Source organism: Leptonychotes weddellii, chromosome 7, assembly GCF_054177405.1.
Source record: "Leptonychotes weddellii isolate Sample4059 chromosome 7, ASM5417740v2, whole genome shotgun sequence".
Taxonomy (NCBI): domain Eukaryota; kingdom Metazoa; phylum Chordata; class Mammalia; order Carnivora; family Phocidae; genus Leptonychotes; species Leptonychotes weddellii.
In genome coordinates this window covers 102,798,447-102,870,535 of record NC_138375.1, presented here as the reverse complement: position 1 = coordinate 102,870,535, position 72,089 = coordinate 102,798,447, and the positions used below count along the sequence as shown (strand labels likewise).

General features: G+C 38.9%; 2 protein-coding genes, 1 long non-coding RNA gene and 1 pseudogene across 9 annotated transcripts in view; 2 read left to right on the top strand and 2 right to left on the bottom strand.

Moving 5' to 3' along the window:
- Positions 1-1,201, top strand: part of LOC102727129 (hsc70-interacting protein pseudogene) — a 1,479-nt pseudogene extending 278 nt beyond the window's left edge.
- The window catches only part of LOC145722716 (uncharacterized), a 70,570-nt gene extending 55,054 nt beyond the window's left edge, over positions 1-15,516 (bottom strand). Inside the window, exon 1 of the long non-coding RNA XR_014147190.1 lies at positions 15,382-15,516. This is a non-coding gene — a long non-coding RNA (uncharacterized LOC145722716). The remainder of the gene's footprint in view (positions 1-15,381) is intronic.
- Positions 15,517-15,573: 57 nt separating this feature from the next.
- On the top strand, positions 15,574-22,627 carry SETD9 (SET domain containing 9). 3 transcript variants are annotated; one of them, XM_006740376.3, is made up of 6 exons: positions 15,574-15,693; positions 17,333-17,700; positions 18,905-19,028; positions 19,296-19,411; positions 20,310-20,415; positions 22,140-22,627. In XM_006740376.3, the coding sequence occupies exons 1-6, from the start codon at positions 15,596-15,598 to the stop codon at positions 22,225-22,227; spliced, it is 900 nt and encodes a 299-aa protein (XP_006740439.1). In that variant the 5' UTR covers positions 15,574-15,595; the 3' UTR covers positions 22,228-22,627. The 3 variants fall into 3 exon arrangements, with proteins under 3 accessions (XP_006740439.1, XP_030891526.1, XP_030891527.1); XM_031035666.2 differs by having other exon boundaries at positions 17,333-17,760; XM_031035667.2 differs by lacking the exon at positions 20,310-20,415 and having other exon boundaries at positions 17,333-17,760.
- A 3,470-nt stretch (positions 22,628-26,097) lies between these two features.
- MIER3 (MIER family member 3) lies at positions 26,098-65,991 on the bottom strand. 5 transcript variants are annotated; one of them, XM_081826856.1, is made up of 13 exons: positions 65,917-65,991; positions 55,713-55,737; positions 52,348-52,493; positions 44,643-44,777; positions 43,310-43,430; positions 42,275-42,360; positions 42,009-42,081; positions 39,664-39,815; positions 37,333-37,414; positions 35,604-35,698; positions 30,430-30,557; positions 30,204-30,346; positions 26,098-30,098 (listed from the first exon to the last, which is right to left on the bottom strand). In XM_081826856.1, the coding sequence occupies exons 1-13, from the start codon at positions 65,974-65,976 to the stop codon at positions 29,641-29,643; spliced, it is 1,704 nt and encodes a 567-aa protein (XP_081682982.1). In that variant the 5' UTR covers positions 65,977-65,991; the 3' UTR covers positions 26,098-29,640. The 5 variants fall into 5 exon arrangements, with proteins under 5 accessions (XP_081682982.1, XP_081682983.1, XP_081682985.1 ...); XM_081826857.1 differs by having other exon boundaries at positions 35,604-35,695; XM_081826859.1 differs by lacking the exon at positions 65,917-65,991 and adding an exon at positions 57,191-57,319 and having other exon boundaries at positions 35,604-35,695.
- Between the last annotated feature and the right edge of the window lie 6,098 nt (positions 65,992-72,089).

Here is a 72,089-nt window from a genome sequence, read left to right as displayed (position 1 = left end):
TGATGCCCCTCAAGAAATGGGAGATGAAAATGTAGAGATAACTGAGGAAATGATGGATCAGGCAAATGATAAAAAAAGTGGCTGCCACTGATGCCCTAAATGATGGTGAACTACAGAAAGCCATTGACTTGTTCACAGATGCCATCAAACTGAATCCTTGCTTGGCCATTCTGTATGCCAAGAGAGCCAGTGTCTTCATCAAATTACAGAAGCCAAATGCTGCCACTTGAGACTGTGACAGAGCCATTGAAATAAATCCTGATTCAGCTCAGCCTTATAAGTGGCGAGGGAAAGCACACAGACTTCTGGGCCATTGGGAAGAAGCAGCACATGATCTTGCCCGCTTGTAAACTGGATTACGATGAAGATGCTAGTGCAATGCTGAAAGAAGGGGGCCCAGAAAATTGCTGAACATTGGAGAAAGTTATGAGTGAAAACGTGAAGAGCGAGAGATCAAAGAAAGAACAGAAAGGGTTAGGAAGGCTCAGGAAGAACATAAGAGAGCCCAGAGGGAGGAAGAAGCCAGACGACAATCAGGAGCTCAGTATGGCTTTTTCCCAGGTGGCTTTCCTGGGGGATGCCTGGAATGGCAGGAATGCCTGGGCTCAATGAAATTCTTAGTGATCCAGGGGTTCTCGCAGCCATGCAGGATCCAGACGTTATGGTGGCCTTCCAGGATGTGGCCCAGAACCCAGCGAATATGTCAAAATATCAGAGCAATTCAAAGGTTATGAATCTCATCAGTAAATTGTCAGCCAAATTTGGAGGTCAAGCATAATGCCCTTCTGACAAATAAAGCCCTTGCTGAAGGAAAAGCAACGATCACCTAATGGATGTCGCAATAATATAAACCAGTGTACCTCTGACCTTCTCATGAAGAAAGCTGAGGTGCTGTGAAGAGAATCCCTACCCCTCTGCCCCACATGCAGCTGAAACATTCTATAGTGGTTTGCCATTAGGTATTCATTCAGATAATGTTTTCCTACTAGGAATTACAAACTTTAAACACTTTTTAAACCTTAAAAATATTTAAAAACATATTAAAAGGGTGTGTTAGTCCCTACATTTTTCTTTACTAATCATTTCAGTTTTTTTCCTTTGGATTAATTGGGCAAGGAAGATACTTCAGTGTGGAAGATTTATTGCTCAGTTTGAGTGAAATAAAGGTTTATTAGTGGGAGGCAAATATAACATTTAAATAGATTAAAAAAATATATATAAACAACTACTGGATCATGAGGGGAGAACTCAAAACATAGTGATAGCATAAAGCAAGACAATATTAGAATAATTGGGATCCCAGAAGAAAAGCAAGGGGAGAGAGAGAGAAGGGCAGAAGGTATACTGGAGCAAATTATAGCAGAGAACTTCCCTAGCCTGGGGGAGGAAACAGGCATCCAAGTCCAGGAGGCACAGAGAACCCTCCTCAAAATCAATAAAAATAGGTCAACAACCAACATATAATAGTAAAACTTAGGAGTCTCAGAGACAAAGAGAAAATCCTTAAAGCAGCTTGGAACAAGAGGTCCATAACCTACAATGGTACAAACATTAGACTGGCAGCAGACCTATCCACAGAGACCTGGCAGGCCAGAAAGGACTGGCATGATATATTCAGGGTGCTAAATAAGAAAAATACGCAGCCAAGACTACCTTATCGAGCAAGGATGTCATTCAAAATAGAAGGAGAGATAAAAAGCTTCCAGGACAAAGAGAAACTAAAAGAATTTGTGATCACTAAACCAACCCTGCAAGAAATATTAAAGGGGATCCTTTAAAAGAAAAGACAGCCCAAAAGTAACACAGACCAGAAAGGAATAGAGACAATTTACAGAAACAGTGACTTTCCAGGAAATACAGGGGCACTAAATTCATATCTTTCAGTAGTTACTCTGAATGTAAATGGGTTAAATGCCCCAATCAAAAGACACAGGTATCAGATTAGATAAAAAAGCAAGACCCATCGATATGCTGTCTGCAAGAGACTCATTTTGGGCCCAAAGACACCTCCAGATTGAAAGTGAGGGGGGTGGAAAACAATTTACCATGCTAATGGACATCAAAAGAAAGCTAGGGTAGCAATCCTTATATCAGACAAATTAGATTTTAAACCAAAGACTGTAATATGAGATGAGGAAGGACACTGTATCATAATTAAAGGGTCTATCCAACAAGAAGATCTAACAATTCTAAATATTTATGCCCCTACCATGGAAGCAGCCAATTATATAAACCAATTAATAACAAAATTAAAGAAACACATTGATAATAATGCAATACTAGTAAGGGACTTTAACACCCTACTCACTGCAATGGACAGATCATCTAAGCAGAAGATCAACAAGGAAACAAGGGCTTTGAATGACACAATGGACCAGATGGACTTCACAGATACATTCAGAGCATTCCATCCTAAAGTAACCGAATACACATTCTTCTCAAGTCCACATGGAACATTCTCCAGAATAGATCACATACTGGGTCACAAATCAGGTCTCAAGCAGTACCAAAGATTGGAATCATTCCCTGCATATTTTCAGACCACAAAGCTTTGAAACTGGAACTCAATCACAAGGGGAAATTTGGAAAAAAACCTCAAATACATGGAGGCTAAAGAACATCCTACTAAAGAATGAATGGGTCAACCAGGAAATTAAAAAAGAATTTAAAAAATTCATGGAAACAAATGAAAATGAAAACACAATTGTTCAAAACCTGTGAGATATACCAAAGGAGGTCCTAAGACAGAAGAATATAACAATACAAGCCTTAAGAAACGAGAAAGGTCTCAAATACATAAACTAACCTTATACCTAAAGGAGCTGGAGAAAGAACAGAAAATAAAGCCTAAACCCAGCAGAAGAGAAATAATAAAGATTAGAGCAAAAATCAATGAAACAGAAACCAAAAGAACAGTAGAACAGATCAACAAAACTAGAAGCTGGTTCTTTGAAAGAATTAATAAGATCGATAAAGTCCTACCCAGACTTACCAGAAAGAAAAGAGAAAGGACTCCAATAAATAAAATCATGAATGAAAGAGGAGACGTCACAACCAACACCGAAGAAATACAAACAATTATAAGAACATAATATGAGTAAACTATATGCCAACAAACTGGGCAATCTGGAAGAAATGGATGTATTCCTGGAAACTTATAAACTACCAAAACTGAAACAGAAAGAAATAGAGCCATAACCAGACCCATAACCAGCAAGGAAATTGAAGCAGTAATCAAAAATGTCCCAACAAACAAGTGTCCAAGGCCATTTGGCTTCCCTGGGGAACTCTACCAAACATTAAGAATTAATACCTATTCTTCTGAAGCTGTTTCAAAAAATAGAAATGGAAGGAAAACTCCCAAACTCGTTCTATAAGGCCAGCATTACCTTGATCCCAAAACCAGACAAAGACCCCACCAAAAAGGAGAATTATAGACCAATATCCCTGATGAACATGGATGCCAAAATTCTCACCAAGATACTAGCTAATAGGACCCAACAGTACATTAAAAAGATTATTCACCAGGACCAAGTAGGACTTACTCCTGGGCTGTAAGTGTGGTTCAACATCTGCAAATCAATCAATGTGATACACTACATTAATAAGAAAAAGGACAAGAACCATATGATCCTCTCAGGAGATGTAGAAAAAGCACTGGACAAAGTACTGTATCCTTTCTTGATTAGAACTCTTCACAGTGTAGGGACAGAGGGTACACACCTCAAATCATAAAAGCCATCTATAAAAAACCCACAGTGAGAATATCATTCTCAATGGGGAAAAACTGAGAGCTTTTCCCCTAAGGTCGGGAACATGGCAGGGATGTCCACTATCATCATGGTTGTTCAATACAGTACTAGAAGTCCTAGCCTCAGACTAGCCAATCAGACAACACAAAAAAATAAAAGGCATCAGAATCAGCAAAGAAGTCAAACTCTCACTCTTTGCAGATGACATGATACTCTATGTGGAAAACCCAAAAGACTCCACCCCAAAATTGCTAGAACTCACACAGGAATTCAGCGAAGTGGCAGGATATAAAATCAATGCATAGAAATCAGCTGCATTTCTATACACTAAAAATGAGACAGAAGAAAGAGAAATTAAGGAATTGATCCCATTTACAATTGTACCCAAAACCATAAGATACCTAGGAATAAACCTAACCAAAGAGGCAAAGGATCTGTACTCAGAAAACTATAGAATACACATGAAAGAAATCGAGGAAGACACAAAGAAATGGAAAAACAGTCTATGTTCATGGACTGGAAGAACAAATATTGTGAAAATGTCTATGCTACCCAAAGCAATCTACACATTCAATACAATCCCTATCAAAAAACCATCAACGTTTTTTACAGAGCTGGAATAAATAATCCTAAAATTTCTATGGAACCAAAAAAGAACCCGAATAGCCAGAGGAATGTTGAAAAAGAAAAGCAAAGCTGGTGGCATCACAATCCCGGGCTTCAAGCTCTATTACAAAGCCGTAACCATCAAGACAGTATGGTACTGGCACAAAAACACACACACAGGTCAGTGCAACAGAAAAGAAAACCCAGAAATGGACCCTCAACTTTATGGTCAACTGATCTTGAACAAATTAGGAAAGAATATCCAATGAAAAAAAGACAGTCTCTTCAACAAATGGTGTTGGGAAAATTGGACAGCCACATGCAGAAGAATGAAACTGGACCATTTCCTTACACCATAAACAAAAATAGGCTCAAAATAGATGAACGACTTAAATGTGAGACAGGAATCCATCAAAATCCTAAAGGAGAACACAGGCCTCAGCCACAGCAACTTCTTCCGAGACACATCTCCAAAGGCAAGGGAAACAAAGGTAAAAATGAACTATTGGGACTTATCAAGATAAAAAGCGTTTGCAAAGGAAACAGTCGACAAAACCAAAAGACAACTGACAGAACGGAAAAAGATATTTGCAAATGTCTTATCAGATAAAGGGCTAGTATCCAAAATCTATAAAGAATTTATCAAACTCAACACCCAAAGAACAAATAATCCAATCAAGAAATGGGCAGAAGACATGAACAGACATTTCTCCAGAGACATACAAATGGCCAACAGATCTATGGAAAAATGCTCAACATCCCTAGGCATCAGGGAAATACAAATCAAAACCACAATGAGATACGACCTCACACTGGTCAGCATGGTTAAAATTAACAATTCAGGAAACGACAGATGTTGGCAAGGATGCGGAGAAAGGGGAACCCTCCTACATCGTTGGTGGGAATGCAAGCTGGTGCAGCCACTCTGGAAAACAGTATGGAGGCTCCTCAAAAAGTTGAAAATAGAGCTACCTATGACCCAGCAATTGCACTATTGGGTATTTACCCCAAAGATACAAATGTAGTGATCCTAAGGGGCACACGCACCCCAATATTTATAGCAGCAATGTCTACAATAGCCAAACTATGGAAAGAGCCCAGATATCCATAGACAGATGAATGGATAAAGAAGATGTAATATGTATGTGTATATATACACATACACACACACACACACACACACACATATACATACACACATACATACATATCCATACACACAATGGAATACAACTCAGCCATCAAAAAATGAAATCTTGCCATTTGCAATGGCATGGATGGAACTAGAGGGTACTATGCTAAGCAAAACAAGTCAGAGGAAGACAATAATCATATGATCTCACTCATATGTGGAATTTAAGAAACAAAACAGAGGATCATAGGGGAAGAGAGAAAAAAATAAAACAAGATGAAATCATAGAGGGAGACAAAGCATAAGAGACTCTTAATCATAGGAAACAAATTGAGGGTTGCTGGAGGGGAGGGGATAGGAGGATGGGGTAACAGGGTGATGAACATTAAAGAGGGTCCGTGATATAATGAGCACTGGGTATTATCACTGACCTCTACCTCTGAACCTAATAATGCATTATATGTTAATTAACTGAATTTAAATTTAAAAAAAGAACACAGTAAGACTTGTATAGATGGGGAAATTTTAATCATATTTCCCCCACCCTCTCCAAAGGGTAGAATAACTAAATGGATTTTGAGACAATGAATCTAGGAAGAAACTATTTGCCATGCTTAAAGTTTAGATGTGAAAAACTTTTGTATTCATCATTAAAGAAAAACTGACAAACCAAAACAACCCAAAACAACAAAAAACAAAATCAATATATAGAAATATTGCATTTCCATACACCAGTAATGAAGCAGCAGAAAGAGAAATCCAAGGAATCAATCCCATTTACAATTACACCAAAAACCGTAAGATACCTAAGAATAAACCTAACCAAAGAGGTAAAGGATCTGTACTCTGAAAACTATAGAACATTTGTGAAAGAAACTGAAGAGGACACAAAGAAATGGAAAAACATTCTATGCCATTGATTGGAAGAACAAATGTTGTTAAATTGTCTATACTACCCAAAGCAATCCACACATTTTATGCAATCCCTATCAAAATACCACCAATATTTTTCACAGACCTAGAACAAACAATCCTAAAATTTGTATAGAATCAAAAAAGATCCCGAAGAGCCATAGGAATATTGAAAAAGAAGAGCAAAGCTGGAGGCATCACGATTCCAGACTTTAAGCTGTATTACAAAGCTGTAGTGATCAAGACAGTATGGTACTGGCACAAAAACAGACACATAGATCAACAAAACAGAATAGAAAACCAGAAATGGACCCACAATTATATGGTCAACTGATCTTCAACAAGCAGGAAAGAATATCCAATGGGAAAAAAACAGTCTCTTCAACAAATGGTATTGGGAAAACTGGACAGCCACATGCAGAATGAAACTGGACCACTTTATTACACCATACACAAAAATAAATTCAAAATAGATTCAAGAGCTAAATGTGAGACAGGAAACCATCAAAATCCTAGAGGAGAACAAAGGCAGCAACCACTTTGACCTCGGCCGCAGCAACTTCTTATTAGCTATGTCTCCAGAGGCAAGGGAAACAAAAGCAAAAATGAATTACTGGGACTTCATCAAGATAAAAAGCTTCTGCACAGCGAAGGAAACAATCAATGAAACTATAAAAAACTTAAAAAAAAAAAGGGTTAGTATCCAAAACCTATAAAGAACTTACCAAACTCAACACCCAGTAAAACACATAATCCAGTAAAGAACTGGGCAGAAGACATGAACACACATTTCTCCAAAGAAAACATCCAGACAACTAACAGACACATGAAAGATGCTCAACATCACTCATCATAAGGGAAATACAAATCAATACCACAACGAGATACCACCTCACACTGGTGAGAATGGGTAAAATTAACAAGTCAGGAAACAACAGATCTTGGCAAGGATGCAGAGAAAGGGAAACCCTCTCACACTACTGGTAGGAATGCAAACTGGTGCAACCACTCTGGAAAACAGTATAGAGGTTCATCAAAAAGTTAAAAAGAGAACTATCCTACAATCCAGCAACTGGACTACTAGATATTTACCCAAAAGATACAAAAATACTGATTTTAAGGGACACATGTATCCCAATGTTTATAGCAGCATTATCAACAATAGCCAAATTATGGAAAAAGCCCAAATGCCCACTGACAGATGAATGGATAAAGAAGTTGTGGTGTATGTACACACACACACACACACACACACACACACACACAGGAATGTTACTCAGCCATAAAAAAGAATGAAATCTCGCCATTTGCAATGATGTGGATGGAGCTAGAGTGTATTATGCTAAGCGAAACAAGTCAGTCAGACAAAGATAAATGTCATATGATTTCACCCATATGTGGAAACAGAACAGATGAACATAGAAAAAAAGAGAGAGAGGTAAACCATAAAACAGACTCGGGGCATGGCTCAATCAGTTAAGCGTTGGATTCTTGGTTTCAGCTCAGGTCATGATCTCAGGGTCATGAGATCGAGCCCCACACTGGGCTCTGTGCTCAGCGCAGTCTGCTTAAAATTATTTTCCCCCTCTCTCTCCCTCCCCCTCTGCTCCTCTCCCCTCACTCTCTCTCTTTCTCTAGCTCTTAAATAAATAAATAAATAAATAAAATCTTAAAAACAAAACACAAGACCCTTACCTACAGAGAACAAACTGAGGGTCACTAGAAGGGAGATGGGCAGGGGGATGGGCTAAATGGGTGATGGTTATTAAGGAGAGCACTTGTTGTGATGAGCACTGGATGTTTTATGTAAGTGATGAATCACTAAATTCTACTCCTGAAACTAATATCCCACTATATGTTAACTAAGTGGAATTTAAATAAAAACATGAAACAAAAAAGAAAAAAAGATCTAAAATCAGTGATGTAAGGTTCTACTTATGAAGCTCAAAAAAGAGTAAAACCAAAGAAAGTAGAATGTATAAAATAATACAGAACAGAAATTAACAAAATAGAAAAAAGACAAACAGAAGAGAAAATTAATAAAGCCAAAATCTTTCTTTGAAAAAAACAGAAAACTCCCAGTTACAACGAGAAAGGAAACACCAACCACCAAAATCAGAAATGAAAATGGGGTTCTCACTATAGATAATATAGATGTTAAAGGGACAATAAGACTGTATTTATGAAAACTTTATGCCAACCAATTTGCCAGATTAAATGAACAAATTCAATGAAAAGTATCTTACTAAACTTGAAAGAAGATGAAACAGAAATTTTCAATAGCACTATATCTTTCAAAGAAATTGAATTCAGGAGGAGGGAGCGAGATGGCAAAGTAGGAAGATCCTGAGCTTACTTCCTCCCATGGACATACCAACATCACCAACTACATACAAAACAACTATCTCTGAAGACAAACTGAAGACTACCAGAACAGATCTTATACAACTACAGATATAAAGCCACATTCAAGATGGTGGGAGGGGCAGAGATGTGATCTAGTCAGGACCCACAGCCCCTGCACAGTGATCTCCTGCAGAGGGATAGCACAAACATACAGGCCCTCAAAGAGGAACAAGGGGTCCAAGCCCCACATCTGGATCCCCAGTCAAGAAACATGCATGGGAAAAATGAGTCCCCATTACAAACGGCTGTGAAAGCCAGTGGTGCTTACATATGGGAGACCCAGAAGGCAGTAGGACACTTAAAGGACAGGTGCATAATGTCACTCGGTCCCAGTTCCAGAGCAGAGGCAGCAGTTGGACAAGCACCTGGCTTACACGGAAAGGAGATCCATTCACCAATTTTAGGACATGTGCCACAGGGGCAGGGATCTGTTAGAACATTCTCCAAAGAGTATAGTGTTAACAGACACTTTTTTATTCATTTCCCTTCTCCCCAGCTGGCCCAGCCTGGCAGCAGCCATTTCTAACACTCTACCTACTGCGCTAGCACCAATCATCTGGCCGCAGCCTCCCTCTGCAGACTTCACCAGCCCAACTTGCCTGCTCCAGCCTGGCACCCCCCAAAGCTGTTCCCACCTGGCCACACCTGGACGTGGAGGCGGCTGTCCCAGAGTCCCAGCCTCCCCATTACCCCATCCCCGCCAAGCAACCTCCATCCCAGGGGAAAGAGCCGAACACGAAAGGACCTGCGATAGTCACAGCCGGACCTCACCGCCAACCACACGGGAGGCCTATCCCATCCACACACATGCCCACCAGCTGTTGCTCCAGGACTTCACAGCCAACTGCATGAGGGGCCAACCCTGCACATGAGCATGCTCACAGCAGTTATGGCCTGGACTCTCAGCCAGACGTGGCTAGGCTTCACAGAAGCTGCACATCCACATCCACAGGCACATCCACAGCTGACGTGGCTAGGCTTCACAGAAAGCTGCACTGGGGAACGGCCCTGCACACCAGTGAGTCCACACCAAGTGCAACCCAGCTACAACAGGAGGGTACCTGCAGCCCAAACAGGGGAGACCACTAGGGCACCTGGCTCAAGTAATGAGGGGTTGGGGGGTGGGGTCGCACAACTGGACCTGACAGGATACCTTCTGCATAAAGCCACTCCTTCAAAACTGGAAGGAAACCATCAACAGAATGAAATGCACCCTATCTACTAAATGAGAGAAGACATTTGCAACTGATAAAACAGATAAGGGGCTAATATCCAAAATATATAAAGACCTCATACAGGGGCGCCTGGGTGGCTCAGTCATTAAGTGTCTGTCTTTGGCTTGGGTCATGATCCCAGGGTCCTGGGATGGAGCCCCACATCGGACTCCCTGCTCAGCGGGAAGCCTGCTTCTCCCTCTCCCACTCCCTCTGCTTGTGTTCCCTCTCTCGCTGTGTCTCTCTTTGTCAAACAAACAACAACAACAAATCTTAAAAAAAAAAAAAATGAACTCATACAACTCTATCAAAAAAAAATCCAATTGAAAATGGATAGAGAACCTAAATAGACATTACTCCAAAGAATACATACAGATGGCGAACAGACACATGAAAAGATGTTCAACATCACTAATCTTCAGTGAAATTCAAACCAAAACTACAGTGAGATATCACTTCATACCTGTCAGAATGGTGAGTATCAAAGACAAGAAATAACAAGGTCAGCAAAGATGTAGAAAAAAGGGAAAACTTGGGTACTGTTGGTGGGAATGCAAAATGGTGCAGCTGCAATGGATAGTCTGGAGGTTCCCCCAAAAATTAAAAATAGAAATACCATACAATCCAGCAATTGCACAGCTGGGTATTACTGGAAGAAAACAAAAGCACTAACTAGAAAAAATATATGAATCCCCTTGTTCACTGCAACATTACTTACAACAGCAGAGATATGGAAACAACTTAAGGGTCTATCAATAGATGAATGGACAAAGAATATATGGTATAAAAATATACAATGGAATACTATTCAGCCATTTAAAAAATGAAACCTTGCCATTTGGGACAACATGGATGGACCCAGAGGGTATTATGCTAAGTGAAGTTGAGTCAGACAGAGAAAGACAACTATCAAATGATTTCACTTATATGGGGAGCCTAAAAACAAAACAAAAAAAAAACAGAAACAGACTCACAGATACAGACAATAATCTTGTGGTGCCACAGGGGAAATGGGCAAAATAAGGAAAGGAGATAAAAGGCACTAACTTCTCAGTTATAAAATAAATAAGATGGGAATGCAATGTACACTATAGGAAATACAAGTGATAATAATGTAACAACTTCGTATGGTGACAGATGGTAGCTAGACTTATAATGGTGATCACTTCCTAATGTATATAAATGTTGAATCACTATGTACACCTGAGAATAATATTGTATGACAACTGTACTTCAATTAAAAAAATGAATTCATTATCAAAGAAAACTACAAACCCAATGGTTTCACTGGTGAGTTCTATCAACATTCAAGGAAGGAAAAACAGTACTCATATACAAATTTTTGGGTGTTTTAGAAAGTAGAGAACACTTCTCAACACATTTTATGAGGTCAACATAAGCCTAACACCAAAACCTGAAAACAAAACTACAAATAAGCTATGAGGCTGAAAAATTTAAAACACACTTCAAAATAAACGTGAGACAACAAAAGCATATAAAAACCTATAGGGTATGACCAAAGTGTTACTCATATATGAGTTATCTCAAGACTTCAAGGATGGTGCAACATTTGACAATGTGTCATTATAATTCACTACATTAACAGAAGAACATAGAGAAATTATGTGATCATCTCAATAAATAGCAGAAAAGCATGTGATATTCACCATTTAAAATTAAGACAAAAATTCTTGACAAACCAAAACTAGAAGAGAACTTTTTAAACTCATAAAGTATACCTACCAGAAAATTATAGTAAATATTAAACTTGATGGTAAAACCTTAGAAATACACAGAATAATAAAGTAGAATTATACAAACTAACATGGGGAGACTCCAAAATATATTTCTGAATAAAAGAAGTTGCAGATATTTACAGTAGTTTAAAAACACTCAGACATATTTCTACGATTTTCTGTAGGAATATACACAGGTATATAAATACATAGAACTAAGATTTGCAGAAAACACATCAGCCTGATAACTTCTGAGACCAGGTGAGGACCAGGACTGGAGTAAGTACAAGTCACAGGGTGTGGTTAAAGGAGATTTTAGTCTTATCTTCCATGTTTCTATTTATTACCAGGAGAATGTTGTTTTTTATGAATAGCTTAGGTAACTAAAAAGTAATTTTAATACCATAAATTTAAATTTAACATAGTACTGTAAGTCCTAGCCAAAGCAATTAGAAAGGAAACAAATAAAGATATCCACATTGAAAAAGAAGTAAAACTGTCACTATTTGCACATTACATGATATTATGTACAGATAATACATCTAGAAAACCCTAAAGACTCTACCAAAAAACTGTTGGAACTAATGAACAAATTCAGTAATGTTACAGGGTAAAAAATCAGTATACAAAATCTGTGGTTCTATACCCTAATGATGAACTATCAGAAAGAGAAATTAAGAAAACAATCTCCTTTACAATTGCATCAAAAAGAATAAAATACAGGGGCACCTGGGTAGCTTAGTCGGTTAAGTGTAGGACTCTTGATTTTGGCTCAGGTCATAATCTCTGGGTCATGAGATGGAGTGCCACATTGGGCTCCACACTGGTGGTCATGGAGCCTGCTTAAGATTCTCTCCCCCCACCCCCCCAAAAAAAGATTCTCTCTCTCTCCTTCCCTCCACCCCACCCCCACCTTCCCCAGGCTGGGGGGGGGGGGGAAGAATAAAATACACAGAAATAAATTTAACCCAGGAGGTGAAAGACCTGTACCCTGAAAACTGTAAGACATTAACAAAAGAAAGTGAAGAAGAAACAAATAAATGGAAAGATATTCCATGTTCATGGACTGGAAGAACTAATACTGTTAAAATGTCCATACTACTCAAAGCAATCCAAAGATTCAGTGCAACTCCTTTCGAAATTTCAATGGTATTTTTCACAGAACTAGAACAAGTAATGCTAAAATTCATATAGAACCACAAAAGACCCCAAACAGCCAAAGCAATCTTCACAAAGATGAGCAAATCTAGAGGGATCATGCTCCCTGATTTCAAAGTATATTATAAATCTCTAGTAACCAAATAGTATAGCGTTAGCATATAAACAGACAGATAAATGGAAGAGAATACAGAGTCCAGAAATAAACCTGTATTTACATGGTCAAATAATTTATGACAAAGGAGCCAAGAATATACAATGGGGAAAAGATGGTCTCTTCAACAAATAGTGGTGGAAAAAGCGGGCAGCCTCAAGCAAAAGAATGAAACTGGCCTACTATCTTACACCATACACAAAAATGAACTCAAAATGGATTGAAGACTTGAATTTAAGGCCTGAAACCATAAAACAAACTCCTAGGCGATGAGGAAAATACAGGTGGTAAGCTCCTGGACATCAGTCTTCACAATAACTGTTTTATTTCATCTAACACCAAAAGTAAAAATAAATAGTGGGACTACATCAAAGTAAAAAGCTTCTGCACAGCAAAGGAAACCAACAACAAAATGAAAAGGCAACCTATGGAATGGGAGAAAATTTCTGCAAATCATATATCTGATAAGGGGTTAATATCCAAAATATATAAAGAAATCCTACAACTCAACAGAAAAAAAAAAAAAAAACACACACAATCCAATTTAAAAAATTGGCAGAAGACCCGAGAAGACATTTTTTCCAAAGAAGATATACATATGGCCAACAGACACATGAAAAGATGCTCAACATCACTAATCTTCAGGAAAACTGAAATCAAAGCCACAATGAAGTATCACCTCACACCTGTTAGAATGGCTATTCTGAAAAAGACAAGAAATAACAAGAGTTGGCAAAAAATTAAAAATAGGGATAACTGGGTGGCTCAGTCAGTTAAGCATCTGCCTTCAGCTCAGGTCATTATCCCAGGGTGCTGGGATGGAGTTCGGAAGTAGTCTCCTTGCTCAGCAGGGAGTCTGCTGTTCCCTCTGCCTGTCACTCCCCCTGCTTGCGTGCTCTCTTGCTCTCTCACTCTCTGACAAATAAATAAATAAAATCTTCTAAAAAAATTAAAAACAGACCTACTATATGATCCAGGAATTCTACAGCTGGGTATTTATCCAAAGAAAATGAGAACACTTACTAGAAAAGATATATGCACCCCTATGTTCACTGCAACACTATTTACAACAGGCATGACATGGAAACCATTGAAGTGTCCATCAATGGATGAATGGATAAAGAAATCATGGTGTGTATATATGTATACACACACACACACATATATAGACACATACAATGGAATATTACTCAGCCATTAAAAAGGAAACCTTGCCATTTGAGACAACAAAGATGAACCCTGAGGGTATCATGCTAAGGGAAAGAAGACAGAGAAAGGCAAATAACGTATGATTTCATTTATATGTGGAATCTAAAAAACAAAACAAAATAAAACAAGCTCATAGAGAACAGATTGATGGTTGCCAAAGGTTGCCAGGGGCTGGAGGGTAGGGGGTGGTTATAAGATAAGTAAGATCTGGGGATGTAATGTATAGTGTGGTGACTACAGGTAACAATACTGTATATATGAAAGTTGCTAAAAGAGTAGATCTTAGAGTCCTCATCACAAGAAAAAAAATGTAACTATGTATGGTGACCAATGTTAAATAGATTTATTGTGGTGATCATTCTGCAATATATACAAATATAGAATCATTATGTTGCACATGTAAAACTAATATAAGTCATTATACATCAATCAATAATAAATAGGGTCTACGCAAAGTGGTCCCTTGTACTGGATGGACAACAAAGATGATTACACTACATGATAAAAATTTTAAAAACACTGGAAATATATATAAAAACTTTTTTTAAAGTATATTATTATAGGTAAATATTTTACTAGTTCTTTTGTGCCTTTTAAGTTTAGAGACCATAAAATCACTTTCTTTGAAGGCCATTTATTAATACATCCTGGGACTGAATTGACCCCATTTAGCATATCAGGTAAATCTGCAGGATGCCAATTGTTTACCAACATCCTGTATTATATTAGAGTGAAATAGAGACTTTGGCAGATATTCTTTCTCTCCTTGTATTCCTTTTTGGAACTGAACAAATTAGTCCTAAAGCCACCTGCCTTTACCTGAATTTTCACTAGGTCCCACCTGTTTTCTTTAGACTTTTGGTTAGGATTTCACCTTCACTCTCGGGAAAAGAAGCGGAGAGCAGTTTCCGGCCTGAGGAAATGGCACCAACACATTTCTTAATAAACACTTAGGGATGTGAAGATACTTGCAAGATTCTTGTAGTTTGCATCCACTGGAACTAAGCGGGGTCTAAACTTGTCCTAAGTGGGTGTGTGTGTAAATACACGAGCGAATGGAGAAAGTAAAGGGGAAGACAGGGCTTCCCTCAGCTCTACGCACCTCTGATTCAGCCAGCTGGGGTCAAAAAGGAGCAGCACGGACGCCGCCGGCAACAGGCTCCAGGGGAGTACCAGGGCCCCGGAGCACCGAACTGAAGGCGGAGAGCGAGGAGGGGCGGGACGGCGTGGCCTCCGCTCCTCCCCGGGCCGGGGCGGGCCCGAGACCGCGACCCACCTCTCCCGCGCTGCCTTCGTCACAGCGCCGCGGGACAGCCATGCTCGGCCGCCTGCTGCGGGGCCTGTGGCAGCGATGGCGCCGTTACAAGTACCGCTTCGTTCCTTGGATCGCGCTGAACCTAAACCACAACCCGAGGTGAGAGGGCGAGACCGGCAGAGCAGGGCCACCTTCTTTCAGCCCCACGACGCCACCCGGGCCGCTGAATCGGAGGCAAGAGGGCCCTAGGTGGGCGGAGCCTCCGGCGAGCGGAGCTTCAACCGGACAGAGCTTCAGGCGGGCGGAGCTTCTGGCGGCCCGGGGGCCCGAGGCGGGCGGGCCCGCGGTGGGTGGAACCCGAAGAGGGCGGGGCCCGAAGTGGGCGAGGCCGAGGTTGGTGGAGTCCGAAGAGAGCTGGGATACTGACGAGGGCGGGGGGCCTTAGGAGGGTGGGGCCTGTGGCCTAATCTCCCATGGTACCCCGCGCTGCCAGACTTGCGAGGCGGGCGTTGTCCGCGGGCGGAGGCGCGTGTTCTCTTTTGGAAGTCAGTGCTGACCCGGGCTTCTGTCCCGGCAAAAAAGAAGAGGCTTTTGAAAAAGAACAAAGCTCTTACGGCGTGAGAGTGCGTGGTCTTCTCTCCGCTAAGGCATAGTTAGGAGCTTGAAATTCCTTAGAGAAGCCAAACCGAGGTTTATCTGGTGAAAGCAGCCCAGCTTGGCTGTGAGGATAGCAGCTTGGACTGACGCATAAAAACGAGCAAAATGCCACTAAAAGCACGTCGGCGTGTTGGGTTTAGAATAGTCTTTGCCTGAAGACAGGGATCTAGCTGCGTGGGTGGCCGGGGAGTCAGTGTCGTTGCCGGCTCTAGTAAGTGGCGTGCTAGTGATCTAGAAGAAGTTCACGTAATGCTCACTGAAATGGGCACACTAGCGCCACTGAAAGCCAGTTAATAACCAGAGAGCTTTTCCAAAGTTTCATTCGGCGGAAAAATGAATTCAGGGCCATCCTTACTATAGAATTGTGAGGCGGGAATTGCTTTCTTTTTGTTAAGAATTAAAAATAATACCATTATGCAAATAAAAATGATGCAGCCATTAAAGAAGTAGGTACTCCCTGGAGAGAATGTGACAAAGTGTATAATGTTAAATTTGTCTTTGAAATTACACACCTATAAAAAGAGCCATTCCAATATGAGGATTCTTTTTTTTTTAAAGTTTTATTTATGTATTCATGAGAGTCAGAGAGAGAGAGAGGCAAAGGGAGAAGCAGGCTCCCCGCCTAGCAGGGAGCCTGATGCGGGACTCGATGCCAGGACCCTGGGATCATGACCCGAGCCGAAGACAGATGCTTAACCATCTGAGCCACCCAGGCGCCCCTCCAATATGAGGATTCTTACGTGATGTTCACATAATGGCTCTGTATGTAGTGGAAAAATACTAGCTCTGTTTCAAACGGCTTATGGCTCTTCCACTTAACAGCTTTAGGATGTTGGGCAAGCTCCCCAACATCTCCAAGCCTCAGTTTCCCTGTCTGCAAAAAGGCGATAGTGAATGTAAGCACCCAACAGCATTTGGTACACTTAGAGCTTTCACAAATGTTGGCTATTGTTAACTTGGGTAGGTATTGTCCGGAGTTAGGTCACTAGAACTACCCCCAAACAACTCTTTTCTGAACGTCTTAGTTTCATCGTATTCAGACACAGGAGAATAATCATCATTAAGGCCAGTGACTCAGAAGGCATGAAGCCTGGCTTTTGTCAGTTGAAGGGTAGTGAACAGAAACTTTTCCTGTTTTCAGGACCCTCCGATATGTTCCAGAGGAATCCAAAGACAAAGTTATCTCAGATGAAGATGTCCTAGGAACATTACTGAAAGTTTTCCAGGCTCTATTCATAAATGATTTCAATAAGCAATCAGATATCTTGACTATGCTTCCAGAAACTGTTAAATCAAAATATCACGACCTACTGTCAGTTCAACATCCAAGGGTGAAACCGCTTGAATACAGACATGAACAGCAAAATACCTTTAAACCAGAAGAAATTCTTTATAAGACATTGGGTTTCAGTGTGGCCCAAGCAACTAGCTCATTGATTTCTGCGGGAAAAGGTGTCTTCGTTACCAGAGGATTGGTACCAAAAGGCGCAGTTGTATCTATGTATCCTGGTAATGGCACAGTTAGTGCTTTGCCAAGAGTTTCCTATTTATCGACTAATATAAGTTCAAGTAAACACATGGTCCTGTAATCCTTCGAGTAAGGGGTTGAATTGGAAACTCAGATTTCCACAGATTTTTAAATCCTGATTTGGAAATTAACCATAAATTATTTTATGTGTTAGAAAGCATCCTTGAGTATTTGTTGGGATAAATGCACTTTTAAGGAAATTTTTGTAGCTAATGTTTAAATGTGGACCATAGTATGGCCTACTTTGATAAGATTAATTACTTAGAAAGCACTAGAGAATAAGTCAGTTGGCTTACATAATTGGTAACTAAAGGTAAAAATAGTATGGGTTAAAACAGGAAAGACAGAATTTAAACCCATAAGTCACTGGACAAAGACCTTCCTGCCATTTCTACACTTTGAAAGTAAAGCAGCTTCTTTGCAAAAAGGTCATTGACTAGAATGTTCAGGAGAGTATGTTATTTGTTAAACTAAGGTGATATTATTTGGTGTAGTACAAAAATGTGTGAATGTTTAAGTCAGACCTATATTTTCAAAAAGTCATTCTGCTATTTTCTAATTTTACATCCTTAAGCAAGAAAGTTGGTTTCCTCCTACACAACTAACCTAACTCTGTAAAGACTAAATAGAACAAGCCAGCAACAAATGAATACTGAAACAAATTTCATAAAATAGCATGCCTGGAACATAGGACAGGCCCAGCAAATATTTATTTTGTCCTTTAGTCCATTGCCAGTGAAAGGAGAAACAACCTGAATGTCAGACTCATTTATTCCCATTCTGTCTGCATTATTTTATCGGTTATTAACAAAATACATTTCTCAAAAGGCTTTTTAATAGATGTCAAATCACAGCCTACTTTAAAAAGCAAAACCAAACCAAAACAAAAAAACCCCACAACTTTGTAAAACTGAACCTCAAATGTGGTGTTCACATTTTAATTAACCAAGATAGTCACATTTTATTTTGCTGTGTGAACAAGTTGGTCCTCCGCTCCTTACTATTGAGCACTCTTCAAAGGAGGAAAGTAGCCAAAGAGAATGTGATAATCTGGACTGGAGGTGAAATATTAGAAAAAAGGTAGAGAAATTAAATTTTTCATGTTATATATATGTTCCAGAGAAAGGTCCTTATGATGTTTATGATTTTTACATGTTGCTGTGTCTTTATCTTATTGTATAATAGGTACAGTATATCAGAAGTATGAGCCAATCTTTTTCCAATCCATTGGAAATCCATTTATTTTTAGATGCTTGGATGGGGTACTCATTGATGGAAATGACAAAGGAATATCAAAAGTTGTATACAGGTAAGTTAGTGCCCATGTTCAAATTTAATAGAGGACCACAGCAAAATGTTTATGACCACTAGCCTTTTCATTTTCAATAAAAATCTGTTTAAGCAGTTGCTAAGTAGCCACTCAGTTGCCCTATTGACTAGATAAAACTTCTTTAAGAAAAAAAACTTTTTTAAAGAGAAACTGGACTTGTCAGTTCTAGGGTTAATTTTGTCCTTTTGGATTTTATTGTAAGATATAAAAGAATAATCCCTTAGCTAATTCTTTCACCTGTTTCAGATCTTGCAATGGAAGGGATCGACTTGGTCCTTTCAAAATGAGTGATAGTACATGGCTAACATCAGAAATTTGTAATCCACTGGCTGTAGGACAGTATGTCAACAATTGTTCAAATGGTAAGTTGGCATCATGGGTCTGTGAAACAAGATATAAATACAGCAGTGGTAATTTTCCTCTTTTGCCCTGTGACTGAGTGCGAGAGGCAGTTAAATTTAACATCTCAGCTATTCAAAGCCCATAAGTAAACTATAACATTGTGGGAGCAGGTATCAAAGAACCTGGGGAAGTAGTGATATACATTAGTTGAATAACTTACTGTTTTTCTTCTGGTTTTGCAATAAATATAGGCAATTGATAACTGCTCTTCTGATCATCATTATTTTAGCATTTTTTAAATAGTTAACTTAGAAACCATTCTGTCAGTGCCTCGGTAGAGCCTAATAGGTTAAACTAGGCTGGTATCCCCTTTCTGTTGCTGTGTGCCTGAGTCACTTACCTTCCCATAGGGCTTGACTTGCCCAAAAGTTTAAATTTGATCTGGCTACATTTAGCATAGGTTTTGGTGTTAGGGAGTTGTGAACTTGAAACCTGACTCTTCTACTTAACCTTTAACCTTTCTGAGCCTCTGTTAATAATAGGGGCACCTGGGTGGTCAGTCCGTTGAGCATCCGACTCCTGATTTCAGCTCAGGTCATGATCTCAGGGTTGTGATATCGAGCCCCAAGTCGAACCCTGAGTTGGGCTCTGAGCTAGGCAGGCAGTCTGCTTGAGATTCTCTCCCTCTGCCCCTCCCCCCACTCACACATGTGCGCTCTCTAAAATAAATTTTTCAAAAAGTAAATAATAAAATACATATATTATATATATATAATCTAGTAATGCCTGGAACATAATAGTGATTATTTGAGCATGTTCTTCTAATTTAGAAAACTACACATCAAGTGACGTAATTCAGTACTGTTTTCCACGACCTTATAAAATGACTGTTACTAAAAATTATATACTTATTCCTAGACAGAGCAGCTAATGTCTGCTATCAGGAATTTGACGTTCCTGCAATTTTCCCTGTAGAGCTGAAGCAATATCTTCCGAACATTGCATACAGCTGTGACAAACAAAGGTTCGTTTTTTTTCCTCTCTCCTGTCTTATGCTGTACTTAAAAAAACACCTATTTTCTAGGGTGCCTGAGTGGTTCAGTCAGTTACCGACTCTTGGTTTTGGCTCAGGTCATGATCTCAGGGTCCTGGGATTGAGCCCTGTGTGGGGCTTCACACTCAGCTGCTCGGCGAGGAGTCTGCTTGTCCCTCTCCCTCCCCCCTCTGCTCCTCCCCCAGCTCCCGGGCCTCTCTCTCTTTTGCAAATAAATAAATAAGTAAACCTTTAAAAAAAAAAAACACAACTTGGGGTAATTTTTTTAGTGAAAAATTATGACTTAAATTTTGATTTTCATCATACCTGAATGTGTTAATGTAGGCTTATTTGAAATTTAAAATTTTCCATTAACCTAGCTCATTCTGCTTCTTATTACCCATTTTACCCATTTCTGTGTGGTACTTAAAAGAATCAACCTTAAAATTTTTTTCAAGTGATTCTGTTATTTTTCTCCTTACAAAATCTTCAAATACATTTTTACTTTAGTCGTTTTAAGGATCATGTTCTTCATTTCACTTGAGAGTACCCAGTTGAACAAAAAAGGCCAAATTACACTATTAGTTCTTTTGCCTATTTCATTATTAGGCTTGGAAACTTAACAATGAAAACAAGGTAAATATTCAGAAGATACATATTTGTAATGTAAGGTTTATTTTCTGTTCATTAAGTGGAAAGTCTACTGAAAGTATTCAAGTAACAATTTCTACATAAAAGTACTCCTGTAGAGTTCTTTATCAGCAGGGCTATAAGAAGGTATAATCATTATGTTAGGACAGTTACTAGCAAACTGTACTTTGTATGGGCCCCATTAAATCGTCCTTTTAAGATGAATGAGATTTAAAACTTAGACTGTTTTCTTTACTTAAAACTTGAGAACTTCTCTGTCTCTATTCATGTGTGTTTGTATAGCTAACAGTTGGGGGTTTTTAGCCGTATACTCTGGAGTATAGTGTCATTACTGTTCAAGTATAGGAAACGTTAACTGAGTAGGAACATTGAAGGTTACATATGTCTTACAGTGTCCATAAAAGTATTTTTTTAAATTCCAATTTTTTTCTTTTTTTTGAGAGGGAGAGAAAGAGAGATAGAGGATGGGGAGAGGGAGAGAGAGAATCATAAGCAGGCTCCATGCCCAGTGTGGAGCCCAACACGGGGCTCGAACTGACAACCCAGAGATTAAGACCTGAGCAGAAATCAAGGGTCAGATGCATTTAACCGACTGAGCCACCCAGGTGCCCCAAAATTCCAATTAATTTTAAGTAATGTTTCCAGCTTTGCAGAATCCAAAGATACAAATTAATTTTAAAATGTTAAGCTATAATAAATGTCATTTTAAAATGCTTTTGTGATACCAGTTTTGGGAGCCTGAACATAAAAACAACATATTCAGAAGAACTCGTCAGTTGTATAAAGTTAACTGATTTGTGCTCTTTATAAATGATATGGAGTAGACATAATGTACTTTACCTTCATCAGGGAAAATAAATAAATAAATAAATTTTTAAATAAATAAATAATAAAATAACTCCATCAGGGATAAGAGCTATTTCCTCATGGAAGGCAAATAACTAGGACAGTAGTAAGAAATTTGAGTAAAATTGTGTCTATAAAATCTATATTGGTTATATTAAAAAATGAGCTTGGATCTGTTAATACTTACACATTTTGTATATTTTTCTTTTTGTTTTCAGCCCACTTCGATGTGTCATTCTTGTAGCACTCAGGGACATCAAACAAGGAGAAGAGCTTTTTTCAAACTACTATACAATTGTCAGCTAACTATGAACTAGAAATTAGGTTTTCTGCTATTGAGTTCATTCTAAATGTTTTTTGTTCATCATATCTCTGAGTTCTACCTATACAACAAATATTTTGAGGCCTAATTGGAGTGGGAATTTTTTGTTTTTATTGATACTGTTTTTATGATAAAAGCTCTTTGCTTCATTACAATTTCAAATTGTCATACAATTCCGATCTTAATTGGCTTTCCCCTAAATATACAGTAGCTTATTAAATTAAAACCTACTGCCTGAACTTAAAATTTCAAATGTTCTTTTATTTTGTATATCTCTGTGGTGGTTTATAAAATTCCAGCCAAGCCATCATCATTTCTTGCACTGTTGATTTGTACAAACTTCTGTAAAAACTATTTTTATGTAATAAACTAAAGCAAAAAATATGTTGTGTTGTCATGAATTGTGTGTGTGTGTGTGTGTGTGATTTAAGGATTATTTTAGCTAGGTAAGGGGGAATTGGAATTTACTCTTACTTGAACATTCACACACATACACAAAGTTTAAAAGAGTGAGAGAGATGATTTTAGCATGGAAATAGAAGATAGTGGTGGTGGGAAAGACACGGATTCCCATTCTCTTATTTCAGTGGGGAGTGCTGACATTAGTGATGCTCCTGGCCTCTCTCTCCATCTGTTGGAGGAAGAGTGATTTCATGAGATTCTCTTTGGAGAAGAACTAGGCACCCATGGCCCAGACCCCTCTAGTTCCTTCTCTGGGGACTGTCTGCCCAGCCAATGACAGTGAGTCTATTCAGAGGTGGAGTATTAGTGAGCTGACTTGGCCACAGCTCTGAAGCCACCTTTCCCAAAGAGTTTCACTCATAATACTTACTTTGATCTCCATCAACCTGACTCCTGCATCTAATTCTCAGTTCCAAACTTGGATGGAGAGGAGGGTGTTATTTATTGGACCCCTCAAATCCTAATGTGGAACCTCTATAACCAGATTTTGACCACCTAAACTGCTACATTAACAGCTTTTCTCACTTCATTTATTGCAATTTCAGTAGTCTCCTAATTGCTTTACCTGTTTCCACTCCTGCTGCCTTTACAGAATGGATCACCAAGAAGGGTTCTTGTAAATGTAACTCAGATCTTGACCCACCTCTGCTCAAAACCCTCTTATTACTCCTCATACAGTGGAAGAAATGCCCAAGTGCTTCACATATATGATAGAGCCACTCACTACCTTTTTTTTTAGATGTTTTATTTATTTATTTGAGAGGAAGAGAGCGCAAGTGGGGTGAGGGTCAGAGGGAGAAGTAGACTCCCCACCGAGCAGGGAGCCCAATGCGGGATTCAATGCGGGACTCGATCCCGGGACTCCAGGATCATGACCTGATCCGAAGGCAGACGCTTAACAACTGAGCCACCCAGGCGCCCCACTCACTACCTCTCATCTCCTGCTTATTCTACCCCAGGCGAATCTGCCTCCTAACCACTCCTGGAACCTGCTGGGCACACTCGCAATTCAGGCTTCTGTTCTAGTTCTCTGTGCGTGCTGAGGTCTTCCCCCAGAGAGTCACATGGTTGGTTCACCTTCCCCCAGAGAGTCACATGGTTGGTTCACCTTGCCCAACCAGCCTACTGAAATTTATAATCCCCAACTGCCAGCCCTTAAAATTCCCATTACACTTTCCTTTTCCTCTATCAGATTTATCATCTATGGATAGTAAATGTACATTTGTGACAGAATCCAATTCCTTTTCTCAGCCTCACTTGTCCTTTATTTGTGTCACCAAGAAACAGGGAAAACAGGGAAACTAATCTTATTTAAAAAAAAAAAAAGCCAATCTGCTTAACCACTTGACCAAGAAGATCTTGTTACCCAGAACCTTAAGTAAAATACAGAAATACCTACTCCTCTGGACGTATTTGATGGGCTAAGGTATTTAGGATTGAACTCTTGCAATGTAAATAAATTTAAAACTAGTTCAGGAAAAAAAAATGTACGTTATATAGAAAAAGATCAAATATGATAAAATGTCAATTGCTCAATCTGGATTTTTCTTTATTCTGTTAATTTTTGTCTTAAAAAGTTTTTCTTTTAAAGCTAGGGGCAATGGGGATTAACATGAGAATAAAAAAAAAAAATACAAAGGGTGACGCCTGTGCACCCACCCAGGATAGCATAGAAGGGGAGTTGGGAAAAGTGTGGTCATCTCCAGGATTGGGGGTTGGTACAAATGTGAATATTAGTTTAATTAATAATAAAAAATAGTTATTTTTAAAAAACAAAATAAATAAAAAATAAAGCTAGGGGCAAAGTCACCATTAGCTGAAGGGTAATTTATGTCTTCAAGCTTTTAGGGAATACCTACTATGTGAAGGGCCCTGGGAGAGTCAAAGAATAAAATATGTTCCTGCTCATAAAATGCTCGTGGTGGAATATAAAGCTTGCCTAGTATCATGATTTGGTCTGCACTGGAAGGGTGAAAAAATTTTTTTAATGTAACATAGATATTTTACAACAGAACCATCTATCTTTCTTACCAGATTAACTGTTTAGATTTATAAATGGCTGATTTCATTTCTGACATTCTGAAATGCTTTTATGAGTTCTACACCAGAAAACAACTCCGTGAAGTACAGGCCTTACCTCTGTATAAACATCTCATCAAAACCGAGTTACACAACAGCCTGTGTGTCTCTCGAAAATGAATGTAAACTAGTGTAGTAAACCTAGGAACACATGAGCACTCCTGATCTAGAACCACAAATTCCGTGCCCGTGCCCAGCTTTGTCAGAGAGTCTCCACAGACACACAGAGGAAAAGGATCAGAGAACACCTACCTGGGTGGGAAATGGTAAACAGCGATATGTCCTAGGGATGAGGACATAGTGTATATAATGAAAAATCCAACCTACAGATTCTTTGAGAAGTCAGAGAAGCAGCAAGCTCAAAGCCTATCATTGATGGCAATTATGGCCAACAAGGGTAAGGCCTACAAGTCACGAGAAGCTCTGCTCCCACAAGGCTCTCCTCCCTCCCCTAAAAGCCTCAAGTACTCTGCAGGTCTCACACGGTATGCGGCTGCTCTCTTGCCTAGAGTTAAAACACTGGTGCTTGTCCCCACCTGAAGGCACTTCTGTGTATGTGTCCACCACAGAGACCTGCACATTAAGGTTCTGTGGGGTCTATGCATGAAGGAATGTAGTTTTAGACAAGTAACCAAAGCAGAGGAGTCAGAGTATTTGCTTTCATTTTATCCTCTTCGTGTCCTTGTATAAAATCTGGACCTTATATGCAATCTGATCACTGCATATTAAGAATGGACTAGATTCTCTCTCCCCCTTCTTCTGCCCCTCCCCCCAATAAATAAATCTTACCAAAAAAAAAAAAGAATGGACTAGATAAAGCTCTGCTCAGAGCAAATGAAATAGGGGGACAAACTTGTGAAACTAGGCTAAGATGAGATTGTCAGCTTCAAAAGATGAAGGTTTAAAGGTATTTCTAGAGTCTACTAAACTATGAATACTATGGAGAAGACTAATTTACCATAAATATATTCTGTCAAATAATAACATCCGATCAAATTTCAGATAACATGTCTTCCTAAAAGACAAAGTTACCTAGAAGAGTGTTTGAAACATAAAAGACATTGAATAAATATTTACTGAATTAAACTAAAAGTGTAACAAGCCTCACTTTGGGACAGCTGTTTTAGTACAGATGAAAATCTGTTGTAGAGGATTTAAAGAAAATTTATCTACCAACTTTGTCACTTACCTATCTTATTTACAACAGCAAAATCCAATTGAAAAGTGGTTAAGTATCTACCCATGTGTTATAGCTTAAGATTTATTAAATAAGTATCCAATTATGGCAAATACTCACACGAACCAAGAAAAAAAAAGATTTCCAGATTTTTATTTCTGGAACTGTACACCAGGTATTAAAGTACAACAAATACAAAATAATGCTCAAAAAAATCAGTGTTTATGTACAAATATTAAAATCAATGCAACAATAGCAACTTCCTCTTGAACATCTGATACTAAAACTTGTTGTGATTGTCACTAATTAATCTCATACTCACAGGGTACTTATTTCAAACTGGGACAACTGGAATCACTGGTCATCTAAGAGGAATTTTAATATCTACCATATTTAACAATAAAACTAATAGTTTCCTCCTTTTAGTGAAAAAATTAAGAACTTTTTAAAAAACATAGTAATGTCAGTATTTTTATAAATTATTTCAATTTCCATTTGTAGGCAATGTGCTTTGAAACTCTGGGCAAACAATCTCCTTGGTGGTCAGGTTTATTCATTAGTTTACATTCAAAGTTGAAATATTCACTAGAGACTTTGGTTAAATTAAATGGTATCACTATGCTCTATTAGATCTGATGTTCTCAAATATTTATGACCCTCAATTTTAAAAATTAAAAAGGAAACAATTGCACAATTCTTTGACCTAATTGTACACACTTTAGTATTGTTTAAACAGTATTCTACATCCTTCAAGTAAATTCAGCAATTGATCATGACAAGAGGAAAACTAAACATTTAAAAAGCTAGCATGGAAAAGATGAAGTACGACTAACAAAAGTAAAGTATTGCTATAATCACAGCACCAGTTACACTTCTAAATGAATCCGCTGTCCTCTTCAAATTCCCTGTACATAAAAGATACATCAGCCAACAATGCAACAGCTCACCATGGATTTTTGGTTTGTTCATAAGAAAATAATGCGGCAAAAGAAAAAAAGAATTTATCACAGTTTGTTATAAGAATTGTGCTTAACACTTGATAATAAAGGCATTATTGTTTCTTCATGAAATTGCAAATCAGTAATTTTCATGCTCTCAAACGCAATTCTTCTAATAAACAGTAACAAATTCTCTGTTAAGATGCTTAACTGGAGGAAAAAAACAACCCAGTAAACCCAGCGTTCAAAAGAAAATTCAATAAATAGCTATTTTACATGGATAAAGTCATAGTGGTACAATTTATGAATGTCACATCAAACATGCACAAAAATGGTATTTATACATGGCAGAAGCAGTCAGAAAATATTGAATTAGATCTAAAAAGATATGAAGAATTTACATATATATACAAAAATCTTGCAAATTATTGCCTCATTTTAACAAGGAATTAAAAGTAAACGTTACCAGCTAATTAGCACTCTCTAAGAGGCTAAAATCAGAATGACATTTAAAAATCTATTTAGCTGGAATTTATTTTTCTCTCATATCATTTTCTGGATTTTGGTCAAAAATCTTTATTTAAATAACTAAAGTGTCCATTCAACTTGCTGATAATCAAAACTTTAGATAAGAAACACTGTTTCCATCTTATATCAAGATCCCAGCAATGCATAGATAAACTGAGTATGTTACTGCATCAGCTACTGAGAATGGGCATGTTCATTTAAGTGCAACTGGTATTAGCATTCAGTCATCTTTGTGTAAATTACTTTAGACAAACCAGCCACTGTAAACCCAGAGTGAAAATCAAAGTTATAACAATGGAAGATTATGGCCAGTATCTTACTAAATTATAAAAGGTATACTGATTTTTAACAGAAGAAATAAGGTTCAAAGTTTAGCACAACACCACAGCAATAAGAAGCTGAGAACTTGGATAAAAATATCTGAAAGCAACACAGAGCCCAGGCTACCCATTATTTACTGTGTGCATACAGGAATGCTAGACTTTAGATGTATAAATTAGAGACTGATTTTAAGTTATTAATTTAACTACTTTTGTCCACTGTGCTAAACTAAATTTTATAGTAAATATACTACTGCGTAAACACTTCAAAGCAATCTTCATTAAAACGCTGCAAAGAAAAAATAAGAATACACATCATCCAAAACTAAGGATGTCATTGCAGTTCACAGTTTGTATAATAAATACCCTCCCTTTCCATCACTACTAAGGTCACTACAACCTATCTACTCGTCAGCACAACCTTGAAGCGACTTATTCTTACAAATATGAGCAATGCAGCCAAACATTTAAGTTTTTTGCAAAGCAAGACAACTAGTAGAAATTGGAAATTAAGACGGTGCCCCCCCCAAAAAAAAACCCAAAGCAAAATTGTCTTAACCGAACTATAAAAGCAAACCTTATTACACCCTAATACTGTATTACGTATTGTTTGAATTCACCTTTTAACTTAAAGATGCATATCTAGAGAGCAAAAATGGCCAAAGCTTAGGACAATGGCTTCTCATTCATGATGTCTGGAATAAAAATAAAACTGAGTTTGAGATGCATCTGAACGTCTATCACTTTTTAAAACTTAAAGTGGTAAAGTACCATTCTATTTCAGATAGAAACTCACATTTTTCTCACCAACTGTTCAAGCTAAACAAAAAAGTTTAAATATACTTCAAGGTTCTACTGCATTAAGTGTAAAATCTAGAAGTCCCTCCAAAATATTAACACTTTGAACTGCAGTGCTACAAACAACTTAAGAAGCGTCCCAAAATGTAAACCATTGAGTGGCAACATCCTAGGCTTTGCAGACCGTGTCCTGCAAGTCAGTTGCCTCAGGATAAACTAAATTATCAGTGACCAGTATGATTTTCACAATTATAATCTTGACAATGGTGGACAAAACCCCAACTGAATACCACAGCTTCAAATGCCAAATTTTTAGCCAATAAACGAAGGTACACAGAACTCTTCCCACAGTAAAATGACCGATTCTGTGTAAGGTAGCCCTGGTCTAGAATTTTAAAACAGGATCCAAGCAAGCGTCTTCATAATTTGCACGCAGTTCCTCGTGCTGGCTTCCATAAAGATGGACTTGCTGTTTTGTAAACTGAAGTGCTCTAGTTGAATAACATGAGAGAAGTTTCCGTTTTAAAAAAATCCTTGCATGTTTGTGCAGTTTAAAGAAACCTACCCCTGCTTTTATTTAATTAAGAAAATAAAACCAAAAAATGCTACATTGAGCAGGGATTGGGATCGGTACCTGTAAACATTGTTATTCCACTGCATCCATTACGGCAAAAGGAATTTACACGAAAAGAAGCCACTCCATTCAGTTCAGAACATCTGTGCTGGTTTTGAGCTGGTGGCCTCTGTCTACAGGTTTTAAAACTGGGAGTGAGGGCAGTGGGGAACAGAAAAGAATAGAAAAAGAAGGGAGTGGAGAAGAGGTACTGGGGGATGAGGAAGAGATAAGCAGAGCTTAAAGCTGCACCACAGAGTTCAATCTTAGTTCCCAACTCTGCTGATCATAGTTCATTTCCACATTTATGGACTGAAAAATGAAAATACTCTTGATAAATCAAGATATAGTTCTATACATACTGACATCACTGATGTCATAGTGAAAAGGTTCAAACTTCCAGTGAAAGACTAAGCAGACCTGACCCTCTCCTCAAGTTTATTGGTACTGCACACCCACTGCTTCTGGGCCCCCCGCTCCCGTCACTCAGAGGGAAGAGCGGCATGCTGATGCAGAGCATGGGCACCGATGAAACCATTGGTCTCGCTGGCAGACAGACTGCCGAAGTCAGCCACAGAGACGGCCATTTTGGCACTGGTGATGTGATGTGTGTGGTTTTCAAAGTCCACACCCAAATTATTTACAGAAACCTCATTCATAAAGGATTCAGGAACAGCAATGCCCATTTTCAATCTCTTTGCCGGTCTTTCTGACTCTTCACTGCACATGTTCATGGGGTTTAGCTCCGAGTGATAAAATCCAGTCTCAAATAAATTAAAACAATCACTTTCCCCATTGCTCGGCAGGGTGAGTAACTCCTCTGTTACGACAGGCACATGATTGACTTGTCCACGGGGTGTGTTGCCCAGTGGAGGAAAGCTATCATCCAAACAATTCACATCCGGGGGGTTGCAGACGGTTGCCACACTGTTGGTCAGAGCTAAAAAGAAATGGAAAATGGTTTAAGGAAGTGGTCCCATGTCACGAAACAAAGACGACACAATTTTGCCCTAGGCTAACAAACACAAAAAGATGCTCATTTTACCTGTCAAGTCACTGGCAGTGAAAGAGTTGAGAATGTTCAGCTGTTGATCAGGAAGAGGCTCAGGTCGATTAGAAGTTAAGGCTGAAGAATTTACTGTCGAACCCAGAGCTTCTGTTTCATCTACCAAACGATCCATATAGTCCCTGAAAAACATACCCCGGTAACTTCAAGACTGCCTATCACAGTTAAAAGCAGAAGTCTCTAAAGTCAACCCCACAGTACTTACGTAACTCCAGGGTGATGGTTATATCGTTTCTTTCCAAATCTTGTCTGTTGAGCAAAGTAATCATAACGTTCAGATTTCTTCCACATATAGTAGAATGCTACACATTCAGCAACTGTTCTAGTTCTCACCTAACAAAAAAAAAAGTTAAAATTTTAAATAGAAACCAATAGACCCAACCCATTTTTCAGTAACTTCTTTTTTTAAAGATTTTGTTTATTTGACAGAGAGGGCGCGTGCACACCCACACAAACAGGGGGAGCTGCAGAGGTAGAGGGAGAAGCGGACTCCCCAGTGAGCAGGGAGCCCAATCGGCCTCGATCCCAGGACCCTGGGATTATGACCTGAGCTGAAGGCAGATGCTTAACGACTGAGCCACCCGGGCGCCCCACCTTTTTTTTTTTTTTAACAACACTGTAGTTTCAATCCATGGGTCTTATTTTCTATCCTCCCAATTATAAATTCTGAACATTTAATAGTAAAATGTCATTACATTTACATTTTCAATAATAAGGATACCTTCAAAAGTTCAAGGTTTGTTATTTAAATCAGAATCTATTCATTTATAAAATAAATGTATATCCAGAAATGATCTTACACCTTTACTGAAAATCTTAAAACAGTGGCAACCTTTACTTTTCCTCACTGAACTCTCACTGTGATTCTGACTGCAGCAGCAGTCCTTCTTAACCCTGAGGGGTCCACGAATGGGATTCACTGGCATCTATTAAATTCCAAAATTATATGCAGGTATACTTTTCTGGGGAGAAGGGCTGCAGCTTCATCAGATTATCAAAGGGTTCCATAATGCAAGAGAGACGCAGAACCCTTAGAAAAGGGAGTCGCACGCAACTGCATCTGCAGTTTAAGATGATTTGTTACCTAACGGCAGGGTGTTTTCCTTCAACATGGGTTTGGTTCACCTCTCCAACAGAGTTTGGTAAAAACAACAACAAAACAATAAAATCTGAGCCTTGCCAACGTGGCTCCACATCCAGACTAGGGGGGCTCAAACTATATACAGCTACAGGTATGAGTTCAGACATACAGACAAAATTCTGTATCCTTATCTAATAAATACTTTCTCTACTACTTAATCAGTATCCAATAAAGAAGTTTCAGAGTCTCTATCCTGATTAGTGAGCATGACATGAGTTCATAACATAAGGAACAAGCTTTTTAAGCCAAGAAATAAAGTATACATTTCAATAAACATCATACAGTTTAAGTCTTTGTGGCAAACATAGGCTTTCTGGGGATAGAGACCTTTCCTGTCTTATTCACTGATGTACCTCTAGCACTTAAAACGTCTGGTAAATGGGAGAACTTAATTATTTAGGAAATGAATAGATTTCATAAGTCATTTTTGTGCAAAACTTATGTTTTATTTTGACTTGAACAACCCAGACTTCTTGAAAAATGTTTTATCTACTCATTAAATTAAATACTTCATCTCATCTTTGAGAAAACACTAGGTTTTCATACATACAAAAAGGCACTAAACTATTCAACATCTTACTGGAAGGTCTAGCAAATGCAGCAAGACAAGAAAAAAACAAAAGGTATACAAGTTGAGAAGGAAGAAATAAAACTGTCTCTGTTCACAGATGACATGATTGTCTAAATAGAAAATTCCAAGAATCAGCAAAACATTCATGGAACTAATAAATGATTATAGCTAGGTTGCAGGATACAAGGTTAATATGCAAAAGTCAATTGCTTGCCTATATACCAACAGTGAAAAACCAATACTGAAATTAAAAAATACAGTACCATTCACATTAGCACCCAAAAATGAAATATTTAGGTACAAATCTAACAAACTACATGCAAGACATACATGAGGAAAACTATAAAACCATGATTAAAGAAATCAGAGATCTAAATAAATGGAGAGATATTCCACATTCATGGGTAGGAAGACTCATGGCTGTTAAGATGTCAGTTCTTCCCAACTCAACCTACAGATTCAGGGCAATCCCAATCAAAATCCCAGCAAGTTACTGGATAAGTAGTGACAAACTAATTCTAAAGTTTATATGGAAAGGGAAAAAAACAGAGTAGCCAACACAATATTGAGAGAGAAGTACAAAGTTGGAGGAATGACACTACCCAACTTCAAAACTTACTATAAAGTTACGGTAGTCAAGACAGCGGTCTACTGGCAAAAAAAAGAGAGATTAACGCAAGAGAATGGAGAGCCCAGAAATAGAACCACACAAATGCAGTCAACTAACTTTAATAAAGAGTAAAGGCGATGCAACGAAGGATAGCCTTCTAAACAAATGGTGTTAGAACAACTGGACATCCATATGCAAAAACAAAAAAAAGAAAGAAAAAAAGAAAAAGAAAGAGAAAGAAGCTAGACACAGATCTTAACAACTTTCACAAAAATAAACTAAAAATGGAATATAGACATAAATGTGAAATGCAAAACTATAAAGCTCCTAGGAGAGAACATAGGAGAAAAGCTAGATGACTTTGGGGATGACAATGACTTTTTAGATGTAACACTAAAAGCATGACGGTAAAAAAAATTTGATTAGTTGAAATTCACTAAAATTAAAACCTTCTACTTTGCAAAAGACACTGTTAGGAGAATGAAGAGCCATATAGAGGGAGAAAATAGTTGCAAAACACACATGTGATAAAGGACTATTATCCAAAATGTGTAAAGAGCACTTAAAACTTTACAGTAAGGCAACAAACCACTCAATTAAAAAATAGGCTAAAGGCCTTACCAGACACCTCACAAAGAAGAGACACAGATGGCAAATAAGCAAATGAAAAGATAGTCCACATCTTATGTCATCAGAGAAATGCAAATGAAAACAACAAGATACACTACACAACTATTATTAACAGCCAAAATCTAAAACCCTGACAACACCAAATGCTGGAAGGATGTGGAGCAAGAGGAACTCGCAGTGCTGGTGGGAATGCAAAATGGTAAAGCCACTTGAGCAGACATTGTGAAGGTTTTCTAAAAAACCAAACAAACTCTCACCATAGAATCCAGCAATCCCACTCATTGGCATTTAGCCAAAGGAGCTGAAAGTCCATGCAAAAACCTTCACACCAGGTGTTTATAGCAGCTTGTAACTATCAAAACTTGAACGGGACCACGATGTGCCTCAAGAGGTGAATGGATAAACTGGTATATCCATACAATGGAGTAAAAAGAAATGTGATAAAAAGACATGCACTATCAAGCCATGAAATGACACGAAGAAACTCTTAAATGCATAAGTCAAAGAAGCCAACTGTATTAAAAAATACAATACCATTCACATTAGCACCCCAAAAATGAAATATTTAGGTGTTTAGCCAAAGGAGCAATAAAGGCTACATAGTATATGATTCCAACCATATGACATTCTGAAATGGCAAAAGCATAGAGACAGTAAAAAGCCAGGTGTTGGGGTAGGGCTGGAGGAAGGGAGAGAGGAACAGAATGGAATTGGTTGTAGTACAAGGCATTTTTAGGACTGTGAAACTATTCTGTATGATACTATGTAATGGTACAAATCATTACACACTTGTCAGAACCATACAACACAAAAAGTGAACCATGGACTTCAGTTAATAATAATATATCAATATTGGTTCATTAATTATAACAAATGTATCACACTAATATAAAATATTAATAATAGTGGAAGCTGTGTATATGGGGGAAAGGGGGTATATGGGAATCCTATGTACTTTATGATCTATTTTTCTGTAAACCATAAATTACTCTAAAAAATAAAGTCTATTAATGAAAAAGAAAAAGGAATAAAATATTGACCTACCCACCTAAATACTTCAGACTCTTATGTTCCTTTAGGATGAAAAAAGATAATAATAAACAAACCATACTTTAATGAAACTTAATTATTCCAAACTATTGGAATATACACATTTACACACTTTTTAAAAAACTCACTTTACTTTTTAGAACAGTTTTAGGTTCACAGCTGATGTGAGCAGAAAGTACAGAGTTCCCACATACCATCTTCTGCTCCCAAATACGCACAGCTTCCTCCACTATCAATTTCCCACCACAGTGGTACGTGTTACAATCGATGAATCTACACCCACACATCTTTATTACCCGAAGTCCATCATTTACATTAGGGTTCACTCAGGTATTATACATCATATAGGTCATGACAAATATATATTGACATATATCCACCATTAGAGTATCATACAAAATAGTTCCACTGCCCTAAAAATCCTCTGTACTGTGCCTATTCATCCCTCCCTCTATGATAAATCTTGAAACCACTGATCTATTTACTGTCTCCACAGTTTTGCCTTTTCCAGAATGTCATATAGTTGAAATCACACAGGAGATAACCTTTCCAGACTGGCTTCCTTGACTTAACAATATGCATTTAAAGGTCACCTCATGTCTTTTTGTGGCTTAATAGCTCATTCCTTTTAGAACTGAATTATATGTCAGTGTTTGGATGTGTCACAATGTATTTATCCATCCACCTCTCAGAATATATTTATCCATCCACCTCAAAGGACACCTTACTTGTCTCCAAGTTCTGGCAATTATGATTAAATGTGCTATTAACATTTTGTGTGGATATAAATTTTCAACTCTTTTGTGTAAATACCAATGAGTACAACCATTGGATCATATGTTAAGAGTATGGTTAGCTTTGTAAGAAAATGCCAAACTGTCTTTTAAAGGTGCCATACTATTTTGCATTCCCATCAGTAATGAATGAGAGTTCCTGTTGCTCCACATTCTTGCCAGCATTTGATGTTATTAGAACACTTATAGTTGGTTTTAGTAATCAATGTTTCTTCTTTCAGCAACTGCAGTTCTGCCTGCTAAAGAGAAACATTTCTGAGGCCACAAACATCTGCATAGCTTAGAAAGAAATCAAAGTCAAGGAAAACGGAAGAAAAGTAAGACTACCTAGAAAACAGTCAATCCACTCTCCATGAGTACAGTGTAACAACTACGTATGTCAAAAGATAGGTGAGTCCTCTATCAGCCATCCCACAAGCAGGCCGGGGCCAATCCCAGTCACGTGCAAAGCAATATAAGAAATGCTAACGTCAGGAAAGCATTAACAAATTCTTCCTTTTTTTCCCTACCCAAGTGACTTAAAACTTATGTGCTTCTATTCACTGTCATTATTAAGCAATCTGTACTACTTTGCCTAACTTACCTTATTCTTCTGTATAAGATGAAAATCTTTTCCAAAAAGCATGAGTGCATGTTCAAAGCTCCGGCATTCTTCTTCTGTCCACGCAGTCATTCCTTCTAAAGAAATTAAAGAAACTTCATTGGCCTCAGAGCTCTTTTATATGAATTGCTAGTTTACTTTCAGTATGTTTCCCCTATAAAAGGCCGTTAACTATCCCTCTCTCTCTCTCACAAACACACACACACACACACACACACACACAGTTCTATATGCAGGAGATTTCAGTTAGGATTACCAAAAGTAAGCACAATACAATCTTATTTAAAAATCAACAATACCAAAATATAAACACTGGGGTTTTCTCCTCTACATGGAAGGATAAGAATGTAATGTTTTTCTATAATTTATACGCATTGTTTTTCTGACTTTTTTAAACAATGAGCATATATTTTTTCAAATTAAAAAAAAGGTTATTTCCTTTATGACGGAAAAAAAAGCCTCATTTTGATATTATATCAAAACCATAGTGCTTTTAATTAAAGACCATAAATAATCAATACATATTTATTTAAAGTCAGTTTGCAGAGTACTACACTCTGGAAATCCAGTGGGAATAAGAAACAGCCCATGCTCTCAAGACTAAATCCCGTTTAACTTCTCAGAAGACGCTAATGTGAGTGACCTCAAATCTGTTTGGGGCAGAGGAAACCTGAAGTCCTTCATTCGAAGACAATGGGGACCAGGTCCCCATCAAGAGTAGTCCACCACAGGGGCGCCAGGGTGGCTCAGTCATTAAGCGTCTGCCTTCAGCTCGGGTCATGATCCCAGGGTCCTGGGATCGAGCCCCGCATTGGGCTCCCTGCTCAGCGAGAGGCCTGCTTCTCCCTCTCCCACTCCCCCTACTTGCGTTCCCTCTCTCCTGTGCCTCTGTCAAATAAATAAATAAAATCTTAAAAAAAAAAAAAAAGAGTAGTCCACCATAAAGATAAAACATAGTTTGAACTAAAGTAAAAACCAGTATTTAGTTTTTGAGATTAGGAGAGCTTAAAAATAATTTTCTCAAAAAAGCAACTTTTATAAGAAAACATTTCAACAGACTATCTCAACCTACAAGTTTAAATGTGCTGTTTTCAGCTTTTCTATTTTTCCAAATCACTTATATACTATTACTGAGTATTATTTCACTCTATATGTACTTAATGAAAGCTATGGTGCATGCAATTATTTATATAATGACAAAACTACTGAAATTAAAGTTAACCATTTTCCCCGACACACACAAAACAAAGCCTAAGTATCGTAAAAATTTTATTACATGATTACTAAAAATACCTTCCTTGTAATAAATTCAATGGAATATATTATAATACATGTTTTTTATCTTTAATCTCCTTTTCATTTCCTGTTTGGTTTAAAAAAAAGAAAAAACAACTTTTCTTTTCAATGAAATCATAAAATCGTTCTTTTTAATTACTTTGGATATATTGTCATCTCTGGGGTCTGCTTTGTTCTGTAACTATTTCTTCAAGAAAGTGGAGGTGACAGGGGGGTAACTAATTTGTATTTGAACAATCTCTGGTACGTCTAAAAACAGAGGGCAAGAAAAGGAAAAAATTATTGGCTATGAAGATGAACACAGATCTTATAAAAGTGTAATAGGACTGCTCCATCCTTTACAATACTTTGTTATTCTAATCCCCAAATGAGCATCCCCTTTCATTTCCCTCTCTTGATCCCAAGAGTTCCTCACCTTGAGATGCCTTTCCGTTGCAGCAGTACCTTTCAATTGCTTCCTTTATATTATGGTTACACTTGAGAAGTTCATATAATGCCTACAAGATAAAGAAAAAAAAAAAAACACCTATCCAATAAAAATTACCAGAAATTCACACTTAACCACAGCATTAAAACAAATAGACAAAAAAACACCAGGACTAGTAAGAGTCTTGACAAATACTGTCTGAAATGCTCTCTAAATGCAAGACATTTAGGGGTATGCTTGCCAAAACATTTAGTCTACGTAACTGTCCTGGTGATGGACTCTGGTATCCCAGGAGTTTGTTCATTTTCACTCTACCCCTCAGAAGTCATCTACCAGTATCGTTCTTTTTTTTTTTTTGCCAGGTCATCTGAGCTGGGCAATTTCCCTATTTTAGATGATTTTTTTCTAGTTGGGAAAAATTAGAACTATGGTCTTACTTCTTGATATCACCTACTCCCTGTCTTTTAGAGTGTTAATAAGAGGGAACAGCAGCAGGCCTAGAATAGAAGGATGGGTACCTGAGTGACTAGGGTTTATAATGGTCTCATGGTCTACTATGAAGGGTGTCATTTTCTTAAAATTAGAATTTCTTCTCATTAAATCTGTTTGGAATTACAAATATACTAAATAGCAGTGGAGAGAACTTAACTGGAAGTTATTTAATAATCCACCTTCCCAAGTAATTTCCAAGAAAGGCAAAGATGGCTCAATATTAGTAAATCTATTAATACATCAATAGGCTAATAATCAGAACATAATCATTAAAAAACAATCCAGCTGCTAAAAAAGCATCTGATAAATCAGTATCCATTTGTAATTTTAAAAAGACAAAAACCGTAATAAGTGTAAGTGGATGATTACTACCTTAGTATAATAAAGACAGCCTATATCAAACCAAGCACTGGTATTATTCTTAATGTAAAAACCTTAGATATATTACCTCCCATCAAAAGCAGGCCTCAAATCACTACCACTACCAAAAGTCTCTGAGAGTTATGGCTAATGCAGTAAGATAGTAATAGGAGTAAGAGATATAATAAATGGTAAGGAAGGAACCAAGGTATAATTCAATAATGACTTTAAGACTAGAAAGCCTGATAAAAACAACTGAAAAATTATTAGTTTCACTAGCTTGAGAAAAATTAAATTTTTAAAAAATTGGTATTTCTCTATATTAACAGTATATAATTATTATAGATCCCATTAACAAAAGTATTAAATACACATAAATATTTAAGATATTGATGAATTAAGTTAATTAGATGCATGTGATATCCAAACAAACAAAAACACTGAGTGATTAAAAAAGTCAAATACATAGAGAGTCAGATCATGTTCTTGAACTGGAAGGTTTAATGTTTTAAAGGTACTAATTCTTCCAAAATTAATTTACAGTTTAATGGACTGTCAGTACAAAAACCCAGTGGGGATTCTTTTTGACAGCTGCAAAGCTACTCTGAAATTCAACTACTACAACTTCTGTATGTTACTTGGGAATTCAAGTCTGAATCCAACTATCTCTGGATATTCATTTCAGTTAGGATCATTGAGGCTAAAGATACAGAGTGAAAAGTATACGAGAGGGGCAAAATGATGTCAGAAGGCAAAACCAGGGGCAATACTTCCAGCCCCATCCCACATACAATCAAGAGTATCCTGCAACTGTAGGTACACAGTGCTTAACAAATGCTCCTAAAGCAAATTTATACAATCTTAATAGGCAATACTTCTCAACACTTCCTGAACAGAGTTCAAGAATAATCCAAAAAATACCTTTATTATAAAATCTAAAGTCCAACCATAGAGAATGTTTAAATAAGTGATATTACAGCTAACAGGATGGAATATTCCGTCATCGGGAACGAGATAGTAAAGAATTCTCAATGCCAAGGAAAATAAGTGATTCAAATTAAGATATGTGCATACACAGAGAAGAAAGGACCAGAAGAGAAAACGTGAAACAATATGGAGTAGTTATCACTAGGTCTTGGGACTTTTCTTAACCAGTGTTTTCCAAGTTTTAAAAATCTATAAAAAGAGAGATATCCAGTTCACACGTAAGAAATACTTGAATCACATATAAGAAAATCAAGAACGGTGCCTAGGTGGCTTAGTCGGTCAAGCATCTGACTCCTGATTTCGGCTCAGATCATGATCTTAGGGTTGTAAGATTAAGCCCCTCGTCATGCTCTGGGCTGGGCGTGGAGCCTGCTTAAGATTCTCTCTGATCCCCACCCCCGTTCCCCGCCCCCCCGCCCAAAAAAAGGAAAATCAAGAAGAGATTAGTCAGCTGCTGTTTCAACAGAAGTTAAAGTATACCTGTTCATTGTCCCTTGTGTGTGTTCCTGCAGATATCCTATCCATTATTTTTTCATTTCCAGTTCTTAATGAGGTCTCAACAAGGTACTCCTTAACTTTGCTCTCCAAAACCACACCAGGACGCCAAAGTAACTGGTCTTCATTTTCATACACTGATAAAGAAAATCCCATTAACACATTAAAAATAGTGAACATACTCCTAGATGCATACAAACTGCTCTTCCTCTTCTTTGATACGCTATACACTGGGACAACTAACTTTGACGACAGCAGCAATTTGATTGTCTCGCGACCCACTGGTAAAGGTATAATTTTTTTTTTTTTAACTTTATTAAGGGCCAAGTGGTCCAGTGGCTACAGCAAGCAGCTTTCTCACTGGTTGATTTACTATCCAATCAGAAGGCTTTCTATGCCTAGTGAAATCTAATGTAAAACCCAGAAGAGTGTTTTATATTCTCCTAATGAGGGGGTAAAAATAACCTGTATAAATTCTTTAATAGCCTCTTGAACTCTCTAACTGCCTCTATGATGTGTATACAGGTTAAAAACTGCAAACAAATAAAACACACAAAAATAAATAAAAGCCAAAATATCTGCCAATAATGAAATACCTAAGAAAGGTAGATTTTTACTTTACTAATTTCCTCCCAAAGGGTGAATTTTAAAGGAGGATGCACATTCATCAAAAATGGAAAAGAATGATTAACAGTAAGAGAAGTAAACTTTCCAAAATCTCTTAAAGAGGTTGATACATTAATAAGCAGAGTGTCACTAAAACAAGATATATATATTATTAATGCACACATTGCCACCATACTTAAAGCTTCTACTTCACACACTAAAGTAACACAGATGGCCCAAATATTTATCCCATTGCTTCAAGTGCAATGCATTCTTCAAGTGTAGGATAAGTACTAAATATAGCTAATAAAATAATTTACTGAAAGCTCCCTATGTACCAGGGACCAGGATCAGTGCTTTATATTCACAACTGTGTGAGGCAGGCATTATCGCTCCCGGTGAGCAGGAAAGGTAAAAATAAAATGTGCCTATGAACCAGTAAGACTGACTTTTGATGTAAATTCCTCTCCTCCTTGTCATAACTGAAATAGGTAAAACAGTTTGGGTCTATCCCCTCTAAGGATAGAGAAGGTAGAGCTTCCCTCCTGAATGTGTACAAGTGAGAGAGGATTACATCCATTATGTTTAATCTAAGAACTGACGTGGCTGAGCATGTTCTGACGTCAAGGGTGTGTGTCATTTGGGTGGGGGGATGGAGAGGCTGGGTCATCTGAATATCAACCACTGTTTTGCTTCCCTGGGACAACATCATTTCGAAAGCAGTTTAGGAAAACATTGTTATTAGGGGCTGCCAATGCTAACAACCCTAGGGTAGCCACTCTCCCCTTCCTTTAAATGGAGGATGACCTAACAGGGCAAAGGAAAAAAGAAAAACTCAGGAAGGGCTGTGTCGCTGTGCTGTGTTGGCCCCACGATGTCACAGGGACAAATCGACTCCTTAGGGAAAAGGTCAAATGCACACGGCCAAATCTATATGCTTCCCAAGTTCAGCTAGGGAAAGATACCTGTATTTTTATTTTCCACCACATTTTCGAGACCAACTATAACTGGGATCTACCAAAAATGCGAAGAAAAACTGATTACACTTAAGTAGGAGTGTACAAAAAAAGAAAGGGAATCCTTGTGTTCTACCACCTTCTCTTTCAGGGCTTACACAGGAGAATTTCTTCTAGAGTCTTTATTCATCAAGAATTTTCTTTCCAAGAGATTTTATTTCTAATGTGCTCATTATCTCAGGTTATAAGATTCTACCCACTTCTACTAGAGTGGGATGTAGGTCAAGCAGATGCACCTGCAGCGGCGTTCCACTACCCTACCTGGTGCCTTAGCATACCCATAAGGCTAAGAAGCACTGTACAGAGACAGAAGTGGTTCTCTGAGTCTCAGCGTTAATTCTGATATATTATTCCTGAGTCAGGCCCAAACTTTCGCTGACTCCAACTCTATCTTTATTCTGCCAAGGTTGATGGGCACCTGGGTGGCTCAGCTGGCTAAGCATCTGCCTTTGGCTCAGGTTATGATCCCAGCATTCTGGGATCAAACCCTGCATTGGGCTCTCTGCTTGGTGGGGAGTCGGCTACTCCCCCTCCTTCTGCAGCTCCCCCTGCTTGCACGCTCTTTCGCTAATAAATAAATAAATTCTTTAAAAAAAAAATTAATGTATACTGTCAAGGTTGGTATGTAATCAAATAATTAAACAAACTATTAAGGGATAACTTGGCCTACTATATATTATCAAAATCAAAACCAAAAATCTTACTTACCTTTCTCATCACGAACATACTCTCCAAGGTAAGGGGGAATCTCTGCCTGATACTGTAAACCAATCATTATTTCCTACAAGAAAATTTCGAAGTAAAAACAACTTATAAAAATATACTGAAAAACAAGTTCCAACTCATTGAATTACTACAAGTCAAAAGAAATTTCATCTTACAACAGCAACATTATCTTAAAGTACTTCAGAAATGAAAAAAGCTACTTCAGTCCAAACTGTCTACTAAGTTATTATGATAGTAACTCAACTTACTTTCCTCAAATCTTCAGGTGAGTTACCACTGTCTGTTTCAACATCTTCAACTTCTGATTCCTTATCTCCATCACATGTAGTATTTGCTTAAAAAAAGAAAATTAAATTTTAAAAAGGTTTTTATTGCCTATTTTTGCAGCACGTGCCTGGCATGTGGCATTTTATAAAAAATCATTTGAATGAATGAGATTAGCACAAATATACTCAACTTCTTGTACTATTCTCACATTTTAACACTAGTCAAAACAAGAAACTGAAAATACTAAGGAAGTGTATGGTACCTTAAAATTTTTTGTTCTACTGTCAAATAGTTTGGGAAGGCAAAAGGAAAACCACTACGGTCACCTTAAAAAAGAACAGAAAGCAATAGAGTTCTTATTATGCTAACCCAGAATGGGACAAAGAGGTGTACATTAACTCCATCAAAATTATGTTTTTGCACACATACACCTGTATGTGTATTTGCATTTGTTAAGTGAACAGTTCTTCTATGACCAAAATACCTAAAAAATAAGCAAGGCTGCAGATAAGAAATTATTTCACTTCAAAGACCTTTTAAATATTACTGATATACATTAAGGGATAACACCAAGAACTAAAAAGAAAAAGAGAATTAAATAAATCACTAAAGACATAAAAAAATAGTTATTGAGCATCTGATGGTTTTCAAAACCAGGAGAGTAAAGGACCTTTTAAAACAAGTCCAAAAAATGTCCATAAAATTTCATGGCTGAAGAACTATGATTGGTTACGATAGCAACAGATGAATCTTGGGAAAGAAAATAGCCTTGCAAAACTAACCAAATGTTTCAGGTTTTAAAACGACATGTTGGTTCACCTCTATCCCAATAAAAAGTTATAGTCGTTATCAGGATTGTAATAGAACTGTATTTCCATTAAGTAAAACACTTAGAATATTCTGACGAACGATTTGTTTTGTTTTGTTTTAAGTCTGATGAGCTAGTGAATGCCATAAAATGCACTGGAGCCAGAGTATCAGTGCTACTACTCATCAGTAATGACTGAGCTTCTTACATCGTAAAGGCCTAGGGAAGAAATCGGAAGTTTCATGGGAAGTCACAGACGGTGTCAGATCATCTGCAGAAGACTGAGTTTCCTCATCATCACCCGACAACAGGTCTTTTGCTATTTCCTCCTGTAGGAATAAGAATGCAGTGCTAGAGTTAGAAATTACTACATCTCATAAAAAAATTTTTTACTTAAAAAAAGGAAATTAGACTTCATCAATTTCTTATTATTCATAAACATACTATGTATTATGATACAATTAAGAACTTGTTGAAGGCCCCTTTTGAGAGAAGTAAATCTGAAATGCTCCTATAATTTACTTCATATACATATTTAATAACAATTACATATAATATTTAATAACTATATTATTATACACTTAAAAAATCTGCCTAACTTATGGATAAGCAGAAAGCTTATCTGAACCTGCAAGCTAATTTTTAGTGAATTTACAACAAAAACAATCTTATGTCTAAGTGATTAACAATTAAACTCACTTTCTACCAACGTAAATAAATAAAACCAAAAAATGCCCCGAACTCTTCTCTTCCAATAATTAAAAAAATCTAACCAATGAAAAACTCTGACTAGAGATATAATTTTAAAAGCAACACGTTTGAATTAACTTTTATCTAAGTACAGAGTCATCTGTGTGCCTGGTACATAGGCACTCAGTATTTGCCGAGTGACTACAGTCATTAAAGGTGTGGTACGTTAATACCACATCTGACTGAAAAGGGGAAACAACAAAACTCACAGGAAGAGGTGCCAAGATGTGGATTCCTCTCCCTGTCTCAGAGTCCCTTTCCAGAGACCACAGAAAGCTAGCAGAGACCGTGGCTGTGTGAACTGCCCTCAGCAGGGACTATGCCTTCCCCACAACCAACAATGTGACAGATGTGTCACCAAGGCCTTGGCTGCTGTGGCTGCCTTCACTCACAGAGCCCAAGAAAACAGAACTTCTCCCCAACCACTCCACATCTAAGCCAGCTTGGATTGAAGGCTTCTGGGGGATTTATTAATCAATGCATTCAAGTGTTCAGAGGATCAAAAAAAGTTAGGGCAACATCTAAGTTTAGATACTGTATGTCAACAGAGTAAAGAAAAACTTTATGGGAGAACACTCAAACATACAAAGTATTAAGAAGCTACTAGTACTTTTAAAGCAGTGTAATCAAAGCCAAACAATATTTAAATCGGTCACCAAAATGATAAAGAGCAATGGGTCAATAAGAAATTTACATTTCAGAAATACAAAATGCTTTTAATGAAAAGGAAACTAATAAAAACAGCCAATGGTAATGGATTTGGAATTTTTCTTTTAGATGCTTGTACTCACTTTGTCTAGTGTCATGTCTGGTAGTTCATCAGCAAGTTCACTTGGGGAGCTATTTGTACTGGAATTTGCCACTGCCGGAATTGTAGGTTCATAGCCATAGAACGCCAGTAAATCTTCTAAAGGCATGTTTCCTTCCTATTCAAGCCAGGGCACAAACATAAACTCAGTACATGTCACAATACAGAAGCACAGATAAACTGTGATGCCCTTAATATTCATAAAACACATTACAAAAAAGCAGTATCAAGTCAAAGCCAAGTTTTAGTTTTTCTTTTTGTACTACTGCTAGAAAATAGGCTCAAACAGTCAGAGCTATTATTAACTTATTAACAAAAGCCTAATGATTAACATCTTCATTTTTATTTCCAGCATCATTTCACTCTTTAAAAAATTCCTCAAATATTTAGTGATTTTTTTTTTAAGCATTCAACATTAGTATAAAGATTTACCTTGAAAGAACTTATAAGTAATCAATCAATAACTTCATATAATACTCAGTGTGTTTCCTTGGATTTAACAGTTGAAGACCACTTGGTTTAATTCTTCATGTTAATTGGATGACAGCCGAAGGGCAACCACTTTTAGTATATGTGCTGCTGAAGCGAGCACCGAAGGGCAACCACTAACACCAATAATATTTATGTATTACTCTTCAAAACTATCCTTTCTATTACTAGCACCATATCTGTATTCTGTACAATTGTTTTAGGTTTCTCTTCCATAAACACCTACTGAAGTTTATTATCATTACGGCCATCTTACAGGTGACAAAACGGAGGCTTAGTTCTGGGTTCAAATTCCAGTACCACCAGTTCACTTACTGGCAGCGATGCTTTGATAAAAGTACATACTTTGGCTGCAGTGTTTCCTATGTTATGAATACCTACGCTATGCCACATTTTGGCATCCTTTTCCCCCAACTAATCCATCTGGAAATAAGTGGTGTATTTCCTTTTTAAAAATATCTTAATTCAACTACTAAACTATATACAGCTATTTACAACTATTCAAATATATAAATACAAAATAATATATCTACAGACTAGTTAATTTGCTCAATATTTTAGAGATGTTTATGCTCATCTATTAAGAAATTCATTAAGCTTGCTTATAGGTTTCGTTTTCCCTTTAAGGCAAAATGCCTCAGTCATGAAGCAAAAGCATGAAAATGCTAAAACATGTCCTCAGCTGATCACAAAGTGAGCTGAAATGAGCCAGTGATGATTTCTAGAAAGCCACTGTCAGGCTCGGAGGGGTGCCCAAGAATCTGGCCTTCTTCACCTTTACAGGTCTAGAACTTAAATTTTTCACTGTGCCTGCTTCAAACAGATTCATGCTAAATGAGCTCTATAGAAAAGGTTTATGACAGAATGTGACTTTGTAAATTTGCAGTAGGAGACATGTGCCTTTCCAGTGACCATACCAATCATGTCACTCATGAAATCCTTTCAGCTTGGGATTGGAATCAGTTAAAAAGCTGCTTTGGTAGCATGGAGTCAGCACAAATGGAGTTGGATGGTCAGGATGGACAGAAGTTCACCCATACCATGGGGAAACCTCGTGAATTCTTCTTCTCCAAATCAAAGAACAGAACCCCTCAAATGTGCCCAGAACCAGATTCAGAGTCTCTCTAGTCCTGCTCCTTGCAGATTCCATGCAGCCCATTCCCTTTGGCTCATATTGGTTCTAAGAGGAGACTGGGTTGAAGCTTTTGCAAACCACCTGTCTGTATTATTTCTTCAAAACCTCATAGTTTCAGATTCTCTCCATGAGCTGGGGAGATGTCAATTTTCATGCATCATACACTAATAATCCACCTTTCCATCAATACAGCATTTACTGGGTCCTAGGTACTATGCAGAGGTTGCTAGCTGTAGATACAGAAATTTACAGAAAGTCCCTGCTCTGAATGAGTTCAAGTCTTAATGGAAGAAACTGGTAAGTTAACAATTATAATACAATGTGTTGATTGCAAAAATCAATTCCAGAAATGGTAGTATACACTGGTAGGTACAGAGAAGGGAAGAACTAAACTCTAGGAATAATGGCATGCGTGAGGTTAGGGAGGTGCCACATTAGGGTGCAAAGACTGAGCTAAGTCTTGACAGATGAAGAGGCATTTGACAGATGAGGGCTGTGTACTAGGGACTTGTGGTGTGTCATAAGAAACACTGACTGAGCAGTTACTGGGTGCCAGTAGGCCACTGTGCCAAGTGCCAGTATGAAAAATAGGTCTTGCCCTTCTACAGAGTACAGTCTAGAGGGCGGAGGGGAGGGAGAATAATCACAATACACAAATATAAAACTGCCAATTACAATGAATGCAAAGGAAATAAATAGGGTCCAGAATAATGTAGAGAGTCTACTTTCTCAGGGTCAAAGGGAAGACAGAGAGTGTCCTTTACTCCCAGCGTAATGGGAAGTGAATGGAGACTAAAAAAAAAAGTGTGGGGGGGGATGAAGGGGGAGTGCCATGACTTTATTTCTTCTTAAATGTTGGGCAACTACATAAAGAAAAGTTTGAGGAGGTGGAGAGACAAGAGAAAAGCAGGGAGACCACCTAAGGGCTTCATGCTGGATTAAGGTAGTGATATAAACATGGAGGGAAGTTAATAGATGATATATATTCTAAGGTGGAATCAAATGGGTTCCTGGATGTGGGAGTGAAAGGGAGAGAAATGTCTCTCCAGATTTCTATTTGAGCAACTGCCTATATGGTGGTAACTTTTACTGAGATAGAAAGGACTGAAGTCAGTTAAGCATCTGCCTTCGGCTCAGGTCATGATCCCAGGGTCCTGGGATCAAGTCTCACATCGGGCTCCCTGCTAGGCGGGGAGCCTGCTTCTCCTTCTCCCTCTGCTTGCTGCTCCCCCTGCTTGTGCTCTGTCAAAAAAATAAATAAAATCTTTAAAAAAAAAAATAAAAAGAAGAAAGGACTGAGGATGGGTTTCTGAAGGAAACAAAAGTTCTGCAGAAGACACAAGTTAAGTCTGAGAGGACTATGAGACATCTAAGTAGAAGAGTCAAGTTGGCCAGCAGCCTGGTGTTCATCGAGGATCAGGCTGGGCTAAAGATATACATCTGGCATTCGTTAGCATCTAGATGATATCTAAAGCCAAAGAAGGCAAGAGGATACAAAGAAAAGAGAAGGGAATATATGCTTTATTAGAAGAACTTCCAGATATATTACCCTACAGGCAATGGGAGATGTCTGGAAAATTTTAAGCACAATATGCATTTTGAAAATAACATTATAGGGGGAGTAGAAGAAGGAGAGCCTCAACTAAGGAAGGGAATTATCTGAGCAAAATTAAGAGAAAAGAATGTATTTCTTGACCTACTTGATAAAGTGAATGAAAGTGACAGAGCAGTCTAAAAGGATTGCCTGTTTCTGGCCTGCAAAGGCTAAATACCTATAAGCACCGTTATGAGACAGAAACATCAGACAAACTTGAAGGTGGACAGTGGGGTAGTAAATGATAATTCAAGGCAAAAGCTGAAGCAATGGGCTTGAATGAGATCATCCAGAAAAGGCATATAGAGTGAGAAGACAAAAGCTAGAACTCTGGGAAATGCCATCAATTAAAATGTGGGCAAAGAAAGAATGGCCCATAAATACCAGAAAGCAGAACTAAGAGAAAGCAGAATTACATAAGCTAAGGAAGAAGCAAGTGTGGAGAGACCAGAGATAGTCACTTTAGGCCAAATATCAAAGAGAAATCAAGCGAAATAGAGAGAGGAATTCTCTGTACCTGTCAAGCAGGAATTACTGGTGATCCTACAGCCTACTGGGAGAAACAAAGCTGAATCGATGGAGGAAAGTACATGAATGAACTGAATGGAGGGGAGAGAATACATACAGTATAAAAAGAGAATCACTAAGGGCAACACAGGGTTAAAACAATTTCTCCCAAATTTAGGAAACATATGAGTAGGATTCTCTATGCTGATTTTAAAAAATAAGTGGGAAGGAAAGACTTAGGGCAGGAGGGATGGAATTAAGAGTTAGCTTAGGATGTGGCATATACTCTTTGGACAGTAGGGAGAGAAGAATGAGTATAAAAGTTAAGTTTGTATGTGTGGGGCACATAGGAGATTCCAGGTAGTCACTCATGAAAACCCCACTTTCTCTATAAAGACACAAGTACGATCATCTGTTGAGGAAGAAGGTGACTATCTTAGTGGAACTTCATCAACACATTCAAGGAATGACACTAGTTACCTAAAGGGAGCTGATGATAAAATACAGAAATTACTTGTACTAAAAACTTGTATAGCAAAACCAGAAAAGGTGAATCTAATCTCTGAAGCACTTCACAAGTGAGCTATTAGACCTATTAATAAAGGACTGTTCTCTGAAGCACAAAAGAAGTTTTTAAAAAAATCAAATGAGTAAATCTCAGTCTCTGAGATCTGTGGTGGCTAGATCAGCGTAGAAGTTTGATCCAGCACCTTATCACAGGTAGAGAATTTTTCTCTTCTTTTTCTCAGGTATTTTGTTGACCCTATTTAAATTTTAAGGGGCATATTTGAGTCTAGTCATACTTATAAATGAACTATTTTCTAACTCAAAGGTTTTATATCAGGAAGAACATAAAATCTAGAGGCAGAGGACTCCATTAACTGCTAACCATTACTGTAGGCAAATCACCTAACTCCCCTCACCTACATTTCTTCATCTGTAAATAGAAAAGTATCATAATTTCCTTGATCCTATGATGCATAACCTCACGTGCCAGAAATTAGGATGCATCCCATTATCAATGTACACATTTCCCATAGTACTGTTCTTCCCTGCCTCCATCTATATTACTTCTTTAAATCTATGGTACATTTCACAATCAACAAGGACTCTTAACCAAGGAAATAATGCTAATACTCATCCAATACACCTGATGGTGCTCCTGGATTGATCAACAGAAATTGTCCAAGTGAAGTGTAGAACAATTTTCATATGATGCCAGTCTGATATCTTAAAATATGCATTGCAAAACAGTATACATATAGTTTTAAAAAATTAAAAAAAACAAACAAACCAGGGCGCCTGGGTGGCTCAGTTGGTTAAGCAACTGCCTTCGGCTCAGGTCATGATCCTGGAGTCCCGGGATCGAGTCCCGCATTGGACTCCCTGCTCAGTGGGGAGTCTGCTTCTCCCTCTGATCCTCCCCCTCTCATGCTCTCTGTCTCCCACTCTCTCTCTCAGATAAATAAATAAAAAATCTTTAAAAACAAACAAACAAACCCACAAAACAGGAAGGATCTATACCAAAGTGTAAGTGGTAGAAAAGGTGATTTTTACTTTCTCATTCCACAATGAATATCATCAAGGGAGAAATCTACGTATTATTGTAAAGAACTTCTCTAAAAGTTATAGCTGGAGACTATTAAATTAAAACCTCACAAAACAATAACATGAATAAACTATAGTAAGACACAATGTAAACCTTATTTTATACATTTAATAACATAAATCTAGTCACATAATGTATTCTCTATACCAAAGTTCTACTATACAAAAACTGTTTTTATCTCTTATTTTTAATACATACTGTACTAAAAATTTGTAAGCACTCAAATACAGGCCATATTTATAGTCTATAAACTATCCAGTTTATTATGAGTATAAAAACTTACTGTAATTTCTAAAAACAAACATTAACATCAAGCCCCTAAAACTGTGAACATTTACAAATACCTAAATCAAAGTTCCAATAATAAAAGATGAACAGAGTACATTAAATGATATAGAGATAATTTTAAATTTCCTCTATAAATGATTTTTACTCTTTATATTTGTGTCTCTATCTGCTATTTTGTATTCAGTGTCATGTTTCATTAAATATCAACAAAGAATAGAGACCACATCTACATAGTTAAGCTTTACTACAGATAAGAATTATAGTTCGGGGGGCGCCTGGGTGGCTCAGTCGTTAAGCGTCTGCCTTCGGCTCAGGTCATGATCCCAGGGTCCTGGGATCGAGCCCCACATTGGGCTCCCTGCTCCGTGGGAAGCCTGCTTCTCCCTCTCCCACTCCCCCTGCTTGTGTTCCCTCTCTCGCTGTGTCTCTCTCTGTCAAATAAATAAAATCTTTAAAAAAAAAAAAAGAATTATAGTTCGGAGGAAGTGGGCAGTCAGTCGCTCTTAGAAATAGCTCCTCTTATCCACTGTTCAGTGAGAGAAAGATTAGGCTTCTAAGTGGAGACACAGTTCTTAGGTCTTCCCTAGAATCTGTTTAAAGATCACCTGTAGTTTTCTGTCCCAATTTCCAAGAATGTCATAAAATACCAAGAAGCAAAACTGTCCAAGTACAGAGAAGTTGAAATATTTAAAGACCTCTAATTTTTCTGAATCTTCAAATTAGTGATAGATATCATTACAAAGCAAAAAATTAATTACCAGTGTTTATTTTTTTAAGATTTTTATTTATTTGACAGAGAGATAATGTTAGCTGGATTATATAATTCTCAATTATTCTAGGCTACCCATTCTTAAGAGGTAGGAAGAAGTGCCCGAATAAAGCCAAGCAGAACTCAAGACTCTTGGACATCTTTTATCAAAAGGCAGTATTTTATCAAGACCCCTGAAAGGATCAATACCCAAAGCTTTTCTTAAGTATTTCCCAACCATTTTATCTCTATATTCTCAAATCTGTTTGGCTATAAGTTGGTTTTGTTTTTTTGGGTTTTTTTAATGATTAAATCTAACAGCAATTGTGTTGGATTAATTTGTCAAGTGAATGAACATGTTTAGAAATTTTCAGGTCTACCAAAGTAAGCCTGGAGTCTAGATCCTGAAGACTGCCTCTGTTTCCCTGTATATTAACATGAAGGGAGAAATGCAATAAGAATTCATCTCTGCCTCACAAAGATAGCAGAAGAGATTATGTAAGAATGTGTCTTGTCTCTTTGAAGAAAAAGAGGTATAAAAACTCAAAGGATTATTATTATTATTATTCCTGAAAGCTTTTGTTATTCTGGGCTGATCAGAAATGTGCAAATAAGGTTAATTTATAGGTAAGTATAATCCTACATTTTTCAAGTGACCCCTATGGAGACCTCTCTCTGTAGTCCTGGTATAAATATGTGTTTAAAATCCAGTTCATTTCCATTTCTATCGATTGTGGGTTAAAGAAGTTATAAACTACATTTACTCTTGCCAACTTTTTAAAAGATGGCTGAGGGGTGGAAAATGGGACATTATTGTTTTACAATTAAAAATAGAGTAAAACTTTTTCACTTTCAATGTTCTTTTAGTATTCTACCAGATTACAAGTTATTTAAAGGAAAAGACTTCTCCCTGTATCTACTGCAGTGTTTACTTAAACTCAAGTGTGATGCTAAGTAGAATAGTGTGGTATAATACACTGGGCTGGGCTACGATTCAGAACCAAGTTTAGGGCCCACAGTTCTCTATATCTCATTATTCTCATCTGTAAGATGACCACATGTACCTACTTCACTGTGCTTCAAATACTTAAAATTAGATTAAGAGATATAAAATAATTTTGAAAAATTAAATAAAAATCTACTTATTAGGCTTTCCTTCAAAATAATGAGAAAATCAGTGACAGTACATAAAAGTTAGGTCAAAAACAAAGATCCTGATCCTGTTTTTATTTCAGACAGATTGTAAAATAATTTATAATAGAATTTCAAAATCTTTACTGTAAGTTTGCTATTAAAATATGAAAGTAAAATCCTTTACCTTTTCTAAGTCTTCAATTTCAGAACTGAAGTTTTTACCCTCATCCATCATTTCCTCTTCTTCAAGAGTTCTTTCATCATCATAGTCATGGACCAACATCTCAGCAGTGGGGTCAAAATCATGATCCTCAGAAGACAAAGACCCAACTGGAATGAAACAAACAATCACTTAACACATTCACAACGTTATTTACGAGAGAAAATAATTTGTGTTCTTTTGCCAGTTCCTTTTAATGTTTATATGTGAGCTTTATTAAATGCATTTACTATATACTTTTTTTTTTTAAAGATTTTATTTATTTATTTGACAGAGAGACACAGTGAGAGAGGGAACACAAGCAGGGGGAGTGGGAGAGGGAGAAGCAGGCTTCCCGCGGAGCAGGGAGCCCGATGCGGGACTCGATCCCAGGACCCTGGGACCATGACCTGAGCCGAAGGCAGTTGCTCAACAACTGAGCCACCCTGGCGCCCTGCATTTACTATATACTTAACAGGTTATAAGGACCATACAGTTCTGAAAAGATATCTAAATCAGCAAAAGAACAAGGCAGAGTAATTTAAAAACACTTTAATAAGAAGCCAGTCCATGAGAACAGAACTTATAATGGCAACAAAGTGATTTAAACGGAGGAGTCCTAAAAAAATGTTCTAAGATAAAAGTCAAACTTGCTTGTCAGTTAGTTTAATGCATTTGTCTAAAAGCAACAGAAAAATGAAAGAAGGATTATTAATGGAAGATTTCAAAAGAATCTGTTATCCACTAAAGCTCAACACTTCAGGCAAAGAGAATACATTATGTTACCCAACTTGCAACCCTCAAAGGTACAAAACACAATAGAAATCTGGTTCATGAGAAAAATACAAGTTTTTGTGAAGCAACTATACAGCAAGTCAGTCTCTAAAAGTAGTATGTCACTTTTCATGTCCATAACTATATTTCAAGCTCTCCGCACAGGCATTAAATTGTAAGAGCATGCTTTTCTTTGTACGACTAATAAGGTAATTAGTTTTTAAGATTATGTGAAGGAAATATAGAAAAATCATATCTGCAGGTTTTTGGAAGATGTATCCTGCTGCAAGTTGTTTTGGCCAATTCATACTGGTTTATAAAATTGTAATGCTTTTTATAAGCAAATGTGAAGTCAACAGGATACTCTGAAAACAAAGTTGAAAAATTAGTAAGATTCATAATCCCAAGAGAATGAAATCGAATCTATGAAAAACAGAATTTTCTGTTTTACTCTAGTATCTAATTCAATTAGACCAGTAACTCTCGAAGCAGGGAAGCAAAGAAGTACCAGAATCTTGGAGTAGAGGAAGGGTGAAGTGGAAGGAAGTACATTTAACATAAAAAGTTTGGTCTGTTTTTAGTAAAGCTATTTAATATTTTAAATTTCAAACATTTAAGGACAGCATGAGATCATTACCAAAACACTGACCTACACCAAGGATTTTTCACTATGAGTAATAAAAATACAGACATCATTCAATGATTTTGATTCTGAGTTTGGAGAACTTTAATCATTAGTCCTAAAAATAACACAATTTCTATGGAACTTAATTCTTTAGGAAGCTTACATTATGATGTTATTTTTTTAATGTTGAAAGATATTATCTGTTCATTTTAAAACCTGTTGAAATACAGATGGTTTAACTTAATTTTAAGGAGAAAAATGAATATTTATTAAAGAGCTCAAAAGCACAACATCCACTATTATCAATTTCCTATTTTGAGGAATTCCTGGAAACCTCTGTGGTATATAAAGTGTCAGGGATGAAACAGATGGTAACTTTTCCACCTCTTTAAGGCAGAGCTCTGTCCTCTTTTGTAATCCCCACATCACTGGTCACAGTGCTCTTCCCTCTTAAAGTGGAAGGTATTCAGTTAAGGGCCAGAAATCAAAGGGCCTATGGGTCTACTCCTGGCTTTGTCCCTGGCCTGCTGAGACCTGAGGCAAGTCATTTAAACTTTCTGGGCCCAGGTCCAGTTTTTCATTTGTAAAATGCATAGTGTTGGCTTAGATGACCTCAAGAGCCTCTTCTAAGCTCTAATATTTTCTTTAAAATTGGCTAAGTGATTAAAAACAGGTTATAAAAGTTTTTTTAAACACCAAAGCCACAATGTCTTCTTGCTCTTTATTTAGATTGCAACTTCTTAAAAGCAGACAGTGATGCAAAATGGAAAAATTCCATTATCATCCAGATGTTTGGCATCATGTATATAAATATTCTGTTCCTGAAATCAGTTATGACAAAGAAATGTTTGTCTCAAAATTACAAAAACTTCTTTAAACAATTTTTTAAATGTAAAGATGTAGACAGCTATCTGAAAAATAACCACAAATTTCTTCTACTTGGTGACTAATTATTTTATAATACCTTGAAGGATAATCAAGTGAGACCTTAAAAGTCAACTAAATGCACAAAATAGTATGCAAGGAAATGGGCTGTTCACTCTAAGGCAACATGTTGCAAGGGAGAATTTGGGAGTTTTTCCAGGCTCTATTAATTAGGTGACTCTCAGTAGAGAAAAAGTCTTATCAAGTGTAAAATAAGGGACCTGGAGTAGTTCAGAGGCACTTTTCCTGTAGACTATCAGCCAAAAAAGGGCTGGAAAGGGGGTGAGAAATTGAAACCAAACTGTCCTCTCATGATAGGACTCAGGGGAGCCAGAAACCCCAAACTGTATGCAATGATGCATATGTGGAGAGTTCAGGAGACAGTCCCCTGCGTTCATCAGAACCCGACAAGTGTTTCCCATTTCAAAAAGGTTAATCACTACTCGATGATCTAAGGCTGCCTCACCTCAAAATTTTGTATTATCACTTTCCTGTGACAAACTTGGAATTCTGTGTTTCTTTTAGGTAGCTTTACTGGAAAATTGAAACTCTCAAGTTCCAATTTTAATACAATCTATAGTCATTTCTCAATTGTGAAAAATTTAGGAGACAAAATAAGGAGAGATGGGGAGTAATCCCAAATTTTCGACAATTTAAAGAGTTAATTTCTCGAAAAAGAAAATCTAAACTAACCTGGGAAAGTTAGTGGAAAGTTAATTTGAGATTACCTGTTTCAGGCTTGGAGGAAAAAAAACGGTATGTGATAACTGAAGATATATTACTTAAAAAGAACACTTGTCTGTTAGCAGCTTTGTAACTAGTTATTTTTTTCAGTATGAAAAAAAAGAGAAAAGTGTAACTGTTCCTTCCTCGAACAACTGAATTACCAAAATGTACGTTGAAACTCTTAAAAACAATGAAAAAACTCGCAGGACAAATTTTTGTGCGAAAACCTTTAGAAATAGATCTCTGAGCCCCCCACATTACCCTCTGGGACCCACTGAAGAGGTAAGAAAATAGGACAAACCTGGGCTCGAACTTCCAAAAGAAGCCTAGAAGAGAGAAGAAAACGTGCGGTTAGATCGCGCAGCCGGGGGGAAGAGGCAGCGCAGGCAACAGGGCGCAGAGGAGGCGGAGCCCAGAGCTCCTCCGCAGCTGCCAAAAGTACAAGACGTAGCTTCGCTCCAGTCGCTCCCAGCCCCTTTCGGGCCCCTCTTGGCTGCCTCGCCTTCCTCCCCGAGTCCCCAGTGTGCAAACTCGCAGACCCGGGACGAAGCCCAGAGTCTAACAGGCAACTCCAAGCCGCCCCTTGGAACTCAGCAAGTTACAAAGCGGAGAAGCAAAACCCAGAGCAGTCGCCTCACGGCATCGGTCCCCAGTGCCCGGCATCTCGGGAATCCCCCAAATCCCACCCGGCTCTCCACGGACCCAAACAACACCTCCCAAAGTAATACCCTTTCCCGGAAGGGAATCGTCCTCCGAGCACCTAGTCTACCTCTGGGGCCCGAGAGCCCCAATTCCGAGGCTGTCCTCTGACCTGAGCGCAGGCCAGCTCGAAACTGGACACCCGCCCCCAAACCAAAGCGCAAACCCCCCATTCTCTCTCCCGAAACTGGAGACGCGGCCCCTCAGTCCCAGAGATGCTAGTTCCTTCCAGGGTGTTCAGTCCTTCCCTAGGCCCGCCAACGAGCCCCTATCCCCAGCGAGCTGCAGCCGAAGGGGCTCCTGCTGCGCCACCCCCTCCCCCCAGCTCACCAGTCCCGGGGGACACGTCCAGGGCAGCTTTGCTCGCCCTGCCTCCCTCTTTCAGCCCAGAAGAAAGTGGGGTTACCGAGAGCCCCCAGAGATAACGTCGAGTCTTGGACTGCCCCCTTCACACCCAGGGGCTCCCCCACCTCCAGGGCTGCGGGGCGAGGAGTCCCGCTCTCATCCCGCGAAGCTCGGCGGCCGTACATCCCGCTTGCCTCGGTGCCCGGAGCAAAGTGGAGCGTGAGGCTCCTTGGCGCCGCAGCCCGGACCCGGTGGGCCGGGGGCACAGAGCACTCCTCCCGCAGGACAGTGGCGCAGCCCGCTCCCCGCTTTGCAATCCGGCCGCGAAGCGGGGGGAGGGGGGGGCTCGGCCGGTTTCCACCCACCCTGGCCCTAGAAAGCAGCGCGGAGGCTCCGGCGGCCCGCGTCAGCTGCCCGGGGGCATGGCACGGCGCCGTCCCCAGGCCGGTGCTCGCTGCCGCCGGTCGCCACCTCCGGTCCGGCCCCGTCGCGCAGCCGGCTCGGGGCCGGAGCCGCCGCGGCCTAGTCCCGAAGGGAGACCGCTCCCGCGCCCGCTCCCGCCCCCCGGCCGGCCCCGCCACGGCCCGCTGCCGCCCCGCAGCCCCCGCCCCACCGCGCCGCTCCCCCGTGGGGCCGCGGGAAGGACCCCGGATCCCCCACGCCGGCTCCGGGGGCGCGGGGGGCCGCCGGACGCCCGTTCTAGCCCGGCCGCTCCTGCCCGGTTTCTCCGCTCACCTCCGCCATATTGGTACCTTTAGGGCGAACGAGCAGCGCCGAGCCCAGTCCCCGGATGGGGCGCCTGAGCCAATCGCAGCCGCCGCCGCCGCCGCCGCCGCCGCGGTCCGCCCGGCACCCGCCCGGCGGCGGAGGCGGCTCGGTCCCTTATAGGGCAGGGCGGCCCGCGACGCCCCCGGCCCGCTCGCACGCCCACCCCGCCCGGAGCCCCACGCCGCACCCCGCGCCCCGCGCTCGCTGCGGACGGCCCGATTCGCACCGGCGCTCACCCGCCCTTCCCCTCTCGGCTGGAGTAAAGTTCCTGCCGAATTGGAGGCAAGTGGGGGACGAATGGAAACTCGGGCATGGGACGGACCCACGTCCAGGCAGTCGAGGCCGAAGAGCCGGCCGGGGCAGCGGAGACTCGACGGACGGACACTCTAGTCCGGTAGGACGCGGGGGAGGCCGTCAGGAGACGTGAAGGGACAACTCGACAGACGTCCCCAAGTGAAAAGAAAGGAAGTGATCGATGCAGTAGACTGATGGACAAGAGAAAGCCCCGGAAAATGGGAGAAGTGACTGATGGACGGCAGGGTCAGTCCAGAATGAGAGGACAGCGACCAGGCACTTTGCGGTTTCCCCGAAGAGACCTGAGGAATGCGGGGTGCAAACCGGCATATCCTGGCTCCTGGAGTGGCCGGTGGAAGTGGTCATTTGCCACACAGGCTTTGGAAGATAGCGACAGTACAGAAGAATGGGCAAAAGATCGACAAGGCAAAGAATTTGAAGAGACTTGCACAATTCAGAGGAGACATTCATAAAATATAAACTGCAAATGTACTCCCCAAATTAGAACAATCCTAGGGGTTATTAAATTACTAAATAGTCCAGGGGATGACCCAGGGGTACACACTTGATAGGCCTGTAGAAGAGCAAAATAGTATATCCGAGGCCCTAAATTGAGTCTCAAAAACTCTACCTCCACCCCAGAAGGCCAAACATTTGCTTAGGGTCAAAAAGAAAACTAGTCCTGTGGGCAAGTGGATGGGTGGAGAAGGGAGAACAAGGCTTAACAGACATACCTACTCTTACAGGTGCCTTCTGGCCATTTGCTCTTCATTGGGAGAGGTAAGTCTAACTCCTGGCAGATCCATATCCACACTGAACAACTTTAAGCAAAGTACACACATTCACTAATAAGTCATGGGTAGCCCACAGAAGTAAATCCTGCAAGTTCAAGTCATTATGTCAAGTCGACTTGGTATAGGATTGTCTTGAGGCAGGAAGCCAGAAATAACAATATGTATGGAAAAGAAAGTTAAAAAATGTGGAAGAGAAAAGTCTCCTGTAAGGTCCATGGATAAGGCAGATGCAAATACTCAGAAAAGTATGGCAGGACCCTACAGAGACTTGCAGAGGAGAGTGATCTCGGACATCAGAGTTCTTCTCCCAATTGTTGCTAAAACATGTCATATTAAATGACAGAATTGAGGTTTTTGCTCACAAGTTGGGAACCTTTCTAGAAGCTGAAACTTTCCATACTTTTAATCCACACACGACAGGTCTGCTTTTATGCTGGGGTCACCTTTGATTCTCCACTCCAAGAGAACATACAGAGGCTGAGGCTGAAGACTGGATTATGGATAGGAGGGGAAAGAGTTACTTTCAACATTTTGGCCAAGGCATCTTAAAAATTAAAGTTACTCCATTGGTAAATGTTATTTATTTATGGAAATTTTAGGGGAAAATCACTTCAACCATTTCAAAACATCGTAAAGACATGGAAAATTACACTTTCCCTGCTGTGAAAGATATCTTTCGACCTTTTGTCCAGCCAAAGCTGAACTTTGAAACCAGAGGCTTGGCACACGTTGTATGTACTGTCCTCAATGAGGCGTTTAGAGTTTTCAAAGTTAAAAAAAAAATGGCTTGAAATTATGTGCAAGTGATTAACTTTAGAAATGTTGCAGTGAGCATGCCCTGTGGACAGAGCCATTAAACAGTGTCCTGATCTGCTTGCCCACAGCATGAGCCACCACAGACCAAGTCAAGGATCTGAATCACGAAGAAAGTGTCTCTAGCAGCCTGCCTTGTACTTAATACTAGGAAAAATGTTTTCTTCATAGCAAAACTTGGCTAATCCAAACTATAAATGCTGTCTTAGATTCCATTCTGCCATGTCCAAGAGGTAGAGAGACTCATTCATTTGCATGAACTTAGTAGAGTTTCTGCAGATACTTTTTTTAAAAAATAAACTGTAAAGATTCCATATAGGCATTTGTAATTTTGACTGCTTATATTCTCATAGTTTATGTAGTCTGTGTCCAGGGTATTAAATAAGGATTCACAGAAAAATAGTGAAGCTAAATAAATTTTCAGTTTAAGGAAGCAGAGCTATTTTCTCACCTTCTAATCACTAGAGAAAAAGTTTATTGCCTAGTCTTACATAACACATTCCTTTTACGATAAAGTGTGTAAAGTCTACCTATGTACATGGATCTTTCATTCTTTTTGATGACAAGACTTCCAGGAGTTGGTAGAGAAAAAAAGTCTCGTTGTCCCAGGGAGTGGAATAAAAAATCGCTTTTTACTGTTGTTTTTATTATTCTGTCACTACACAACGGATGGCATTATATAGAGAACAAGTCCTATGCTGGACACTGGGCACTATAGGATCACCGTAAGATTCCTTGTCTCTCAAAAGCTTATAGTGTAACTGTATTCTTGTATGTGGTGGATGGGAACAAGAGGAAGGAAAACTCAAAACTGAAACCGTGGTAACCCTTTAAGGAGAACCAAAATGTAACAGATCCTCCAGCCATCTTTAAAAATGAAGTAAATCAGCCTGGGTGGCTCAGTGGGTTGAACATCCAACCTTGGTTTTGGCTCAGGTGATGATCTCAGGGTTGTGAGATCACGCCTCCCCACCCCCCTACCTGTGGTGGGGCTCCTTGTTCGCTCAGTGGGGAGTCTGCTTGAGATTCTCCTCTCCTTCTCCCTCTCCCTCTGCTCCTCCCCCAATTTGTGCACGCGCTCTCTCTCCCATAAAAAAAAATTTTTTAAAGAAATAATCAAGAAAAGTTTATAAATGTGTACTTTCAGACATTTTACAAAAAATAGGTAAAATAAGAAAATGTAAATATGAAAAATGAGGACCAGGAGGTTAATGCCAGAGAAAAAGTTAGAACAAGAATATTCAGATAATGAGATGTAACACAGTATGAGAGTTAAACCATAAATTTGGCTTGCAGCTTTCTGAAGAAAAAGCAAATAAATAAATAATTGCAATTAATTGTTTGATTTTCATTGTCTTTGAAGAGAAATATACAAATTCTTCAATGGCAACAAAGCTTTTCAGCACACTTTAAAAGAAATATCTTGCCTGAGCTACACAGTAACATAGTAATGTAGAAGGAAATACCCTCTACCAGACACTCAAATGCATTAGCAGGTTTTACAACACTATTTCTTTCAGTGACCATCCATGAAAGTTGAGAGTACTATATGGCTGTATGACCTACTGAAAGCAGTTTTAATAGGGCCACCATAATGCAATGCAAATATTTAGCTTTCTACAGATTCCATCTAACCCAAGGGAAAATAATAGGCTATCCAATGTTAATGTCTATGGTAGTTAGGCAGGCATAATGAATGGGTGAAGTAGGTTAATATGAAGGCAAAAATGGGGGCAATAGCAAACCAATAGATAATAATCCTGCCTAAATGGGGCAGCCACAAACTTAGACTGGCTCTTGCCTTATAAGGATGTGGGCTCAGTGCTTCCAGACATTTCAATTTTCCAAAAAGAACTAGAAAGTCATATTTTTATGAAATCTGTTTTTTAAAACTTGTCAATTAAATTTTTAAACACAGTGTAGGCCAAATAAGTCACATTAAGTAAATCATGCTGTGAGCTTCCAGTTTGCAGACCCTAACATAGAATATCCAATCAATATTACCTCTCAAAATGGTTTCAGATAAGACTGTAATGCCAACAATTCAGCTCTCCATTGGATTAAACTACTTGCATTTTTTCTAAATATATCCATTTCTCCTGGGAGATACTCAAATATTTTTTTGTTACAATGAATGACTAGTCTCTGAGAAGACTAATGCATTATAATAAGTTTTGACTAAGCAAAGATTGCTAACAGAAGGGAGATGCTCTTCAGAAAAAAAAAAGAGTATTCACAGAGATGAAAAGAGAATGAATCCTTAGTTCATTACAAAGACGAGAACCTGTCCACAGACATGAGAATCTATTTGACCCATGAGTCAAGGCTGTCCTTAAAATATGATGGAGGCATCAGGCTAACACACCTTTGTAAGGTGATCCAAATTAGATCTTCAACTCAGTAACTTTAAATTTAAGGGATATTCTCAAAAGAATTGTGAATATTTATACCCCTTTGCACATATCCAAGTTGACATCTAATTTTTCCATTTTAAGTTTAAAGAGTTGCAAAGGATATACTTCCCAATGTATTACAGTGGTGGTAATTAAAAAAAAAAAAAGCCTTTATTTAACACTTTAAAATGTATGCAGTGGGGGGCACCTGGGTGGTTGAGCATCTGACTCTTGGTTTCAGCTCAGGTCGTGATCTCATGGTCATGGGATCCAGCCTGGAGTGGAGTCTGCTTGGGATTCTCTCTCCTTCTCCCTCTGCCCTTACCCCCCTCAAATAAATAAATCAATCTTTTAAAAAATAAAATGTATGCAATGGAATCTAAATACCATAGCAATTTGATATGTCCATCATTCTTTTCTATAAATAGAGAATATATTTCTTCTTTAACAGTTGGATATTTTATAATTCCTTTTTCTCTCTGAACTCATATTCCCATCCTATTTTATCCCAGTGTAATATGCTTAAGCCTAAAAGTTTTCTTTAAAGATTTTATTTACTTATTTGACAGAGAGAGAGAGAGCACAAGTAGGGGGAGCAGCAGAGGGAAAGGGAGAAGCAGGCTCCCCGCTTAGCAGGGAGCCCGATGCGGGGCTCAATCTCAGGACCCTGGGATCATGACCTGAGCCACGGGCAGACGCTTAACTGACTGAGCCACCCAGGCGCCCCAAGCCTAAAAGTTTTTTGGTGATGCCCTACTATCTTTTTCTACAACAAAAAATATCTCTATAAATTGACACTCAAAATTAATAATTTCCCTCTAGAGTTAAGTTATCAGTCCAATTATTATTTTTAGTCCTATTATTAATTCACAATTGATCAAAACAATATACCTGTATTACACATTTTGATTAAAGCTTATTGAACGAAAATCAAAACTGCACTGAAATCAATCTCTTAGTAAGATGAATGGGACCTTAAAAAAATTAGTTCATGTACCTGTGGATACATTTTACAGAATACTAGAATGAGAACGAGTTTAACATTGGTTCCATTCTTTATGTGTATAGAAATAAACTCTGAGAAATCATATACATACAATAAGGGCTTTGTTGTTAAACCATCACTGAATTCTTTGAACCCTTGGTAATATATCATGTTGTGATCTTCCATCAAACATTATTGTTAATAATCTTACACTGTTATTTTGATTGTCTTCAATTTTGTTGAAAGTGAAGACTTAAAAACTACCTTATTGCAAAAGGATTTGTTACCCAGTCCTTAATGGTTCTTCACTATAATTCACTTCAATCTTGATGAATACCAAAAAAGACTTTGCCAAGACTTATCAAATGACTGATTGTAGTGGTTACTTTTTTTTCTCTTAGAGGCACATGTTTAAGCCAATACACTCAGAAAAGGGAGGGAAAATGGAAATATTCTTAATTTTAATACTTTCTTGTCAATTTTAAAATATTGTATTTTAAAATAAAATTGTAAAATAAAATTTTAAAATATTTAAAAAAAATCCTTTTTATCTTGTCACATATTTTAAATATATTTTTGTCAAAACCGTGGAGCTGTAGATTCAGCCCATTCAGTTTGTGGAAAATATTTGCCAGGCAACCCAACTAGCAAAGACTGTCCCCTTTGTCAAACCAAACTGCCAGGTCAGATTTGCTTTCTTTCAGAGAAAGTCTGACTTCATTTTCCAATTCTAATGAGTGTGTTAAATCATATTTTGAAGCATATTAAAAACCACTGGGTAATAAATCACAAAACATGTTACTATAAAATAGATTACTAAAAGCAGGCAATTCAAGATTAAAATGATGTAAGATCTAATAGAATTTATTCACTGTATCATAAGTTATAAAGAATAATCAACATGCAGTTCCTCATTACTTCATTTATTTTCATTCAATGTAATGTGTAGCTAAAATTGATAAGTTATTTATATTGCAAGGGATGTGGTAAAAGGCACAGTAATCCTTTGGCAAATGTGTACATGTATGTATTGAACTTTGGTGTTTGCTTTGGAAAAAAAAGAATTAGGAGTAAAAAATCAGAAATACTCCGCTAATTTCATTTGTGTTCAAACTTAATATTTGATGATACAGAAAGGTATGTGCTGCTAAAAATAATCAGTCCAGGAGTTAGCCTTTCTTTTTATTTTTAATAGGAAGTGGGAAAATATCACAAGATGAAGTGACATAAGGATTTTTATCTGTGAGTTTTATCAAGTGTTCATAGATATATAGAAATCTGAAGAAAATTTTCAGTTTCCTTTCGGAGACATGACCTACAATGTATATTGAAACTATTGAAAACACTTGTTTAAATAGTATTTACTATTGCCTATCAATGCTGGCTTTACTTTGTCTTTCCAGAGCCCTCCTTCAAGAGCAATGCATTTTTTGACAGTGGTCAGAAGAGAAAATAAAGTCACTAAATGAAAATTATTCTGCCTCTCACTATCTACACTCCACAACATACTGTCTGATATCAAAAAATCCCAACAAGGACCAAAATACTCCATTCCTCACACCATGCTTAACCTAAAAAATATATGACAGGAAGATTTAACATGCATTAAGTAAGTTCTATTAGCTTATTATATATCCTTCATTTTAAGGTGTATTTCTAAGAATACGCCGTGAGGGGCGCCTGGATGGCTCAGTCGTTAAGCATCTGCCTTCGGCTCAGGTCATGGTCCCAGGGTCCTGGGATCCAGCCCCACATCGGGCTCCCTGCTCCGCAGGAAGCCTGCTTCTCCCTCTCCCACTCCCCCTGCTTGTGTTCCCTCTCTCACTGTGTCTCTCTCTGTCAAATAAATAAATAAACTCTTAAAAATTAATAAAAATAAAAATAAATAAAAAATAAAAAAACACCATGAAGATTTCTTCTTATATCTTAGTAACTCTAATTGTAAAAAAAAAAAAAAAAAAAAAAAAATTCACTTCTCTAGGTCAATTGACCAAAACAGAAAACAGGTTGAACAAAACAACTATTTAAGTACTGACAAGTGCTTCGTAATTCTATGTTGTGCTGTATTAGAATGGAAACCAGAAAGAGTCTTAAAAAAGCTTAACTTGACAATTTCAGAATTTCAGCACTAAGTAACAGGCAACCAGTTTGGAGAACTGGGTTTGCAATGGAATGCACAGGGCATGGATAAACAGGGTCTTCTCTCAATGGAGGATCATTATCATCTCCCAGGGTATTAGCAGAACTAGACTTATAAATTATCTTGAAGAAAGAATGTACAATTTAAGGAATACCAGTGACTTTGCTCTCCATCCCCCGAATGAATTTTCTGGTGTTAGCTTGAGATGAAAGACTTGCATCTTCTATACTCTTGGTTGGCTTTTCAGAATGTGAGCATCTTGCTGTATTGAGTGTAATTCTGGTGTTTAAAGGTATGGGGGCAGAGGTATAGCATGGCCTACAAATACAAGCCAACTTCTTCATCTGGTGTTCAACTAAAGAGATACCTATTACTGAAGGAAAATTGACTCCATTGGACTTTTTGAGAGGCTTTATGTCTACTTCCAGTGTGGTAGTTTCCTAATGCTTTCTTTCTTCAGTTCAATTTTTTTTTTTTAAAGATTTTATTTATTTATTTGACAGAGAAAGACACAGCGAGAGAGGGAACACAAACGGGGAGTGGGAAAGGGAGAAGCAGACTCCCTGCCGAGCAGGGAGCCCGATGCGGGACTCGATCCCGGGACTCCAGGATCATGACCTGAGCCGAAGGCAGTCGCTTAACCAACTGAGCCACCCAGGCGCCCTCTTCAGTTCAATTTAAAAAAAAAATTATTATAGGGGCACCTGGGTGGCTCAGTCAGTTAAGCATCCAACTCTTGGTTTCAGCTCAGATCATGATCTCAGAGTTGTGAGATCAAGCCCCAATTTGTCAGGCTCCAAGCTCAACAGGGAGTCTGCTTGAGAGTCCCCCCCCCCCCGCTCTCTCCCTGTGCTCACTCTCTCTTAAAAAGAAAAGTAAATAAATAAATAAAATTTAAAATCATTATTATGTGTGTGCCTGGCTGGCTCAGTTGGTGGAGCACACAACTCTTGATCTTGGGTTGTGAGTCTGAGCTCCACGTTGGGTGCAGAGATTAATTCAAAATAAATAAAATCTTTAAATAAATAAATAAAATAATTATTATGAAATGTTTCAGGAATATCAAAAAGTATGCCACTTAAATAGCTTTTTATCTTTCTTTTTCTTCATTTAGTTTGCACAAACTAAATGTAAATGCAGTATGATTCCACATTATAAGCATTTATTGAGTACCTATTAAGTGCATATTATTTCATATAATCCTCTCAACCACCTTGGAGGTGGATATTATCTCTATATTATAGATATAGAAACTAACAGAAATTAAAATTTACCCAGCTTGCAAATGACAGAGTTAAATTTGGGCACCAAGCTGCCAGAGCTCTTTTCTTCATATCAAGATGTCAATGGGGAAACCAAGAACTACTAAAAAAAAAAAAAAAAAAAAGCATTTAGTTGAAATCTTGGTAATTATGAATGAGACTAAGAAAACTCTTTTGGAGGAAAAAACATGCTAAACTAAGGGACCCCATTGGGATTAAGACATGAAACTGGATAAAAGAAAAAATGTGTACCTTACCAACTTATTGTAATAATCATTCAGTTAGGTAAAATAATCTGAGTTATATAGTGCTTAAAAGATAGCAAGCCGAGAGAGCACAGACCGTGTCCAACGAGTCCCTCTTTGAATACACTTGGCCTAGCACACCACTTGGCACATAGTGCACACACACAGTAAATATGTGTTGAATGAATGAATGAATGAGGATCTAGTTCAACTATAGCCACTTCCAAATGACCCAAGGTATACAATATGATGGTAATAGGCAATGTGTCCTACTGCATCATTTGGAAGGGTGTTTTAGAGGCAGCAGTCATTCACTCATTAATCCATTTACAAATCACTTCCATTCCTGGCCTTTGGTTGGATTGGGCCCACCCATGCAATACACGTACCAGGAAGTCCAGCCAGGGACACGGGCCCTCTGACTTCACTGTGCATTCAGGCAGCCCTATTGCTCACCTGTTCTGACTTGTTGTGGTCCATCTCCCTCCCCCACCTCAAACGCCTAACTCCCCGTGATATCGCAGCACAGAGTAATGTCCCTCAGGGCCCCCTTACTTTTATGACTCACTGGAACATGCTTCCTTGGCTTTCACCCCCTGCATTCCCTCTGGAACCTCCACTCATCCAGAACTGCAAGTTTTTCCTCGTCCACACAAGCCACCTCAGCTCTACCTGGCCTTCCATCTGGAAGAGGAAGGGACATATTGAGCTCGCTGTGCTGGGATCTACAAAACTACAATGCAAAGCAGCTCTCCTCACGCACCAACTTGTATTTCAGCTTTTGAAATACTTATACCCTAACACTTATCTTTACACACAAATGAATCCTCCCCACCACTGAGTGGATTTCTAGCCAAAATGACCATGTCAAAGTGTGCAAGGACAAGTCTATTCTTTTTTTTTTTAAGATTTATTTATTTATTTTAGAGAGAGATAGTGCATGAGCACGTGGGGAAGAGGGGCAGAGGGAGAGAGAGATTGTCAAGCAAACTCCTCACTGAGCACACAGCCTCATATGGGGCTCGATATTATGACCCTGAGATCACAACCTGAGCCAAAATCAAGACTAGGACCCTTAACTGGCTGAGGCACCCAGGTGCCCCAAGAACAAGCCTATTCTTTGGCAGAACTTTTAGACATAGAAAGGACTTTCTGGAACTGGTTATATCAGAAGCATTTATGAGCTGTATTAGTCTGCTAGGGCTGCCATAACAAAGTACCACAGGCTGGGTGACTTCAACAGCAGAAATTTATTTTCTCACAGTTCCGTAGAGTGGAAGTTCAAGACCAAGGTGTTAGCAGGTCTGGTTTCTCCTGAAGACTTTTTCCTTAGCTTTTAGATGGCCACTTTCTTGTTATGTCCTCACATGGCCTTCCCTCTGTGTGCACGTATCCTTGGTGTCTCTTTGTGTATCCAAAAGTCCTCTTAGAAGGACATCAATCAGATGGGATTAGGGCCTACCCTAATGGCCTCATTTTAACTTAGTCACATCTTTAAAGGCCCTATCTCCAAATACAGTCACATTGTGAGGTACTATAGAATTAGAACTTCAACATATGAATTTGGGGGGACACTATTCAAGCCATAACATGTGCCCCCCTCAGATTCTTTCCACCCAATCTGCCTCTCAGACTCACAGCTTCTGCCATGGATGACCAACTCCGTGTAGGGAACTGCATGCTGGTATCTGGCTTCTTCTGCCACTTCTGTACTCGGACAATACACCAGCTGCAGAGCATGGAATCTGGCTTCTTGAGTAACTACTGGAGGGGCTAGATGGTGTAGGGCAGAAACATGAAAGTTTTGATTCTATATGAAACAAATTTGCAGACACGTGAGACTGAAGAGTGTCAGGCAGTTAAATTTCCTCTCTCTTTCCCTTGGATGGATGACTCTGGGGTACTGGTTCTCCAAGCAACCTGTCTTGAGATGTCCAGTGTGGTTGAGTAGACCACACCTGCTCAGCCCACCTGCTGGGCCTCCTGTGACTTTTTCATGAAACAATGACCAACATAATTATGCACCACCTTGCATTGCTTCCCGTCCTTCCCTGTTTAACTTCCTTTTTTCCTCACTCTTGTTGCCATGGCTTTGCCATCGCCAATTATCCCCAAATACATCATCACTTAATCCTTGCCTCAGGCTCTGTTTTCTAGGGAACCTGCGCTAGACCACTGGCACACTTGACAAATGGAAAATGAGACAAAAAAAGTCCTGGTAATTAGAGACAAATATTGACAAGGAATCTTGGGGCTGATAGTGCACTATCAGTTAATCAAGAACATGGTCCTGCATGATATATGTTGAGTTCAGAAAACTCATCATCACTCTTAATGAAATATAAGATTAGAAAGTATGTCAGTTCAAAATAGAAAAACAGAAACCATTCTAAGAATTAAAAGAGAGGAAATTCAAATAAATAAATAAAAATAAAAACTAAAATAGAGGAAATGAAACCACGAATTGGTTGCACAGGTCCTGAAAGAGCTGAGATTCCAAACAGATGACTGTCAAGTTATCCGGAGATTTGCAGAAGCAGAAAGTGCTTCCAGTCCTAAGCTGGAGAAACAAAGAATAATCAATGTTACCACAGCCCAGGGGCCAGTGAGTGGGGGGAGCTGGAACTAGGGTGTGCTTGCCTAGCCAGAGCTGTACTGGGGATGGAACCAGAGATAGAGAAAGAGGGACAAGTATCCTGGCTTCTCTCTTCCTCTCTGTGATTTTCCGCCAGTGCCTCCCATTACCTGAACCCAAGAAGAAGCCAGCTGACCCAGGAGCCTGCAAAGTGAAGCTTGTAGGAATTGCTGCCCTTGACCTATGGAGGAGTTCAAGGGAATTAATGGCACAAGCTCAGGACTGGCCCAGAAAACAAAGTAGGTTAACTTGGAGAAATTGTTAGATGTCAATAACTCTATGGGGCAGGGAAGTGTACCTTGGGAGAAAAAGTATAACACAGATACAGCATAGTGGACATCGGAATAAAACAGACCTGGGTTTAAAGGTTACTGGCATTGATCTGAACCTCTGTTTCCTCTTTTCAGTCTATGTTGTAACCCTCTTAGAAAGAGTGTGTCATACTTTAGAATTGTCCCACTGAGGATGTGGAAGCTGGAATTATATCCACCAATTCCCATCCCCATTTGAAGCTAATTCCTGGCATTACCTCTCAGGGACTTTTGTCCTGTCCTTCAGGAGGGACCGGCCCATTGTCTCAGCCAGATAACATTCTTGGGCAGAGAAATGCAGGAACCAGGTGTGTGAGGTGCCATCTGAAAGTGGCTTCGGGACTGACTGAGGACTATGGATCAAGCATCAGCAGCATCTACTGTGGACGGATAGCTGGAAAAGCTCTGAAGATCATATTAGACCACAATCCAGCCTTAAATCAGCACCATTGCACTTTCATATTTTCCTAGACCAGTAGTGACTTCACTGACTAATACCCACACTTAGAAATACATTTTTGGCATTGTGACTCAGTACACATGTGTGCATGTATATATACACATATACAACTGAAACAAAAGATTCATAAAATTATACTTATTCTAAATAACATATACTCTGGGATTTTTCCATTTCATTAGATTTTTTTTAAACAAAGGTTGCAAGTCTTGAATTGATTTCATGACCCTCTAAAGACCGTTGGTTCATAACCTAGCTATGCAAAGTGTGGACTCCCGCCACAGCAAGTTAAAGAACTGAAGCCAGAACGTAAATGAGCTGTGTCATTATATAAATAAAGTCATTAAGCACTAAATTCAGCTGACATTCTTTCATAGCAAGATATTCTCAGTGAAGAAAGCAGTATGTTGATTGATACGTTATAAAAGTCAAAAAGAAGTTTTCTAACATTTGCCCTTTTCTGTTGCTAAAAGATCCCTAGCCCTCCAAAGTCTTGTTCAGTTATTTCTCGGGGTCTCTGAGGAACATCTCTGATGCTGTCATCAAACTACATCTACAGAAGGTCCCCGCCCTCCCCTCAGCGCTGATGGCTAGAAGCAAGGGTGAAAACCACTGCCCACTCCTTCCGCTCACCGCTGCAAGGAAGACCACTTGACCCATACTCCTGGCCTCCCTGTTCTGCTGCCATCTAGCCTAGTGGAAACGAGATTCGAGTTCCCCCTCTGCAGACGAAAAAGAGAAGGAAAACTGGGTCCCCACTACGACTCTGGTTTCCAGGTGTCCAGGTTGCAGATGAGTTCTGTGAAGCTACCATCTTCCAGGATAGCAGTCCTCAAACGGGAGCACCCTAAGGCAATGGTTCTCAACCAGGGATATTTTGCTCCCCAGGGGCACGTGTGCCAACGTCTGAAGACCTTTTTGGTTGTCACAGTGCGGTGGGGGTGGGAGGGGGGGTTGCTACTAGGGTTTGGTAAGTAGAGGTTAAGGATGTTGCTAAATATCCTACAACACACAGGACAGCCCCCCATAACAAAGAAGGAAATGACCCAACATGTCAAGAGTGCTTGGAGGGAGAAACTGCGCCCATCAGTGCGCGTCGTCTTCCCTGCGGCGAGCGGGCACGGACTGTTGGCGGCAGGCTGGTTACACATCTTTAATTTCCAGGTGTACCGTTTCCTGACTTTGGTCTGCAACAGCCAGCCAGGTCTCCTTTCCAACCTCCCTCTCTTGGTAACCCTTCTCCCAAATCCCAAATATGCATGCCCACGTCTAAAAACTTGGGAGGTACCTAAGAAAGGACAGGTGGAAAATGGCTGGCTCTCTCCTGTGCGGAGGGAGAAGCGGTGAGGCGGTCCCTGGGGGCAAAACAAAAAGCTTCGTAAGAATATGAAAGCATCAGTGCCTTGTTTCATGCAGGTAACAACCGTCTGGCACGTCTCTGAGTTTTATGCCCCTATCTATCTGTTTTAGAATTAGAATCCAAAAGTAAGATAAATCCATCACAGGGAGACATAGGAACACGTTTATATGAATTGATGAATGAAGACCGACTTCTTCTGACTTCAAATTCAATCTGGCTAATTGGTTTGACAATGAAGACTGGCTTTGCCATTTAGATACACAGCAGACATTACCATAAATGAAACTGGTTAAGTCTGCGGGCCAAAGTACACTATATAGAATGCCAGAAATGACATCCTTTGCAATCCCTTAGATTTACAATAGAAAACTTTTCACATTAACTTAAAAATGTGAGAGGATGGTGATACAAGTCAGAATATTGGTTACCTACAGGAGGGAAAGGGGAGGTATCACTAAAAAGGGAGCAGGAGGGAGCCCGCTAAGTACTGGAAATGTTCTACATCTCCATCTTTGTGGTGATAGTGTGAGTGTGTATAATAGGAAAAGTTCACTGAGCCGGTACACTTAAGATTTGCGTATCTTAGAAAAGTTATATTTTAATAAAGACAACAGCAAAAGTGAAGGGGGTTTTCAAAATTCTTTTGTGAGACTATTCAAGCAAAAAATTTGCAGACCACTGTTGTAGGAGACTGAGAGGACTAAATTTTCCTAAAGCCATGGTCCAAAACATGTCTATCCTGTCCTCTACCCTCAGGACCTCTCCTCCCTAACATGTCTCATTTTCCTCCCAAACTCCTTTTTTAAAAAATTAATTAATTAATTTTTATTATTATGTTCAGTTAGCCAGCATATAGTACATCATAAGTTTTTGTTGTAGTGTTCAATGATCTATTAGCTGCGTATAACACCCAGTGCTCATCCCAACACATGCCCTCCTTAATCCTCCCAAATTCTTACACCAAGCTCCCAGAAGTCTTACTCTGTAACCACCACCTCTTACATCCTGAACCAGTTCCCTGGGCATTTCTCTCCACCACCTGCCTTCACTGAGATCTGCTCCCCGCCTTGGTCTTCCCTGCCCAGCCCACCCAGGACACCACCCTTTCAGACTGCACAAACCTAGGGTCAGGAAGAGAGGTCCATGTCCTTGATCCTCTGATAGGAAGCCAGGA

What these genes read in the sequence shown, in the direction of transcription:
- SETD9 (XM_031035666.2), top strand. Translation starts at nt 15,596, where the DNA reads ATGCTCGGCCGCCTGCTGCGGGGCCTGTGGCAGCGATGGCGCCGTTAC. An exon ending in AACCTAAACCACAACCCGAG is followed by an intron (nt 15,694 to 17,332) that starts GTGAGAGGGCGA and finishes TCCTGTTTTCAG; the next exon opens with GACCCTCCGATATGTTCCAG. An exon ending in ATCGACTAATATAAGTTCAA is followed by an intron (nt 17,761 to 18,904) that starts GTAAACACATGG and finishes ATTGTATAATAG; the next exon opens with GTACAGTATATCAGAAGTAT.
- MIER3 (XM_081826856.1), bottom strand. Translation starts at nt 65,976, where the DNA reads ATGAAGAAAAGAGCTCTGGCAGCTTGGTGCCCAAATTTAACTCTGTCA. An exon ending in CTTCCCTAGGCCTTTACGAT is followed by an intron (nt 42,361 to 43,309) that starts GTAAGAAGCTCA and finishes TCTTTTTTTAAG; the next exon opens with CAAATACTACATGTGATGGA. An exon ending in CAACGGAAAGGCATCTCAAG is followed by an intron (nt 35,699 to 37,332) that starts GTGAGGAACTCT and finishes TAATTTCTTTAG; the next exon opens with AAGGAATGACTGCGTGGACA.